Genomic DNA, 72,089 nt, shown 5'->3' on the forward strand with positions numbered 1-72,089 from the left:
TAGCTTTTGGATCGAAAGGAAGATTGGTTAGTGGTCCGGAATGGGCGAAAGGATGTATAAGACCGGATGAGTTTTTTATCTTCTCGCCGGAAGGATGAAGGCATAACCTTTTTTCTTATCCTTAGTCTCTATGAGGACATCTTTTAAGGCCTCTTCTCCAAAAAGGTGTGCACCTGTGAAAGGTACAGTCGCAAGATTTCCCCTTGAGGGAAGATCAACATTCCAGTGCTTAAGCCAAATGGAACGTCTGGCCACATTAGCAGCTGCTATGGAGCGGGCTGAAAACTGAAGCGCATCTTGTGTAGCATCAGCCAGGAAGGCAAAAGATTTAGAGAGTTTGAGCAGTCCTCTGTATAAAGTAGGCTGATCTAATTCCTTATTGTTTATTATGTCTTCCACCCATAAGATGGAAGCTCTAGCGAAAAAAGATGATACTGCTGAGGCCCTTAAAGCTAATGCTGAAGCTTCATGCGCCTTTTTTAAAGCTGTATCTGATCTTCTTTCCCCGTGGTCTTTTAGGGGAAAGTCACCGTCTTTTGGCAATACAGCACCTGAGAGCAAGGCCGCCACAGGGGCATCTACTAATGGAATTTTTAATTCTTCCATCACATTGTGAGGAAGAGTATAAAACCTCTGCGCTGTACTGACTCCCTTTTTCCCCTGGAGGGGAGATTTCCACTCCTCCTTCATTAATTTATTAAAGGAATTGGGAAAAGGTACCTCTCTGGTGGTTGGCTTGGGTTCTGGAAACATCGCTGCCCCTCTAGATAAAGATTGCTGTTTGTCGGGTTGTACTGGCTCACTAGCTAGAGAGACAATTGCTTTGGACAATAAAGGTAAAAAATCCTCTTTGTTAAAGAATCGATCAGCCGAGATATGGTCTGTAATTTCTATGTCTGACCATCCACCCTCCTCTCCTTCTGAAAAGAACTCCTGCAGTGACATTATGGAGGAATCACTGTCATGGTGGGGCTCAGCCAAGGGGGTCTTGGATTTGTTAGAGTGACCTTTGGCTATGGAGTGTGGGTCTGGAGAGTCGTCCCCAGAGCCTGCTGATGAGTGCAGACTATGGGAAGAATTGGGCTGGTTTGACCTGAAAGCCTTATTTTTGTTTTTTGTTTTATCATTGTTTTTATTTTTGTTTTCTAATTGTGGAGGAGGAGAGGAGGAAGACTCAGAAGTGTGCAAGCCTCTGGTGCGTTTTGCAGAACTGCTTGATCTCAAGGTTTGCTTGTCTAACAAATGGTCAGACATATTATCCAGTACTGCCTTAGTGATCTGTGCTAAAACAGATTTATCTATTTGAGCCATGCTTAGGATAGGCGTTGGGGCTATCTCATTATTCTGTGGCTGAGCAATGGAGGAGGTGGAAGGAGGAGGGGCTTCCCTTTGCAAGTTGGAATCAAAACTGCAACTCAAAATGGCCGCCCGCTTTGTTTGGCGGGAAGCATCCACGTGGGGGAGAAAGAATGGATTTGATCTCACCCTTGATGCTGTTGGAGCATCCAGCTGCTCCGTTGCTTCCTCCTCTTGTTCTGAGTGGAGAGGGTGGCGTGCTGAGCCCCCGACTCCCTCAGTCTCGGCCGCATCTTTTGAGGCCGGGATCGCACCGTTCCTGGTGTGTAAGAGACTCAGCGAGGGGCCTTGGCCTCCGGGCTGGTGATCTCTTTGATCCTCGTGGCTGGGAGACTCAGTAGGCAGCCGAAGCCGGCAAACTGGTTATCTCCTTGACCTTTCTGGCAGGTCATCCTTTTGTCTGCTGATGGCTTCCTAACGACTCTCACATGAGTCGTTGTTTTCTTTTTCTTTTGAGGCTTCGAAATGGTTTTCTTTGCCGGAGGGGTCATAGAGAATGATAGGCAAGCGGCAGAGAAAAGGGAGCAGAAAAGCGTTTTTTGTTTGTTTGTTTGTTTTTGGTAAGAGAAAGAAAGTCAAAGAGGTAAGAAGTTTAAAAAGTGTTAGAAATAGAGATAAGTATAGGCTTGAGATAGGAGGAGATGAGAAGTAGCTCTGTCCTGGGCGAAAAGCAGGGACGAACTGGCTAGGAGGAGCTTCAGACCAATAGAGGGCTTAAAACTCAGTCATGTGAGTCCCTGCTTTTCCTGGGCGATAGGGGGAGTTAACCCATTGTGGGATGCCTTCCTCACACCAACCTGGAGAATAAGCACTTCTCTCTCCTTGAAGGGAAGAATGGCTAGTAAAGTGTGGTGTCCTGCAGTAAGTATTTCTCTCCCCTTGAAGGGAAGAATGGCTAGTAAAGTGTGGTGTCCTGCAGTAAGCATTTCTCTCCCCTTGAAGGGAAGACTGGCTAGTAAAGTGTGGTGTCCTGCAGTAAGTATTTCTCTCCCCTTGAAGGGAAGAATGGCTAGTAAAGTGTGGTGTCCTGAAATAAGCACTTCTCTCTCCTTGAAGGGAAGAATGGCTAGTAAAGTGTGGTGTCCTGCAGTAAGCATTTCTCTCCCCTTGAAGGGAAGACTGGCTAGTAAAGTGTGGTGTCCTGCAATAAGCACTTCTCTCCCCTTGAAGGGAAGAATGGCTAGTAAACTGTGGTGTCCTGCAATAAGCATTTCTCTCCCCTTGAAGGGAAGAATGGCTAGTAAAGTGTGGTGCCCTGCAATAAGCATTTCTCTCCCCTTGAAGGGAAGAATGGCTAGTAAAGTGTGGTGTCCTGCAATAAGCATTTCTCTCCCCTTGAAGGGAAGACTGGCTAGTAAAGTGTGGTGTCCTGCAGTAAGCATTTCTCTCCCCTTGAAGGGAAGACTGGCTAGTAAAGTGTGGTGTCCTGCAATGAGCATTTCTCTCCCCTTGAAGGTAAGACTGGCTAGTAAAGTTTGGTGTCCTGCAGTAAGCATTTCTCTCCCCGTGAAGGGAAGACTGGCTAGTAAAGTGTGGTGTCCTGCAGTAAGCATTTCTCTCCCCTTGAAGGGAAGAATGGCTAGTAAAGTGTGGTGTCCGGCAGTAAGTATTTCTCTCCCCTTGAAGGGAAGAATGGCTAGTAAAGTGTGGTGTCCTGAAATAAGCACTTCTCTCCACTTGAAGGGAAGAATGGCTAGTAAAGTGTGGTGTCCTGCAGTAAGTATTTCTCTTCCCTTGAAGGGAAGAATGGCTAGTAAAGTGTGGTGTCCTGCAATAAGCACTTCTCTCCCCTTGAAGGGAAGAATGGCTAGTAAAGTGTGGTGTCCTGCAATAAGCACTTCTCTCCACTTGAAGGGAAGAATGGCTAGTAAAGTGTGGTGTCCTGCAGTAAGCATTTCTCTCCCCTTGAAGGGAAGAATGGCTAGTAAAGTGTGGTGTCCTGCAATAAGCATTTCTCTCCCCTTGAAGGGAAGACTGGCTAGTAAAGTGTGGTGTCCTGCAGTAAGCATTTCTCTCCCCTTGAAGGGAAGACTGGCTAGTAAACTGTGGTGTCCTGCAGTAAGCATTTCTCTCCCCTTGAAGCGAAGACTGGCTAGTAAACTGTGGTGTCCTGCAGTAAGCATTTCTCTCCCCTTGAAGGGAAGACTGGCTAGTAAAGTGTGGTGTCCTGCAGTAAGCATTTCTCTCCCCTTGAAGGGAAGAATGGCTAGTAAAGTGTGGTGTCCCGCAGTAAGCATTTCTCTCCCCTTGAAGGGAAGAATGGCTAGTAAAGTGTGGTGTCCCGCAATAAGCATTTCTCTCCGCTTTAAGGGAAGACTGGCTAGTAAACTGTAGTGTCCCGCAATAAGCATTTCTCTCCCCTTGAAGGGAAGACTGGCTAGTAAAGTGTGGTGTCCTGCAATAAGCACTTCTCTCCCCTTGAAGGGAAGACTGGCTAGTAAAGTGTGGTGTCCTGCAGTAAGCATTTCTCTCCCCTTGAAGGGAAGACTGGCTAGTAAAGTGTGGTGTCCTGCAATAAGCATTTCTCTCCCCTTGAAGGGAAGACTGGCTAGTAAAGTGTGGTGTCCTGCAGTAAGCATTTCTCTCCCCTTGAAGGGAAGACTGGCTAGTAAAGTGTGGTGTCCTGCAGTAAGCATTTCTCTCCCCTTGAAGGGAAGACTGGCTAGTAAAGTGTGGTGTCCTGCAGTAAGCATTTCTCTCCCCTTGAAGGGAAGACTGGCTAGTAAAGTGTGGTGTCCTGCAGTAAGCATTTCTCTCCCCTTGAAGGGAAGACTGGCTAGTAAAGTGTGGTGTCCTGCAGTAAGCATTTCTCTCCCCTTGAAGGGAAGACTGGCTAGTAAAGTGTGGTGTCCTGCAGTAAGCATTTCTCTCCCCTTGAAGGGAAGACTGGCTAGTAAAGTGTGGTGTCCTGCAGTAAGCATTTCTCTCCCCTTGAAGGGAAGACTGGCTAGTAAAGTGCGGTGTCCTGCAATAAGCATTTCTCTCCCCTTGAAGGGAAGACTGGCTAGTAAAGTGCGGTGTCCCGCAGTAAGCATTTCTCTCCCCTTGAAGGGAAGACTGGCTAGTAAACTGTGGTGTCCCGCAGTAAGCATTTCTCTCCGCTTTAAGGGAAGAATGGCTAGTAAAGTGTGGTGTCCCGCAATAAGCATTTCTCTCCCCTTGAAGGGAAGAATGGCTAGTAAAGTGTGGTGTCCTGCAATAAGCACTTCTCTCCCCTTGAAGGGAAGAATGGCTAGTAAAGTGTGGTTTCCTGCAATAAGCACTTCTCTCCACTTGAAGGGAAGAATGGCTAGTAAAGTGTGGTGTCCTGCAGTAAGCATTTCTCTCCCCTTGAAGGGAAGACTGGCTAGTAAAGTGTGGTGTCCTGCAGTAAGCATTTCTCTCCCCTTGAAGGGAAGACTCTCTAGTAAAGTGTGGTGTCCTGCAGTAAGCATTTCTCTCCCCTTGAAGGGAAGAATGGCTAGTAAACTGTCGTGTCCTGCAGTAAGTATTTCTCTCCCCTTGAAGGGAAGAATGGCTAGTAAAGTGTGGTGTCCTGCAATAAGCACTTCTCTCCACTTGAAGGGAAGACTGGCTAGTAAAGTGTGGTGTCCTGCAGTAAGCATTTCTCTCCCCTTGAAGGGAAGACTGGCTAGTAAACTGTGGTGTCCTGCAGTAAGTATTTCTCTCCCCTTGAAGGGAAGAATGGCTAGTAAAGTGTGGTGTCCTGAAATAAGCACTTCTCTCTCCTTGAAGGGAAGAATGGCTAGTAAAGTGTGGTGTCCTGCAGTAAGCATTTCTCTCCCCTTGAAGGGAAGACTGGCTAGTAAAGTGTGGTGTCCTGCAGTAAGCATTTCTCTCCCCTTGAAGGGAAGACTGGCTAGTAAACTGTGGTGTCCTGCAGTAAGTATTTCTCTCCCCTTGAAGGGAAGAATGGCTAGTAAAGTGTGGTGTCCTGAAATAAGCACTTCTCTCTCCTTGAAGGGAAGAATGGCTAGTAAAGTGTGGTGTCCTGCAGTAAGCATTTCTCTCCCCTTGAAGGGAAGACTGGCTAGTAAAGTGTGGTGTCCTGCAATAAGCACTTCTCTCCCCTTGAAGGGAAGAATGGCTAGTAAACTGTGGTGTCCTGCAATAAGCATTTCTCTCCCCTTGAAGGGAAGAATGGCTAGTAAAGTGTGGTGCCCTGCAATAAGCATTTCTCTCCCCTTGAAGGGAAGAATGGCTAGTAAAGTGTGGTGTCCTGCAATAAGCATTTCTCTCCCCTTGAAGGGAAGACTGGCTAGTAAAGTGTGGTGTCCTGCAGTAAGCATTTCTCTCCCCTTGAAGGGAAGACTGGCTAGTAAAGTGTGGTGTCCTGCAATGAGCATTTCTCTCCCCTTGAAGGTAAGACTGGCTAGTAAAGTTTGGTGTCCTGCAGTAAGCATTTCTCTCCCCGTGAAGGGAAGACTGGCTAGTAAAGTGTGGTGTCCTGCAGTAAGCATTTCTCTCCCCTTGAAGGGAAGAATGGCTAGTAAAGTGTGGTGTCCGGCAGTAAGTATTTCTCTCCCCTTGAAGGGAAGAATGGCTAGTAAAGTGTGGTGTCCTGAAATAAGCACTTCTCTCCACTTGAAGGGAAGAATGGCTAGTAAAGTGTGGTGTCCTGCAGTAAGTATTTCTCTTCCCTTGAAGGGAAGAATGGCTAGTAAAGTGTGGTGTTCTGCAATAAGCACTTCTCTCCCCTTGAAGGGAAGAATGGCTAGTAAAGTGTGGTGTCCTGCAATAAGCACTTCTCTCCACTTGAAGGGAAGAATGGCTAGTAAAGTGTGGTGTCCTGCAATAAGCATTTCTCTCCCCTTGAAGGGAAGAATGGCTAGTAAAGTGTGGTGTCCTGCAGTAAGCATTTCTCTCCCCTTGAAGGGAAGAATGGCTAGTAAAGTGTGGTGTCCTGCAATAAGCATTTCTCTCCCCTTGAAGGGAAGACTGGCTAGTAAAGTGTGGTGTCCTGCAGTAAGCATTTCTCTCCCCTTGAAGGGAAGACTGGCTAGTAAACTGTGGTGTCCTGCAGTAAGCATTTCTCTCCCCTTGAAGCGAAGACTGGCTAGTAAACTGTGGTGTCCTGCAGTAAGCATTTCTCTCCCCTTGAAGGGAAGACTGGCTAGTAAAGTGTGGTGTCCTGCAGTAAGCATTTCTCTCCCCTTGAAGGGAAGAATGGCTAGTAAAGTGTGGTGTCCCGCAGTAAGCATTTCTCTCCCCTTGAAGGGAAGAATGGCTAGTAAAGTGTGGTGTCCCGCAATAAGCATTTCTCTCCGCTTTAAGGGAAGACTGGCTAGTAAACTGTAGTGTCCCGCAATAAGCATTTCTCTCCCCTTGAAGGGAAGACTGGCTAGTAAAGTGTGGTGTCCTGCAATAAGCACTTCTCTCCCCTTGAAGGGAAGACTGGCTAGTAAAGTGTGGTGTCCTGCAGTAAGCATTTCTCTCCCCTTGAAGGGAAGACTGGCTAGTAAAGTGTGGTGTCCTGCAATAAGCATTTCTCTCCCCTTGAAGGGAAGACTGGCTAGTAAAGTGTGGTGTCCTGCAGTAAGCATTTCTCTCCCCTTGAAGGGAAGACTGGCTAGTAAAGTGTGGTGTCCTGCAGTAAGCATTTCTCTCCCCTTGAAGGGAAGACTGGCTAGTAAAGTGTGGTGTCCTGCAGTAAGCATTTCTCTCCCCTTGAAGGGAAGACTGGCTAGTAAAGTGTGGTGTCCTGCAGTAAGCATTTCTCTCCCCTTGAAGGGAAGACTGGCTAGTAAAGTGTGGTGTCCTGCAGTAAGCATTTCTCTCCCCTTGAAGGGAAGACTGGCTAGTAAAGTGTGGTGTCCTGCAGTAAGCATTTCTCTCCCCTTGAAGGGAAGACTGGCTAGTAAAGTGCGGTGTCCTGCAATAAGCATTTCTCTCCCCTTGAAGGGAAGACTGGCTAGTAAAGTGCGGTGTCCCGCAGTAAGCATTTCTCTCCCCTTGAAGGGAAGACTGGCTAGTAAACTGTGGTGTCCCGCAGTAAGCATTTCTCTCCGCTTTAAGGGAAGAATGGCTAGTAAAGTGTGGTGTCCCGCAATAAGCATTTCTCTCCCCTTGAAGGGAAGAATGGCTAGTAAAGTGTGGTGTCCTGCAATAAGCACTTCTCTCCCCTTGAAGGGAAGAATGGCTAGTAAAGTGTGGTTTCCTGCAATAAGCACTTCTCTCCACTTGAAGGGAAGAATGGCTAGTAAAGTGTGGTGTCCTGCAGTAAGCATTTCTCTCCCCTTGAAGGGAAGACTGGCTAGTAAAGTGTGGTGTCCTGCAGTAAGCATTTCTCTCCCCTTGAAGGGAAGACTCTCTAGTAAAGTGTGGTGTCCTGCAGTAAGCATTTCTCTCCCCTTGAAGGGAAGAATGGCTAGTAAACTGTCGTGTCCTGCAGTAAGTATTTCTCTCCCCTTGAAGGGAAGAATGGCTAGTAAAGTGTGGTGTCCTGCAATAAGCACTTCTCTCCACTTGAAGGGAAGACTGGCTAGTAAAGTGTGGTGTCCTGCAATAAGCATTTCTCTCCCCTTGAAGGGAAGACTGGCTAGTAAAGTGTGGTGTCCTGCAGTAAGCATTTCTCTCCCCTTGAAGGGAAGACTGGCTAGTAAAGTGTGGTGTCCTGCAGTAAGCATTTCTCTCCCCTTGAAGGGAAGACTGGCTAGTAAAGTGTGGTGTCCTGCAGTAAGCATTTCTCTCCCCTTGAAGGGAAGACTGGCTAGTAAAGTGTGGTGTCCCGCAGTAAGCATTTCTCTCCCCTTAAAGGGAAGAATGGCTAGTAAAGTGTGGTGTCCCGCAGTAAGCATTTCTCTCCACTTTAAGGGAAGAATGGCTAGTAAAGTGTGGTGTCCCGCAATAAGCATTTCTCTCCGCTTTAAGGGAAGAATGGCTAGTAAACTGTGGTGTCCTGCAATAAGCATTTCTCTCCCCTTGAAGGGAAGAATGGCTAGTAAAGTGTGGTGTCCTGCAATAAGCACTTCTCTCCCCTTGAAGGGAAGAATGGCTAGTAAAGTGTGGTGTCCTGCAATAAGCACTTCTCTCCCCTTGAAGGGAAGACTGGCTAGTAAAGTGTGGTGTCCTGCAGTAAGCATTTCTCTCCCCTTGAAGGGAAGACTGGCTAGTAAAGTGTGGTGTCCTGCAATAAGCATTTCTCTCCCCTTGAAGGGAAGACTGGCTAGTAAAGTGTGGTGTCCTGCAATAAGCACTTCTCTCCCCTTGAAGGGAAGAATGGCTAGTAAACTGTGGTGTCCTGCAATAAGCATTTCTCTCCCCTTGAAGGCAAGACTGGCTAGTAAACTGTGGTGTCCTGCAGTAAGCATTTCTCTCCCCTTGAAGGCAAGACTGGCTAGTAAAGTGTGGTGTCCTGCAGTAAGCATTTCTCTCCCCTTGAAGGGAAGACTGGCTAGTAAAGTGTGGTGTCCTGCAGTAAGCATTTCTCTCCCCTTGAAGGGAAGACTGGCTAGTAAAGTGTGGTGTCCTGCAATAAGCATTTCTCTCCCCTTGAAGGGAAGACTGGCTAGTAAAGTCTGGTGTCCTGCAGTAAGTATTTCTCTCCCCTTGAAGGGAAGACTGGCTAGTAAAGTGTGGTGTCCTGAAATATGCACTTCTCTCCCCTTGAAGGGAAGACTGGCTAGTAAAGTGTGGTGGCCTGCAATAAGCAATTCTCTCCCTTTGAAGGGAAGACTGGCTACTAAAGTGTGAATGGTTGCAATAAGTGTTCCCCTCCCTCTGAAGGCAATGCTTTCCTCTTACGTCTTTACAGCAAAACTTCCAGGCATCTTTTCTTCGGCACCTGCATTCACTTTCTAGTCAATCCATCCAGCAAGTGGACTGCAGAGAAATGGCCAGGGAAGTCTTGGTCCTTGATTTCAGAGGTGCAGTAGACTAACATCCTGGGACAGAGAAGTGAAAATCTACAATTTATATTTTTATTAATTACACATCTATACCGCTCCCATAGCTAGGGCTTTCTGGGCGGTTTACACAAATTCTAAAATTAAGATAAAAATGAGTATACAAAATTTAGAATTCTAAAACACAGAACATACACACATAAAGCATTAAAAACCATTAATCAACAAATGAGAAGGAAACAGAACACAAAAACAAGTGCAATCAAAGCCAGTGTAATATATTGCTTAGTGAGTTGGATCCAGTAAAGTGTGAAGTCCAGGAATAAGTACTTCTCTCTCCTTAAAGGGGAGTCTGGCTTGAAATAAGTGTTAAGGCCAGCAATAAGTTTTGCTCTCCCCTTAAAAGGGAGTCTGGCCAGTAACTGCGAACTCCGGAAATAAGGGGTCCCCTCCCTTTGAAGGCAGTTCTTTCCTCTCACATTGTTATATCAAAACTTCCAGGCAGCCCTTCTTTGGGAGCTGCATTGATTTTCCATTCAATCCATGTAGATAAGATGAAGAGGAGAATTACAATGATGCAAGCCACCTTGTTTTCCCTGCAAGAAGAAAAAAGCATATATACGTATGTAAACTCATAATTCAATACAGCAGTGTCAAAACATTCAGCTCCATTTTCAGACATTGGAGGTTTTATACCTCATAACTCAACCACCAGTTAAAATATCTTGACAATATATGTGCTCATTATATTGTCTTAATAATAATACATAACTTGTTAAACTAGAAATACGTTAATTCTTCATTTTAAAACTTCATGGTAATAACCCAGAGCAACAACAAAAGTTTAAATCTTATATCACATATCTAAAGCAGAAAGAGTTATAATCATATATATTCTCATGCTTTTTCTAATACTATATTAAACTTTAAAAAAAATCTCTTAAGTTATTTTTCTTTGCTTCCAACAATTTATCAATAATTTAGTAAGGCTAATTTGACAGCTTGATAATAGAATACAAGATAAGAAAAACCCATATCCCCTCTTCCTATATTGTTATAACTTTCCTATCTTATATAAAATTTCAGCTACCAGCCTTTGTTTCTTCCTGATTAAAGGGATTTTTAGTGCATCAGAGAATACTACTATTTACTTTGGGGTTTTCAAAAGACAGTATTAATTCTTAAGGAATAGAGACACTGTTGCTACTAACTATAAGCCTTAATGACTCATTTTACCTCAGGACTTATTCCCAAACCTTAACCTTAGATATATACCCACATCTAGCTCTAGCTCTTGGATAGTCTTCTTTTGACTCCCAAAGCACCTCCTGTTGTATTTCTGGCTGCTTGGACAATTTATTTGAGGTTTTGCTGCCTGCTTGTTTAACCCTCTTCTGGCAAGATCTCAGGGCCTAAGGAACTCTCTGCCACTGTAACTCCAAGTTCTACAAGTGGACCCTTCCCCCACCCCCCGCCACCAAATCTCTTTAGAATTTCCTGTTATAAGAGGCTTGGCATAAGAGAGTCTCCAAAACTAGAGCCATGACGAACTATTAAACAATCCTATGCATGTTTAGCCAAAAAAAAGAAGAAAAAAGTCATAAAACTCCCAGTGATAATTCTTAAGGACATTGTCCCTATTATAAGCCTCTTAAAGACTATGTTTACCTCAGGAAAAAAATCCCTAAACCTTTACTCTAGCCCAATATACCCGTAGTAGTCTTCTTCTGAATCTCAAAACTTCTCATATTGTATTTCTGGTGGCTTGGACCATTTATCTGGGTGTTTGCTGCTGCCTGCGTGTATAACCTTTTACCTCAGGAAAAAACACCCCTAAACCTTTAGCCAAATACACCCCATAACAGTCTTCTTCTGAATCCCAAAGCTTCTCCTATTGTATTTCTGGCTGCTCATGCCATTTATATGGGCGTTTGCTGCTGCCTGCTTGTATAACCTTTTACCACAGGAAAAAACCACCCCCTAAACCTTTAGCCAAATACACTCCATAACAAGATTCTTCTGAATCCCAAAGCTTCTCCTATTGTATTTCTGGCTGCTTGAGCCATTTATCTGGGTGTTTGCCTCTGCCTGCTTGTATAAGCTTCTTTTAGGGCAGCTTTCTGGCATAATACAGCCACCCTACACCTGACCTTCACTAACTACCCATGGTTATCCCACAGGAATAGCTTAATATTCGAGGGGAATATTCAACAGAACCCTTAGTTTCATATTCAAGCCTCAGCTGTTGAGTTTCTCCTCAGTTTTCTTTCTGAAACTTCACCTACCAAAGAACACCCCTTCCCTCTCGCTGTCTAATCTCAGACTGACTGACACCAAATGTCTTTTCCCGCTCTTTCCCACCTCATGGGAACGCCCAGCCAATCAGAACTGAATTTACCTGATCCAAGCCCCACCCAGAAATATTCAAATTATTTGTTTCTCTCTTCCCCCACTTCAGAACATCAATAAATAATTACTATAACAGGCTTTTGACCGAATATATATATATATATATATTTCCAAAAGAAAGTCAACCAGAAGTATGAAAAAGAAAAGAAGTAAATAAAAAGGGGAATATATTGAATTTAAATAAAATTATCCACAGAGGGTAGTACATAACATCTTTTAAACGCCTCCTGAAGACATGCCTTTTTTACACAGGCTTTCCCTGTTTTTTTAATGTAGCTAGTTTTATACTGCCTTTTTTAACTTCTTAATGATTTAAATTTATACTTGTTATAGTTTATGTTTTTTAATTGTGCATTGCCCAGAGAGCTTCAGCTGATGGGCAGTATAAAAATGTAATAAATAAATAAATAAATAAATAAATAAATAAATTTAACCTCTATTCATATTTTTCACTTAGCATTACAGACCAAACTATATGAGGAGTTCATGGGCTGCTTAGAAGTTTCCTTTTATCATTCTTCTCTATATCAAACTAATATTTGGTCTCTTTTCCATAATCTGAGGAAAGGGTTTGGCATATACTACTGTGCATGATCCTGCTCAGTATATAAAATAAAATCCTGTCATGTTTTATAAAAGTCAGGTATTTTGACTTTGGCTAATTTTATGGCATTTTTTTTCTGTCATGGCTACGTGCTATAATTTCATATACCATGATTTCAGTGTATTCCTACTTTGGGCTATGAGCCTGTTGATTTGAAGATGGTCCCTAAAAGGATTTCCTAAGACCATTTGGAATGAACCAAAGTGTTTCAATGACCACTCAATGTCCTTCATTTTAGTATGTCCCCAGGGCACATTTTCCCCCGCAGTCAAGCAAGCCCGTCAACATGAAAGGAAACTGCATTCCAGCATCTGAGGAAGGCACATAAAAGGCACTCCTCCATTTAGCTGGTTCTGGCATTAAAAACATTGGACAAGGAGCAAAGGCTGGTTCTAATGGGACAAATGTCATCTCAGCTTTAATGTCATGCGGATGGGGAAGTCGTTTTTGTGGGAGAAGTGACACAGAGCTAGTCTCATGGCTGCTCCTTAAGCTATTTGCTGAGCCCCAGCATCTTGCTCCTCACAGAGGCCAACCTTACCAAATGACTTCAGGAAGACTCCAAACAGGGCATGATAATACAATAGTCCTCTTCTGCTGTTGCTCCCCAGCAAATGGTATGCAGAAGCATGTATCCTATTTAGGATCAGGGTGCTGTTCTCACGCTAAAAGCCATATTTACCATTGCCTGATTCATGTAGCAGTGATGTAAATAACCTGAAGAAGTATTTTCTTGACATATAAGCAGTAAATTATGCTCATATGTATCACTAGAATTTTAGGGGGGAAATAAACAGACTGGAATAACATTTCAGAATTTTTTTTTTTTTTTTGCTGTCACAGCAAGTCTCTGCAAAGCTTGATTCAATAATAAGGGACGGTGTAATTTATTTATTTATTTATTTATTACATTTTTATACCGCCCAATAGCCGAAGCTCTCTGGGCGGTTCACAAAAATTAAAACCACAAAAAACATCCAACAGGTTAAAAACACAATTACGAAATACAGAAAATTACGAAAAACACAAAAGCCGGAACGGAACGGAACAGGCCAGAACGACCCCATTATATTAAAAAACCATACCAAAAACAGTGGCATGTGTTAGCAACACTTGGGAACAATATTTTAGGACTAAAACCATGCCAATATTATATCACTATTAACCCCAGAACTCCCAAAACAACGTCCGGAACAGAATGGGATGGCCGGAACGGCCACTACTGAACAAGTGATATCAACCAAACCCACCAGTCATGCATAACTCCATGGCAGGGATGCAATAAGCCACAAAAGGTGCAAAGAAACTGCGTTCCGATAACCGTTCCGCGCAAAGCGCATATTGCGCAGAACGGACAGGGACAGCAGCTTCCAAGTGAAGTATGTTAATCAAACTCACCAGACACACATTACTAGGTGAGCCTGATGTAATAAGCTCCAAAAATTGCCCCAAAACCACGTTCAGGTACCCTTTCCGGGCAAAAAAGTGTATTGCGGAAAAGGGCCGTAACGGCAGCTTCCCAATGAGGAAAGTCAACCAAACTCACCAGACACACATTACTAGGTGAGCCTGATGTAATAAGCTCCAAACATTGCCCCCAAACCACGTTCAGATACCCATTCCGGGCAGAAACGTGTATTGTGCAAAATGGGCCTTAACAGCAGCTTCCCAATGAGATAAGTAAACCAAACTCACCAGATGCACATGACAAGGTGGGACAAATATAGAAAGCTCCAAAAGTTGCCCCAAAACCACGTTCAGATACCCGTTCCGGGCAGAAACGCCTGTTGCTCAAAATGGGCGGTAACGGCAGCTTCCCAATGAGATAAGTGAACCAAACTCACCAGATGCACATAACTAGGTGGGACAAATACAGAAAGCTCCAAAAGTTGCCCCAAAACCACGTTCAGATACCCGTTCCGGGCAAAAACGTGTATTGCTCAAAAAGGGCCGTAACGGCAGCTTCCCAATGAGGAAAGTCAACCAAACTCACCAGATGCACATGACAAGGTGGGACAAATATAGAAAGCTCCAAAAGTTGCCCCCAAACCATGTTCAGATACCCGTTCCGGGCAGAAACGCCTGTTGCTCAAAATGGGCCGTAACGGCAGCTTCCCATTGAGGTAAGTCAACCAAACTCACCAGATGCACATAACTAGGTGGGACAAATATAGAAAGCTCCAAAAGTTACCCCGAAACCACGTTCAGATAACCGTTCTGGGCAAAAGTCCGTATTGCTCAAAAAGGACCGTAACGATAACTTCCCAATGAGGTAAGTCAACCAAACTCACCAGACGCACATTACTAGGTGGGACACATATTAAAAGCTGCAAAAGTTGCCCCCAAACCACGTTCTGATACCCGTTCTGGGCAAAAGTCCGTATTGCTCAAAAAGGGCCGTAACGGCAGCTTCCCAATGAGGAAAGTCAACCAAACTCACCAGATGCACATGACAAAGTGGGACAAATAAAGAAAGCTCCAAAAGTTGCCCCGAAACCACGTTCAGATACCCGTTCCGGGCAAAAGTCTGTGTTGCGCAAAACGGGCTGTAAAAGCAGCTTCCCAATGAGGAAAGTCAACTAAACTCACCAGATGCACATAACTAGGTGGGACAAATATAGAAAGCTCCAAAAGTTGCCCCGAAACCACGTTCAGATACCCGTTCCGGGCAAAAACGCATATTGCGCAAAATGGGCTGTAACGACAGCTTCCCAATGAGATAAGTGAACCAAACTCACCAGATGCACATAACTAGGTGGGCCAAATATAGAAAGCTCCAAAAGTTGCCCCGAAACCACGGTTCAGGTACCCGTTCCGGGCAAAAACATGTATTGCGCAAAACGGTCCATAACGGCAGCTTCCCAATGAGGTAAGTGAACCAAACTCACCAGATGCACATGACAAGGTGGGACAAATATAGAAAGCTCCAAAAGTTTTATTTATTTATTTATTTATTTATTTAAGGATTTTTATGCCGCCATTCAGCCAAAAAAGGCTCTCATGGCGGCTTACAAAAGTATTTCTTGACAATCCCTGCCCACAGGCTTACAATCTAAAAGACATGACACAAAAGGAAAGGGGACTGGGAGGCAGGAGGAGGAAGGGGAAAAGGAAAGCAAATTCAGGCACTGCAATCTTAGTTGTAAAGTTCAGCAGTTACAGATGACAGCAGGAGGGAGGGGGCTCTCAGCTGGAGCTGGACCCAGGCAAGGTGGAGAGGTGCCTGGCTGCTGCTTCCTCCCTCACTGGTGGCCTCTCCAGAGACAGTTGGTAGCAGGAGGGAGGGGGCTCTCAGCTGGAGCTGGATCCAGGCACGGTGGAGAGGTGCCTGGCTGCTGCTTCCTCCCTCACTGGTGGCCTCTCCAGAGACAGTTGGTAGCAGGAGGGAGGGGGCTCTCAGCTGGAGCAGGACCCAGGCACAGTGGAGAGGTGCCTGGTTGCTGCTTCCTCCCTCACTGGAGCTGGACCCAGGCACGGTGGAGAGGTGCCTGGCTGCTGCTTCCTCCCTCACGGGTGGCCTCTCCAGAGACAGTTGCCAGCAAACCACGTTCAGATACCCGTTCCGGGCAAAAACGCGTATTGCGCAAAATGGGCCGTAACGGCAGCTTCCCAATGAGGAAAGTCAACCAAACTCACCAGACGCACATTACTAGGTGGGACACATATTAAAAGCTGCAAAAGTTGCCCCAAAACCACGTTCTGATATCCGTTCCGGGCAAAAGTCCGAATTGCGCAAAACGGGTCATAATGACAGCTTCCCAATGAGGTAAGTCAATGAAACTCACCAGACAGACTTTACTAGGTGGGACAGATGTAAAAAGCTCCAAATGTTGCCCCGAAACCACATTCCGATACCCGTTCTGGGCAAAAGTCCATATTGCTCAAAACGGACCTTGTCATGTGCATCTGGTGAGTTTGGTTCACTTACCTCATTGGGAAGCTGCCGTTACGGCCCATTTTGCGCAGTACACGTTTTTGCCCGGAACGGGTATCTGAACGTCGTTTCGGGGCAACGTTTGGAGCTTTCTATATTTGTCCCACCTTGTCATGTGCATCTGGTGAGTTTGGTTCACTTACCTCATTGGGAAGCTGCCGTTACAGCCCGTTTTGCGCAATACGCGTTTTGCCCGGAACGGTTACCTGAACGTGGTCTGGGGGCAACTTTTGGAGCTTTCTATATTTGTCCCACCTTGTCATGTGCATCTGGTGTGTTTGGTTCACTTACCTCATTGGGAAGCTGCCGTTACGGCCCGTTTTGCGCAATACGCGTTTTTGCCCGGAACGGGTATCAGAACGTGGTTTTGGGGTAACTTTTGGAGCTTTCTATATTTGTCCCACCTTGTCATGTGCATCTGGTGAGTTTGGTTCACTTACCTCATTGGGAAGCTGCCGTTACGGCCCTTTTGCGCAATACGCGTTTTTGCCTGGAACGGGTATCTGAACGTGGTTTGGGGGCAACTTTTGGAGTTTTTTATATTTGTCCCACCTAGTTATGTGCATCTGGTGAGTTTGGTTTACTTTCCTCATTGGGAAGCTGCCGTTACGGCCCTTTTTGCACAATACGCGTTTTTGCCCGGAACGGGTGTCTGAACGTGGTTTCGGGGCAACTTCTGGAGCTTTCTATATTTGTCCCACCTTGTCATGTGCATCTGGTGAGTTTGGTTCACTTACCTCGTTGGGAAGCTGCCGTTACGGCCTATTTTGCGCAATATGCGTTTTTGCCCGGAACAGGTGTCTGAACGTGGTTTTGGGGCAACTTTTGGGGCTCATTGCATCCCTGCCATTTAGTGAGGGATGTCTGGTGAGTTTGGTTGATATCGCTCGTTCCCTAGTGGCCGTTCCGGCCATCCCATTCTGTTCCGGACATCGTTTTGGGAGTTCTGGGGTTAATAGTGATATAATATTGGTATGGTTTTAGTCCTAAAATATTGTTCTCAAGTGTTGCTAACACATGCCACTGTTTTTGGTATGGTTTTTTAATATAATGGGGCTGTTCCGGCCTGTTCCGTTCCGTTCCGGCTTTTACACCGTCCCGAAAAACAGCACTTCCCTGTCCAGACATCTGAGACCCTCGAAGCAACACCCCATTGCATTCTGGGAACTGATCCAACAACAGTTGAGGAGACCATGGTCTACGAATTGAAGGCTGCTTGTAAGCTTTCTTTTGCATTTCCTGTTTTTATTCTGCATCTATATTCCAGCTGTATATTTAATTAACAGTACACTATTCTTTTACACGTCTTGTTTCCTCTTGGTAATCACAGAATCTGTTCTAACTGGGCCCTAGTGGTTCAGGTCCCCAGGTTAACACACACACACCCCTCTCTGAGGGTGGCTAAATATCTTACTTTAGTGCTCTATTTGAAGGGTTGCCCAGTCCAACTCTAGCTTAAAGGACCAAATGAAGGGAGAGCAGGGGATTTGAAATTGCCCACCAATGGTGAGATGCATTATATTTCTATTTAAATTATAGCAATTATTTCCAGATTTGCACCCATACATATAAATTAGCATATGCACATTTTATAAAAATCCGTATCTTCTTTTTTGGCATTGCATAAGTGGCCATCCTACCCATAAGGCTCATAATACAGAACCCGGAAGCTGATTGGTGGGAGATTCAGGGCAGATCAAATGAAGTACTTCTTCACAGAGCACATAGTTAAATTATGTAATTTGCTATCACAAGATATTGTGATGGCCACCAATTTGGAAGGCTTTGGTAGATTAGATAAATTCCTGGTGGCAATCAGTGGCTACTAGTTCTGATGGCTATATGCTACCTCCAGTATCAGAGGCCTATGTACATATTTCTAGGGAACATGGGTGGGAACATGCTGTTGCACTCATGCCTTGCTTGTGGGTTCCTGGTCGAGAGCTGGTGGGCCACCTTGCAAAGAGAATGCTAGACTAGATGGTCCCTTGGTCTGATCCAGGGCCAGGTAATTCTTTTCCAGATCTTACTATAATTTAAGAAGAGTTCAAGGTGGTGGCTGGCCCTTATAAACTGGTCAAATTCATAGCACTCCTTCAAATTAAGTGGCATCACTAAGATTACTGCTGAAAAATTACCTCTCAAACAATATATTTTTAAGTATTGTCAGCCAAGCCAGAAATAAAAAGTAGATGAAAGAAATGGGAGTCTGGTAAAATGTTAAAAACATGTCAGCTTTATGACAATTGAGCTGCCAGGGCTACCTCCAAAGAATCCTGGAAACTGGAGTTTGGCAAACACATTACCTCTGGAATGACAATTCCCAATGGAGAGATTATCAAAAACAATGAAAACCCACCCTAAAGCAAAAATAAAAATAATAATCATGCCTTCCGTTTGGGGCCACAGTGCACCCCACATCCTGCCCTACCACAAGATTAAATTAATGAATATTAATCAATCGCAGCTTTTAAAGCTCAACTAAAAACTTTTCTTTTTCCTAAAGCTTTTAAAACTTGATGTTGTGCGGACTTTATACTGTTAGTTTTACCCTACCCTGTGCCTGCTTACCCTACCCTGTGCCTGTTGGCATTCTCTTCCCCTCCTTATTGTTTTACTATGATTTTATTAGATTGTAAGCCTATGCGGCAGGGCCTTGCTATTTACTGTTTTACTCTGTACAGCACCATGTACATTGATGGTGCTATATAAATAAATAAATAAATAATAATAATAATAATAATACAATCAGAAAAGACAGGTATTATTAAAGTGTTAACAGACTGCCTTGGAAGGGGGGGAGGAGGAAGAGAGCCAAAGACAAGCCAGTAATTGGAGAAAATTCATAATAACTTATCTAAACCATTGGTGTTAAAACTTATGTGAAGTACCTTGCATGTAATTAACAATTTTTTTAATAAGTGCGTATATTTATTGCATTGTAAATAGCAACAAGACCAAGAGAAAAAGGAGGAAAGAGATAGAAAAAATAAAGCTGGAACAGTAGTATTGTAAATATAGTAACTGGCTCAATGCCTTGAAGCTCTTATCAACACAAGGAGGAAGCGCTTATAAACTCAGGAGGAACAGAGAAGAAGGAAAGAAAGATGAGAGAGGGGAAGAGAGGAAAAAGAGGTGGTGAATAACACAGCATCACCTCATTTTTGAGATTTAAGTCTAGATATGTAGTAGGTACATAAAAACTGTAGATAGGCAGTTCTCATTTAATGTGAAATCTGGATGTGAAGGCATTCTTGAATAGTGGCAGTGCAAATACATGGAAGAACTAGGAATGTTGTAATCTAGGGGCAGATTCTGTTGTTGCTGCTCCATTGGGCATTAACAATCCTTCTCTCTCTCTGACACCCATCCCAGCTCGTTCTCGATGGCCCTCTTTTCTGCAATATGCCCACCTCCCCCAACATCTGGGTAGCTTCCACACTGCTCTGCTCATGCTCCCCAAGGGATCTACACTACTGCTTTAAAGCGCTTTATAACCGTTTTGACAACTGTTGGGGCCCAGGACACACTGCATATACAGGTTTCAAAACATTTTCAAAGTGCTTTAAAGCGCTTTAAAAGCAGTAGTGTAGATTCCCCCCCCCCCAGGAGACTGCCCATCCATCCATGCTTACAGTTTGCTGATCCAGTATTTTTAGAAACACAGTGTATTCCTCTTTAGTACACATCTACTATCATTGTATTATCATCATTAGGCTCACTTGGGAGTGTTAGGTACATAGCAATAAAGAATGCAAGAATTGGAACTGTATTTGTTTACTGTTTGCACCAAATACAAATATGGATTTTACCAACTTTACTGAAAATATGCAGATAGTCTAAGAGTAAGATCTTAGAATTCATTCTCTCGGGCCAAATAAAACTACATTTATATCAAAATAGTTTATTATATATAAATACTTTCTCCATAAAATACAATAAATATATCCACACCATCTGCTTAAAGAAACATATTTTCTTCAAGGACATAGGTTTCTTTTAAGAACTTTCCCTCTGTTCAGTAAGCATATATGTTCCAGTTAAAAATTTCACAAATTACCTAGTTTTTGCTTGCCAACTTGAAAAATACAAAAAAATAGACACATAATGCCACCTTTCTTCATGTTTTTTAAACCATTCTCTTCTGGCTGGTGAAGACTGGTGTTGATTCTCCCACACCCTCAACATGCTAGATTCAGCTGTATTTTGTTAATCCTTCTGACTGACCAGAGAAATAATTTCCTGAATAAGTGTTCCTCCTAAAAATGCCTTTTGAATTTAAACAGAGGAACAAATTATCAAGTTGCTAATCTAAATGACATGCTAAGAAATATTATCATTTTGGGCAAAATAGCTATGCTGCAGCTAAAAATGGCAAGTTACTATTTTAGAAAAAAGACGCCTTTATTTTTGTGTACAAGTAGGTATTATAAGTATAGCCTCCATACAGAATTGCAGGCAGTTGCTGGGGGAGTAAGCATGAACAGAGAAAGGAGAAATATGAAAGTGAACACAGGGGGAAAAACGAGAAAGCCTCTCTCTCTATATATACACATACATATACAGAAATAGCAAAATGAAAACTCTTTGTAAAGATCTAATATATTTTGAAATTGATCCCCAATATTAAGTATCCCCTCAATGAAATACAGATCTATATTAGTTGAGGAGAGGATTGCCTTGAATTAATAAATATTGGTACAGTGGTGGCAATTGTGTGTACCCAGAAGTGAGCCTGCATGCATTAGAGGGTGGAGCTCACAGAAAATGCTCTGCTCATCCAAGGTTTAGCACTCAACCTCGTGCTATTGCTTGCCACAGATCATGATTCAGACTATAAGTGCTGCAGTCAGAAAGCAAAAAATAACCAACACATAATACAAAAGTGAGCTAAGGCAGCCAAATCCATGTCTGTTGTATGTAGAAATCATATGCCCAATGTACAGATAGGGAACACTGATATTATGTCTCTAGTCCAAGGACAATCAGTGTGTCTATGGCCAGTCGCAGGCAGATGGCGGCTGGGGCAGGCAAGAATTGGGGAGGAAGTGGAGAAGAGCTACTTTAACTGCTTGAATTGGCTGCCTGGATGACAAGTACTTATCAAGCAGTGGGTGAGGAGGCACCATCTAGACAGCACAAGGCCTAGGTGTTGGGCAACGAGCTTCCATTGACATGTGGTGGTGCATCATCAAATACAGAACGCTGAAGGCAGGGTTTGACCAGACAGGCTTCCTTTTGAGTTCCTGGCTATGCTAAACATCATCTTCATCATCATCTGGGCCGGTGAGAGAAACAAAGGCCATCTAGAGGACAGATTAAACTTTGTAGCATTTCTACAAGATTGTTTCACTGACATCTAATTTCATGAACATTCTACAGAATAAGCAAGATGAAAAAAAATGACAAAAAGTGATAACTTCCATGAACCAACGCCTTTTTCTCGGTCTTTTCTATAATTAGCTCATACCCTATTCCTAGTTTATTTCTTAGGGCTCATCTACATCAAGCAGGATATTCCACTGTGAAAGTGGTATGAAAGCGGTATATAAAAGGCAAGAGCCACACTACTGCTTTATAGCGGTATTGAAGTGCACTGACAACTGTTGGGGCCCATTGATATATACCATATACTGCTTTCATGCCACTTTCATAGTAGATGCATCATGGGCCCGAACAGTTGTCAGTGCACTTCAGTACCACTATAAAGCAGTAGTGTAGCTCCTGCAGTGTACTTCAATACCGCTATAAAGCGGTAGTGTGGTTCCTGTCTTTTATATACCGCTTTCATAGTGGAATATCTTGCTGGTGTATATGAGCCCTTAAACAACCTTGATCAAAGCTGACATTAAAATTGACAGCTGTGTTATTCCCCCACTTTTCTTAATTAGACAGGAAACATTCTGGGCAGGGACCGCACTGCAAGCTGAGCATCGATCCTTTCTATGATGCTAAGTAGCAACTTAGGACAACTGAACTCGTTTACAATTTTTTTTTTTAAAAAAAAAGGTTAGGTAGCAGCTGTAGTTGTCACTTTTCTCAATTATTCTATTAAAGCTTCTTTCTAGACAAAATCAGCCCCCAATAGGATGAGTTTAAATGTAACAAATGTTATATACAGAAACAACCTTGGTGTAAGAATATGCATGCAGATTGCATCTAGATGGCCACTTGATGGAAGCCAACTTGTTTAATTTCACTATGTGCAATTTTCAAAAAAGCATGTGTGATTACCATTAGATGGATGTGTCATTATCAGAAGACAAATGTGTGCTTATTGGCAAGTCTTCCCATGATTTGTGTTCCCCACCCATATACCAAAAATATTTACCAGATAGTAAATTTGACTCATCTGCAGGGGCCCTTTTGTTCAGCTAAATAACATTTTGCATAGCTAATCTGTTTATTTCATGCTTGGTGACCTGGGTGACAGCCTAACAGGGTGCATACAAATGCTTCCAACTTTGACGGATCAGAAAAGCTTTTTAAAAATGTAAAAGGAAAGAAAACATCTAATTGTTGTAAGTAATGTGCATTGCATCTGCAAGAGAGACTGTAATTATTATTTATGTTGAAGCAAAAAAGTCAGTGGCTGCATGGAATTACTGCTATCGCCCACACAATCAGACAAATAAGCTGCTTTGAGCAGCTTACTAAGCTACGTGTGTAATTTGACTCACCACCCCATTCCTCGTCCTGCTCTAGTCCTCCCACCTGAGCAATGGAGCTGTTTCACCTCTGAAGTGCTGGAGGTTTGCAGGATTGGGACAAAACTTCATGCATAGCCTCTCCCAGTTAGGAGGCACCATCAAACCCCTGCACATTTACTCCAGAGCAGCAAAAATCCCAAGTGCACCAAGAAGGGGGAGATGCCTATAACACCTTGGGAGTTTGCAGGATCAGGACCAGACCTCATACCCTGCCTCCTCTTCACTACTGGCTCGGTCCCTTTAACATGTTCCTAATCATTAAGCCAGTGAACAGCTTTGACTGTTCTTGCCATACAGCTCTGTAGCTATAACCCACTGTGACCACCACACGACACAATAACCCACTCTGCAAACCTTGGGTTATCAGGGTAGTTTATTTCGGCCAAATAAGCCATTGTAGGTTTTTAAAAAAGCCTCACACCAGACAGCACAATACCGTGATGGGTTAATTAATGGGTTAGATTAATTAACCCATCATGGATTATCTTGTCGTCCAAACCAAGTCAGTATAACAAATAGCCAGAATCTAAAATGTAGATGAACAAGAGTCACAATAGTTCCTCCAATGTACTGCTGTTTTATCCTACAATTGTTTTAAAACCTGAGAAAAGTAAACCAAAATAAAGAAAACAGTACGAATTTTCATAGCTTACTATCGTAACAACCACTCAGAAAGGTTATGATGAAGAGAGCGCCACAAGATTTCTATTTTGATTCTGCCAAGACAACCTCAAAGGAATCTTAGCACATTGTTCCTGAAAGAGTTTACAAAGTCCAAAGAGAATTTGGATCTTTACAGTATTATAAAAACAACATACCATTGTCTGCCAGGGTCTTTAGCAAGATTATATATATAGCAAAGTTTGGCACAACAAACCAAGGCTTTGAAGTGTCTGCCTCTATTTAAAGGCAGGAAATGTTTTAGAAAGAGTTCTGCAGAAATGATTTGCTGATTTATTTTTACTGGTTCCTTTCCCTTTTAATAGGGAAAGTGCCAATTTCAATACAATGAAGTGGGCTACTGTAACAGGTTAGCACTCGGGAGACGCAGTGGGACCTGGGCAAATTGGCAGGGGGGGGGGAGGATGGGGTGCTAAGGAAAAGGAAGCTCTTCTTCCTTTCCTTTGCCCTTCCCATTTGTCTTTCTGTAACTACCATGGAAATGGTTGGCAAAAGTACCCCCACAAGCTACCACCTGCTGGCCTTGTCAGCCCAGGACCTTACTATTTATTCATGTATTTATTTACTAAATTTGTATAGTCACCGCATAACACAGGTTCTCCTGGTAGCTCACAAATACCACAAAGGTCTTTTCCCTGGTGGTTATCTGCTGCACTTTATCTGGAGGGAACCCTCAGAGCAGAGCTTCTGGACAAGATCAAGGAGATTCAGGACAGATAAAAGGGAGTACTTCCTCACACAGTGCATAGTTAAATGATAGAATTCAAGTACCAAAAGATGTAATGATGGCCACCAATTCTGATGGCTGTAAAAGGGGGTTGGATAAATTCTTGGAGGAGAAGACTATCAATAGCTACTAGTCCTGATGGCTATGGTATCCAAATAAGCCTACTATATATACCAGATTCTGGGGAACATGGGCAATAGAGTGCTGTTGCACCTGTATCCTGCTTTGACAGCTGGTTGGCCACTGTGTGAACAGAGTGCTGGACTAGACGGACCCTTGGTCTGATCCAGCAGGACTCTTCTTATGTTCTTAAGGTTTGGGTAGTTACATATGGGATGAGGGGATCTTCACCTAGTCACAAGCCATTTGGGGCTTTAAAGGTTAAAGTCAGTAGTTTAAATTGGGTCCAAAATGAAGACCATGCAACTGAAAAAACGCAGGCTGAAGTGGTCAAAATGACTGCCTGGGCTGGAGACTGAGATGGCGGCTGCTTTCTGTGCTTTAGCCCTACTAAGAGAGGTTGCGTACAGTTGAAGGTCTAATCCATTCCCTCCCCTTGCTAGAAGCAGCATTAATGCTCAGCTTTAACTGGCCACAACTCAACACCCAACATCTAACACAGCTTATTAAGCTAGCAATATTCATATGAGCAATATTTTGTACGTAAAAGAAACAAAAGGAAGATTAATTTAGGATGTTGCCAATGAAGAGATACTTCCACATCTGTGAATCATGGCTCACAATCATTTTACCATTCCCCTTTGAAGTTTACAGAGTTTGTTACTTTTAAGTGATTATGGCTCTAATTCTGAAATAACTTCAGGCACAATTGCATGACTAGTTTTTGCAGGTACCACAACAGTGTGCCAAGTAAATATGCTTTATGATCAAAACCAAAAGGCAGGAAGAGCCATGGGTCGTGATCTGTTTTAATCAGGATCCAGTGGTTTCAGGAAACTGATGTGTGAAGTCCAAAACACACTGTTATTTATTCCTGAATATGTTACCAAAGTGACTGTTTATAAAAGAATCAGAAAGCAGGATTTGGTCAGAAAGTTTTGCAAATCCAGCTCTTGGACCCTATTTTCCTAGTTTAGAAAGGATTTCATTTGTATCACATCATCCTTCTGTGAGCCATCTGTGATTATTATTATTATTTTTAAGTACTAGATTTCACATAAAAGGAAGTTAATTTAACTGTGTTATAGTTACCACACATGCCTTGGTCGTTCAGCCACTTATCATGGACAAAATGTGGCATCCCTTTGCTACAGATGATATCTAAAGAGGAAATGGCTACTGTAAGGCTACTTACTGCTTGTAATGATCTCTTTGTTTTACAGTGCAATCCTATACATATCTCCTGAGAAGTAAGCATGACTGAGTTCAATGGGACTTACTCCCAGTTTAAGTGTGCAAGGGATGGCAGCCATAGTATGGTGCTTCTAGAGCATGGGTTCTCAACAAGGGGGGAATTCCCCCCTGGGGGGAATTTTAGGGTTCCAGGGGGGGAATTGGGATTATTCAGCAAAGTATGATGGGCTAAAGATTGTATCTTCCTACACATGTTATTAAAAACATCCCAGAAAAGTGTCATGTCGTCTGCAAAAGCCAAGCCTTTGCTCTCTTTTCCCTCCCTCCCTCGCAATCCTAGAAGTTTCAAGCTTCCCATTTAAAGGGGCAACGCAAAGCATGGGAGCTGAGAATGTAAAGGGGGCCATGCTTTGCGTTGCCCCTTTAAATGGGACTAATATAGAAAAAAAATAAAAGATTTTCAATATTATATGCATATTATTTGGAATGCACCTTTTGAGTTAGACTATCTTGGCAAAGGGGGAATTATATTCTGAACAATAGTGAAAGGGGGAATGGAGCAAAAAAGGTTGAGAACCACTGCTCTAGAGGGCTCAGTGCTAACAATTAGAAAGCATTGTGCAGCTATTCCATCTATTTCTCCTTAATGGGTTTTCTGCGGTGAGAAAAAAGATGGAAGGAGCTGTGGGAAAACCCAGGAGGTTTACGAGCGGAAGACATTGCTATCTGGATCCCCTCCAAAAATTCTGTGCATCAGGCAGGGTGCTGATGCCTCATCTGAAAGCTCCTTCAGTCATCATGAACACAGGCAATATAAGACAAAGTGCATTAGGCTGTACATCAGGGGAAGGGAACCTGGTGCCCTCCAGATGTTTTGAACTACAACTCCCATAAACCCCAGCCAGCATGATCAAGGATCACTCCTCCATGCTTCAAATACTGTAACATCTCAAAAATTCTTGTTTCTTTTGGGATGAAAACAAATCTGATATCAGCTCCACTGCTTGTAAAATACCAGAAAATAATGCCCTAACTGAAAAGGATCTTACCTCACAAGATATCGGAGGAGCACACTGTGATTTAAGAGGGTCTGCTAAAGCTTTAAGAAGCACTTAGGGGACAAATCACAGATGCTTACACTGATCCCCTCTAACTGAAAGGTATGTACTTAGAGTACTGCCCTTTCAGCATTCTGTGGCCATGGCTAGACCAGGCGATTATCCTGGGATTGTCCAGAGATCATCCCTGTGTATCCAAATGACACACAGGGATCCCGGGAGCAGGCAGGAACAACCCTTCCATTTGCCTGGGATAATCCTTAGGTCTAGCTAAGGCCTCAGTATCCTTTTATCCATACAGGTGTACTTCAACTTGTAATAACTGCTGCACTGAAAATGTTTATTCCGCCACTAGCATTTATAGGGGGGGAAACTGGAAAGTTGTGTGCTACACACTGAGAACCATAGATTTAGGACAATTAGTTGCTCCTATACCGGAGAGCCGTATCCCCACCTACAAAGAAAGGATGCAAGAGCCAATTTCAATTCATGTTAAAATCAGATGTTCTGCAATAACGATGATTAGATGATGGCAGAAGGCTGGAACTTTCCTCATGGACATCTCAATAGCTTCTTGAGGACACAACTTTGCCAGGTGGGCTCCATGGAGGTGGAGTTTCATCCTCAAGAATGACCTGGAGCTTCTTTTGCTTGTTCTGAATCCTTTCGTTCATCTCTTTGTTTTCCTGTTTACAATAAAGTAGATTGTATGATTTAAATTAGAAATAGATAATTAGTAACATGCTGCTTGGATAAATGCTAATTAGTTGGTAATTTATCACTCCAAGACAACCTCATATTTCTTTACAAAGTTGCAGGCACACTAGATGTCTATCTCTGTGTACGTATCTCTTATGTATTATTTATCTAGGGAGATTTCTATGCTTAATTCCAATGTGTATATTGCTGTGAAACTGGATCTCAATAATTTAGTTGAAACAAATCTGACATCTTCATGACATGCTAACAAAGTCGTAAGTTCCTAATGGCTTTGTTATAGCTTCCAGAAAATTAAAATAATGAGGGCTGAACAGAATGCTTGCAGAGACTATTTTTGCTTTTTGATTAATTAACCCTTTCCACTGGTTCTTTCATTAAAATGAAATCTTGATGGTACAAGAAAAATATCTAGTTTGTGCTATTTATAACTATTTGAATATTCATTCTTTGATGGAGAATAATTACTATTTAAAAATCCCTTAGCTGCTTTTAATGAACAGCAGCAATTACTATAACTAATAATGATCTTTATAAAGATAGCTGCGTTTATGGAATTATATTTATCACAATCTCAAATATTTCAAATGCAACCACAAAAAACCAATTATCTATCCAATGCAACTTTTGAGAATTGCTCTTTTCACAAAGCATATCAACCAGAGGACCATGGATCTCACCCATCAACTACGTTCAAGGTTTACAAGAATGGCCAAGCTGACAACTGTCAGCCTCTCCAAGGAAATCAGGAAGCTTAAAGAAGGGTTAATTTGGAGCTTGACCTTATCTCATTTAACCTCTGAAGTTACAAGTGAATTCAACACTGTTCACATCTGTGTGCTCGGCTAGGTATCTTTTAACACTGTCTTGGTAATAGATTCCTTAAATGTTTGTACAAAAGGGCTATATGACAAAGCAAAAAGTCTCAAGCACCCTGAGAACTCCCCCCCGCCTTTTAAATGAAGAACTATAGATAAAATCATTCCATTGCCTTCAAATGGGAAGACACAGAAATTCACAGGGAGGATATTACTCTGTAATAAAATATGATTCTTCCTCAAAAGACAACAAAGATAAATAAGAATATTGGAGAAAACATAATTTGAATGAAAAGTGGCAACTTGTCTCATGGAATTGCTAAGCAAAAGTCTTCCAGATTGCAACAACATTCTTTTGCACTGGAAACCTGGCAGCGTGCGCACCCCCCCCCCCCCCCAGAGGCCATTCTGGGAATGGCAGCCACATTCGTTTGCCAATACAAATACCAGGAACAAATTTAAATGCAAGAAGCATAATATGGGAACTCATACATCTCTAATGCCAGTAAGAACATTTGTCTTTAACAAAAAGTTATCCTTAGTAAACCAATGGCATTCCACAAAAGCTATGTTATGTTCCACAAGATGAGCATGTGATACACTCCACAGTTTAAATCATGTACCAGCTAGAGAATGTGATTTTGGACATGTTGAAAATATAGAATATGAGCTTTAAGAAGCAAGAATGAAATAATTTTCTGGATATTGTTTGAGTATATCCAGCCAAAGATTTATCCACAGAATACTCTTGAGTGCTTTGGTAATACAGAGTTTTGGATTCAATGGCAGCTAATATCAATATCTGATCTATTTCAATCTATGTAGTATTAATCTATTAAGTATTAATCATAAACACAATATATAAGAGTTTAATCGATACTCATGAGAACACTTTAGAATCCCTTTTTAACTTGAAAGTTATATAAAGCCATAACATGCACAGATCTCAGAGATGCACCATCCTGAAGGAACACTTAACAGATGCAGTGTTGACAGATTGACCCTAGAGATCTTAATCTTAATATTTGGTTTTTCCAGACCACTGAAATGCACCAAGCTGATGTGTGTGCATAGGGCAGAGTCAACACTAACTGAGAGAGTTTTAAACAGCTGTGATACTTGGAGCATTAGTAAGTGCACATGTTAAGACACATCTAGTCCCATATAAAATAAAGTGCACACCCCTTTGAAGCGCGCACAGCCAAAACAACATTGCATTACTGGGAAAGGAAGAGCTGTATGGGTTGTTACTGTTATTAATATTATTTTCATGCCCTTCTTCCAAGTAAGCTTCATGGCTGACTGAAGATTTGAACTTGGGTCTCCCCATTTGTAGTCAAACACGCTAACCACTAAACTATGCTGGTTTTCTTTCTTTGTGGGATCCAAATTACTCATGCGTGGAGCTTGACTAACTTGCATCCAGCAGAGTGCAACGGTGGGGCTGTTCATTAGCTTAAACTGGTGGTGCAGCGTAAAATTGAATAAAATGTTTTAATATAAATGTAGACTACAGAAAGTTTATCATGGAGCACATGCCTGAGGATTTTGTTTGGACCACATTTTTAAGAGAACTGACCCTGATTCACACTTCCCAGGCTAATACATGGATTGGAATGCAGTTAGTTTACGGATTATGTACTAATCCAAATTTTGAAATACAGCTCTCAGCTCAAAACGTGTATTAAAATGCATATTTTTTGGATAAAAGTGTATGAAAAGAGTATAAAACCTATGTTTTCTGGAAAAAAATGTTCACGTGTTTAAGTATTTAAATGTGAACTGTCATGCGGTTTACAAATATTTGCAGACTGATGCGGAAAAGGAACAAAACAGACTTATGAATAAAAACATGTGAAACTGACACAGGCATCTTCACAAGACTCAGCTATTGACAGCATGCTTTGGGGAGAGAGAAAATAAAAAGTGTCCAGGAGGAATGCTAAACCTTCCAGACGGTGTGATCCCTTGAAGCCATCAGCTCTATTTCTGCAATCTCCAAAGTGGGGAGGGGATGGATGGCACTTGCATGCTGGCCCTGCTCCCATCATCCCCCTGCGCACCATGCCAAGCGTCTGTATCCTTTCATTGACTACCCTCATTGTTAGGAGCAGCGAGGTCTGAAGGGGGTTCTACTTGAGTTCAACCGAACATAAGGTGAATGCTTCGTATAATCCAGGACCCTGAGAAAACTCTCCCCAATCACAGGGAGTGTTTTACTCATGTTCAGTTGAACACAACTTGAGCCCTGTTTCAGACACTCCCATGGACCAGAGAGGGTGGGGAATGAAGATTCAGGGCCTGGCATGCAGGGGACACTGGTGGCGGGAAGAGCATTCAAGGCTATGCGCCCCATGTTGAGCCCTAACGCATTCTGAAGGATGCGTGAATAAAGCTGTCCTCTCTTGCAAAAAATAAAAATAAAGATGGCTATTTAAACTAATTTGACATTGCTTTAAGTGCTTATATATTCACTTAAAATATAATGGCAGTGCTATAAACACACAAGAACAGTTGTCCATGATCTGCACTGCACTCACATTAACAATGCATCCAATATCTTGGGAAAGACGACATTCTTCACAAGTACAAAATGCCTTTTGAGTGCTTCTAAAATGTGACATATTTTACAAGCAAGGCGCGAGTGTGTGGATGAATGTGGATAGAGGGAAGATTTATAGACAACGCAGAGCATATGAGAAAAATGTGCAGATGTATCAATTCGACAAAAAGCAGTAGGATCTCTTTAAGGACATAACTGTTACACCTGCTCTGATTGGTGATCTGACATAGTATATAAGCAACTGGCTCTGGTCATGCTAAGCAAGGCAATGCTGTTCCTTGCAGGTCAGTATTGTACATTTTGGCTCCTGACAGCAGCACTGTGAAATCACCTAGAGTTCAGCAGCTTCCAATATCTGATCAGAATCCTCTAACTTCCATAACAGCTAAACATTTGCCTATGCACACACCTATATAAAATGCTAGCGGAAGGACCTGGCTTTGCACAGGTTGGATTTGCCTTTAGGTTGATACAGAGAAGCCCTTCAGCTAACTTACAGAGCTCTTAGAATTACACATATTGTACCCACCTGAGCTCAGTAAAGGCATGCCTACTGGCATACCTAGGCACGGCTTCTGCCATGGTCCAGTCCTACAGCCCCCTCAGGGTGTGTGTGCCCACCCTGCCTGAGCAAAAGCATCCCTTTTGGCACTCCTAGGCATGGTCTATCCCCGTAGTTCTGAGGGGGGGGGGTCTGTCCATTCCATCCCTTCTTAGATGGAGATACCCCACAGCAGAGGGGAGGGGACAGGCCTAAAACTCGGTCTACTAATCTTAACTTTTTTTTGTCCAAAATTTGGGGCTTGTTTTTTATTTTAAATGTCTGAAAAAACATGGAAAACATTAATATTTTATGGATAAAACATGCTTGCTGCAGTGCTAAATCATGACGTGAAGTTTGGTTGAAATCGATCAAATGATGCGGAAGCAGTATATCTTTAAAATTTTTGATTGGCCACCATTTTTTTTCCAAGATGGTTATGAAATTTTCACTATGCCTAAAACCATCCCATAAAGAGGTATAGCAAAGCCTGAAAGTTTCATAACAATTGGATGTAATGTTATAGAGTCCATCGCAGACATACAGACAAACTCTTCCAAAAGATAAGCAATGAGTTTACACTAATAAACTATGTTTATTCTAATCATTCTGAGCAATGAAAATTCTCATCTATAAAACTGTTTCCTTGCATCTACATTCACTCACTTGTGCAGCTGCTGCTGCTGCTATGCTTTGCTGGTTCTGGGCTGTGCTGGCATGGCTTTGCAGAAGCGGTTGTTCCTGACAGTGAACAGGAGAAGAGAAGACTCTACTGTCACTGACTATAGCAATGGGACCAGAAACCACCATTACGGCAGTGGCACACATACCAACATCTTTCTTTCTGAGGCAGCCATCTTGCTTTACAGAAACAATTGTTTTCCCCTTATATTAAAAAAGAAGAAGAAGCAAATCTAGAACTATCATGACTGGGGAAAAGACCTAAAAAATGTGAACCAAAAAAGCAGGTACAGATGTGTCTTTGCAACTCCTGGGAGAGCCAGTAAGCCAAGTTGTGCTAGCAAGCACTAGTTCCCCATTGTGCTAACAGCTGTTTCTGCTAGCACAACATCTTTCACAGTGGCAGACTGCTAGCACTGAATACAGCCCTAGGTGTGGTGAGTGTTAACCGCCTTCCCTTCCAGCAGCCCTGATCCTGATGCCCACCCACAGTGGCTTCTATTTACAGTTCTAAAAGGGTACATGCAAAGTCAAACAATTCATTCAATGTCAAATGTAATTTGACCCTTACCTGATTGTTATTCATATCTAAATTATCTGTACATATGTAAAACAAAACGTTGCTTTACATTCTATTTTAATATTGAATGTTCGCTTGACTGTATAATGTTGAATACAGTTTAGTAACTACCATGTACAATCCTTTCTCACCATTCCTCATGGCAACAACTTGCCACTAAACTCTGCAGGAACATGCAGGTACATTCTTGTGTTGAACAATTCTAGGAGTCTAGAATTGTGCAAAACATGCACAATTTATAAACTGTGCAAAACATGCTTTTAGAGTATTTTCTCTACATCATCTAAAGAGCATCTTATTTTGGTGGGCAGAAATCTAAAACATGTCTGTAGAATGTGAAGCAGGTAAAGGGAGATAGTACGGAAGACTGCAGTGCCGCCTCCTGGTCGTCTTTATAAAATGAAAGTTTACACATGAACTTGAATGCATATGTATACAAAACTTTGTATACTCTCACAAATGCACACTTACCAGCCATTTTTCATATTCCTCTATAGCTCTTTTATCTTTTTCTTCATTCTCAACTTCTTGTTCTACTTCTTTTTTTCTTTCTTGGATTTTTTCTTTTTTCTTTTGCTTCATGAATTCTTCTTTTTTCTCATTCCTAAAAGTGGAGGGAAAATGTGTTAAAATAGGAAGCAAATGTATGCTCTCTAATGAAATATCATACACGATAACAATATCATGAACAACAGCAATATCACCATTATTTGTCTTCCAAATAAACGGATACATTCTTGTGCTTGCAGTTGCTGGATTTGGGTAGTTGCAGCATAAGTGTATGGAGGAGGACCACAGCTCAGTAGTAGGGCACCTACTTTGCAGGCAGAGGATAGGGCTGGGTGGGGGTTGGGGAAGTATTTATCTATTTAAAACATTTCTTGTCCGCCTTTCAGGGCAGAAGTCCTCACAAGGCAGCTTACAACAATAAAATACATAAAATCAGTTAAAATGTTAAAAACAATAAATTACAATCACAATAAAATAGCAATTAAAAACAATAAAAACAGCAACACCTCTCTGAAAACCTAGAGAGCCATGCCAGTCGGTGGGCTGGTTCACAAGATGAGCAGCTCACCATGGCTTATTTGAGCCATAGTAGGATGCAGTGCAGGCAGGCTGTCATTTTGAATATTCAAGACAGAACCACAGCTTGTCATGCTGTCTGAACCTGGAGAGAGTGGGTTGTTGACATGGTTAATAAACCACCCACAACTCCTAGGGTTTGGGATGGATTGTTAACCACACCAACAACTCCCTCTTGCCAGGTTCAGACAACCCAACCAGCTGCAGTTGCAGCTTGAATATTCCAAACTTCCCCAGCACACGCTGCAACCCACCATAGCTTAAATAAACCACGGTGGGCTGTGGTGATTATGCGAACTGGGTCGCTGACAACAATACTGGCCTAGATAGATTTAATGGGCTGACTCAGTATATGGCAGTTTCCTAGGTTCTTCCTATAACCCTAACAGTATATAAAATTCATAATAAATTAACTGTACCATTTTTCAACAGCAGATCTGCTGTCTTTCTTCTTCTCTGCACCAACTTCCTCTTCTTTCTTCTTCTTTAACCTTTCAATTCTTTTCTGCCTTTGTATTTGTTGTTTCAAATATTCCTCTTTCTTTTCTTTCCATTTCTCAAAAGCCTAAAGAAAGTTGTAAGTTCATTAGGAGATTTTCATTATAGTTGGCAAGCAATTAAGGAATTTCTAGTTGAGTAATTATCTGCTTTAAACCAGTCAATTAACTAGCTGATTAAATGTACATAGATAATGCCAATATCAGCATGAAATAATTTACTATTTAGCAAACGAACCTAACACTTACTGTCAGAAGGTGCTACTACTTTATTTATTGTAATAATATATTAATTGCTTTTCAGCATGGTTCTGAGAGAGGCTTAAAATACAATATGAAATACAATATAACAAACAATAAAAAAATCAGTATAAAACAAACAAAAGTAAAAGGTCTGGACAAATAAAGAAATGATTATCTCGAGCCAAAAAATAAATAAGCATGGTGCCTCTTTCAATTTTGCCTGGAAACAGGTTTAGCTGTTCCAAAACTGGTATAATACACTCCCAGTTGCTAAACATGCTGCTGTATTTTCCACTAACTACAGTTTCCAAATACTCTTCCCCAGTTCTTTAACATTTTTATTCTCCATTACAATAACACCCCAGAATCAAACCAGCCCCAAACGAGCAAATATATCCCTAACTCTCAGCTTCACAGATTAAAATTGGTGTCTGCTGATTAAAGCTATATTGATTTATCTACAAATTAAAGCCCGTAAGCCCACTATTGAAAGATTTTGTCCCATTACTAGGTCTAAACAAGGAATGGATCCTATAGGAAAACACTAGGTCTATACTATCCAATCTGTGCTAACAGGACTGTATCGGATATTTTCTAGTGTAGACAATATTGTCTAGTGTAGACAAAAGGAAAATAGTCCTTTAATAAATCAGTGTGAGTTATAATAACAAATTCCACCTCAGACAACAATCATCTGCCTGAATATCCGATGGTTACATAACATTAGGACTTGTTACACAGTGTAGTACCACAAGTTAAATATGTGTGCAGTTGGAAAAAACCTTTACTGTTGTGAATCTAAGTCAAACTTTCATTAATTATAACAAGAATAGAACACACACATATGAATTGAAAAAGCTTTAATAATTGTAACCAAAGAAAACATAGAAGGCTTTCATTAATTATGCAATTGTGGACAGGAGAAAACGTAGAAAGCTTCCATTAATTATAACTATAACTAGGGTATAGATCCTGATGAAATTTGAGACACTGATTAGAACATATCCAATACAGTCCTGTTAGCACAGATTAGATAGTATAGACGTAGTGTTTTCCTATAGGATCCATTCCTTGTTTGTTCCTTCAGTGAGGGCTCCTTCCCTTATTTGTAGTATATACCATTACTAGGTCTCACAAATTGAAAGATCTACTTGCATAGTTATTTTGGCAACTCTACAGTGAATGTTGCTATATAGAATGCAGAAAGCAAAGGCTTTCTATTATTCCGTGAATTCAACATATGCAGAACTCTACACTAATTAATTAAGATGAATTGTAAGTGCACAGAAGTACAATGAACATTTGCTGCAATGTCCATTTGCTGCATGGTTCTTCCCCCGGTTTAATGGTTGCAAGGTAGAAATTTCTCACTGCCTTTTGTGCCTCTTCCTTTTTCTTCTCATTTAGCTCTGCTTCTTTCCTTTTCTTTGCCTCTTCCAATCTTTTTTTCTCAGCCAATTTCTTTGCTTCTTTTTCTTTCATAGCCTTCCATGCTTCAAAGGAGGCAAGTGCATCTTCTCTCTTAGCAGCTTCTTCCTACATTGGAAGAAAATCAGCATTGTAAAAATGGTTAGAGATTTCATTATCCATAAAGTTTGGACTTAGGCAGAAAAACTGAAGGAAAAATATGTGTAAAGTAATTGTGTATGCACTGTGATTTACTGTTTCCATAAGGCAGGGATGGGCAACCCTTTTGGCCCTGAAGACCACATGCAGTGCTGGGGGCAGGGTGTGTGCAGGATGGGGCCCCACAAACACACACACATCCTCTCCCACCAATCCTAATTCAGCCCGCTAGGAGGAGGGACAGTCTGAACCTTGCTCTCCTCGCAGTGATCTGGAGCAGGATTGCCGGGATGGGGGTGAGGTTACAGCCTCCCCCACCGCCCCGGCCACTGCAGAGATCCTATATGTGTCTACTGGGAATTAAGTCCCATGGAGTTCAATAGGACTTACTCCCAAGTAAGTTTGTATAGGATTGCAGTCTAAAGGTGCTTTTTAATACATGGTGATAGTAATGACAAAAGGATGGCAAACTCAGAACACTTTTGTACAAAGCTCAGAGAATTTACCTTGTCAAAAAGTACTCAGGGCAGTTATGTGCTATACTAGATCACTTTTAGGTCGGTTCATTTAAAAACAAACCTTTTCATTTTTATCCTGCAAGGTCTCAGCTTTCTTTCTTTTTATTCTTTGTAGTTCCAACAGGAAGATTCTCTTCTTTTCCAACCAATCCTTTGAAAGAAAACAAAAGATTTCACCCAAGATTTATAGGCAATCTTTAACACTTTGATGAAATTGTCTATTTGATTGAATTTATTATGAACAACTAAATAAATTTATTTGTTTTCTAACACAGGGTATCTATAAGCTATTCTCATAATGAGGTATATGTGAAAACAGGATTTTTATGCTGAGATCAAAAAATGCATACACAAACATTTCTGAACTGGTTGCTTGAGTAAAGTTTAGCATAAAGCCCTCATCTTTAAATTAAACAATCTGAATTGGAATCAATGAAATATAGCATGGAATAACTCTTCAGACTTTTTTTAAAGGACAAACATGAAAAGAAAACTATGTAGTCTGTCTCTAGCTATTTTTCAGCAAGGTGAAATATGGGTTGCTTTATTCACATCTTTTCTGAATAAGTGACCGGTAGACCCAAGGATATTCAAGTTATTCTAAGCAAATAAGGAAACATTCTTAATGGCTTCTTACATCACTAAAATGTGTTTTTTTACCTGATAAACAGCTGCCCGTAAACTGTCTGCTTTATCAAGTTCAGCACTGTATTTCTGTAAATGCTTGTTGTCCAAGACCTTTAATGTTCCTAAGTACTGAGAAGAAGTACTTGTTGGGATAGGAGAGTGTTTCCCAGTTTTCTTCAAGTATGTAGAGCTCAGAGATCTGTAAAATAAAAGGTAACATGAAACGTTTGTGCTTACAGCAAATGCAAAAAAATCTCCTCTTTAGTGAGAAAAGACACAGTATGTATGAAATCTCAAAATGTGCTTCCATATGGCTTGGCCCAGTTTGACTCCAGGACTCAAATATCAAGTTGATTACATCCAGAATCTAATGTATCTTATATAGATAAATGTGCTTATGAAATTCCATGGAAGGAAAAAAAAAAGGTGGGTCCCCAAGTTTCCAGGTTCAAAGACCTACTATATCCCTGGAGTTGGGAGACTGGTGTTAGAGTTTTGGCAGGCATAGGTGGGTGTACCTGACTTTTCTCAACTAAGGAGTTTTTGAACTGAGGTTAACCTGCAGGAATGAGATTCCCAAAACATCCTCCTAATCTTTTATCACTATCAATGCAGGCCTTGCTTAACCCCCACCCCCACCCCACTTGTATTGTACTCAGAACTTCCCTTTCCGCAAAGTTTGTTCATTCCTGTTTGTTAGCAACTCAAGAACTTTAAATGAAAAGATGGAGTAAAAGGAATGTTTTGCATTCTTGTACTATCTGAAGTCTGAAAATTAGACTCTGAGGCTACATTTCAGAACCCAAAAAATCCATTTGGAAAGATTTCAAATAAAAAATGTAGAACAGTGAAACGTTCATGCAAGTGAAATTCATAAAGACTATAGCCACTTAGATGACCTTTCCCCCCTAAAATGAATATGTTAAACAAGTTCAGTTTCCACAGAGGTATCCATTTTGCTGTCAGCAAAAACTACAAAGAGTTTTGTAGTACCTTAGAGATGAACAAATATCAAAATTGGCTGTTCAACAGAACAATGTGATTTTGGCAGCCCAATAATATCAGTTAATCAGGTGTTAAAACTTCACATATTTCATATGTAGATTCTGAATACTGGTACAGCCTCATGTGTCACTCAACTCACAAGTCTGCTTTCAGAAATGTAAGCTGGCAAAATTTGCCATTTGTGATTTGTATATTAGGATATGGGCTTTGTGTTAAGTTAAAAATTATGTCACCTCCCACAGTAGTCATGTCCAGTATTGTCAACAAAGGTGCTTGCAACTGAATTTTAGGGATATAATGATCTGATACACTGCATACTTATAAATAGCTTACATGTAAAGTCTGAATTTCCTACCTGCTTATTGGAGACTCTGCTTTTTGTGAAACTGTCTTTTTTTCATCTTCCTTCTAATAAAATCAAAACCAAAAAGAAATTTGGTTGTACAACCTTGCAAAACAAGCCCACTTATGTTGCACCTATTCTGTGATCTTGGGTGTGCGGAATAATAAGCCTCTGATAACTAAGAAAGGCCATGATATAGACTTGTGAAATACTCTGCCTTTGTGAAATACAAACCAAATGATAGCAAGGACTGGGAACACTGCATAATCGAATTCTCTTACCCCCTGTTTATAGCCCCTCTAGAGGATTGGGGGATAATTCAGAGCAATGGAGAGGGGTGTACAGAAACTAGAGAATGTGCACCAGTATGTGAGGAAATTGGTCACCTCCCCCTGAACAAGAAGAAATTACATCCACAGTAGGATCTTCAGATCCAAGCCTATGTCCGCTATCCTATTAGCAATAGGTTTCCATTAGGTATCTATTTTGAGTGGGATGAGAAGAAATGCAGGTTGCTTACCTGTAACTGTAGTTCTTCGAGTGGTCATCTATGCATTCACACATATGGGCTTTGCGCCTGCGCAGAGACCAGACCGGAACCTACTATAGCTGAGTGGAACGTTTTTGGCGGGAACCCCTCCCCCCTCGCTACCGCGCATGTCCATGGGGTTCCCGCCCTTACCTCAGTTTACAGGAGTCCGACGTTGTGCCCCCATAAACATGAGTGTAAATAAAGTAAAGTACATTCCACAATAAAACAGTGTCATTTATAAGTCTCACACCACCAAGTGGGGATGGTGGGTGGGTTGTGTGAATGCATAGATGACCACTCGAAGAACTACAGTTACAGGTAAGCAACCTGCATTTCTTCTTCGTGGTCTCTATGCATCACACATATGGGCGAGTAGCAAGCTGACATACCTTTGGAGGTGGGTTGGTGCATCATCTGAAGATCTCCGAAAGCACTGTCCTCCCAAATGAGCAGTCCTGCCTCGCACGGGTGTCCAAACTGTAGTGCTTGACAAACGTGGATGGAGTGGACCACGTTGCGGCTTTACAGACTTCAGTCAGTGGAACCCCTCTGGTGAAAGCCACCGATGTTGAAACAGCTCTGGTGGAATGAGCTGTCACAGGTTTCACTAACTCTAATTTAGAGATAGAGTAGGCCAATTCAATCGTCTCCACTATCCAGCGTGACAACCGCTGGCAAGAGACAGGGAGTCCCTTAGAAGGCTCACCATAACAAATAAACAGTTGCTTTGTTTTTCTAAATGTCTCTGTCCTGTCTTTATAAAAAGCAAGAGCCCTTCTTACATCGAGAGTATGCAAGGAAGACTCAAGAGGTGTAGATGGATTGGGAAAGAAAGCAGGCAAAGTAATGTGCTGGGACAGATGAAAAGGTGACACTACCTTAGGTAGGAAGGCTGGATCCGTGCGTAGCACAACCTTGTCCTTATGAAAAATAGTATACGGGACATCTATCCTAAGAGCTTTAAGCTCACTTGCACGTCTTGCCGATGTAATGGCTACTAAAAAGACAGTCTTTAAAGTAAGCAGCCTAAGGTCTGTCGACACCATGGGCTCGAAGGGCTTGCGTGTCAATGCTTGCAGCACAACTGACAGGCTCCAAGGCGGCACGATAGTCTTCACAGTCGGTATCGTGTTCTTCAGACCTTTCAGAAATTTCTTGGTTGTTGGATGGGTAAAAGGTGTAAAACCGTCCACACCCCGGTGAAAAGATGTAATCGCAGCAAGGTGAACCCTGATGGATGCGAGCTTAAGTCCCTGCTGGAAAAGTGTCAATAAATAATTAAGGATGAAGGGTAAGTGGCAAGATTCTGGTGTTTGATCTTGTACTGAAGCAAAGTTCCGAAATCTTTGCCACTTTGCTGCATAAGTTTTCCTAGTGGAAGGCTTTAGTGCTGCCAATATAATGTGATCCACAGTCAAAGTTTTAGTTGCAGAGGAGGAGTGGTTGTTATCCTCCATGCAGTCATCTTGAGGGTCGACAGATCTGCGTGTCGAACCCTGCCCTGGTGTCGAGACAGTAGCTTCGGTGTCGACGGGAGCCTGATGTAATCCCCTCTCGATAACCGAAGAGCGTGTGAGAACCACGTCTGTCGAGGCCACCACGGCGTGATCAGGATGCAATCGGAGTTGTCCATCTGGATCTTGGCTATCACTCTTGTCAAAAGTGGAAAGGGAGGAAACATGTACAGGAGATTCCCTCTCCAAGTCCTGGTGAAAGCGTCTCCTAGAGAGCGCCTTCCTTTTCCTGCCCTGCTGCAAAACTTGGCGCAGACTGCGTTGTCCTCGGTAGCGAAGACATCGACAACAGGGCGGCCCCAGTACCGAAAAAGGCTTTCCCGCACTTCGACGTCGAGCTCCCACTCGTGGTCGACATGGAAGGATCTGCTGAGAGAGTCCGCAGTGACGTTTTCCTTGCCGGCTACATGGATCGCAGTCAGGTAAGTCCTTCTCTTTATGCACCAGTTCCATATCCTGAGTGCAGAACGGTTCAGGGGGTGTGATCTTGTTCCACCCTGCCTGTTGATGTATGCCACTACAGTAGTATTGTCTGTCGCGATCAAGACATTCTTGCCCTCGATCATTTGTGCAAATGCTTTTACTGCATTTTCTACTGCCAGGAGTTCGAGATGGTTGATGTGATGCTCCCTCTGTGATCGAGGCCAACGACCCTGAGAGGTTAAAGAGCTGCAATGGGCTCCCCATCCTTCTAAAGATGCATCCGTCGTGATCGTTACCGAAGGCGCGTCTTGTTGGAATGGAACGCCTTCGAGAAGAGTCGACATCGAGAACCACCATCTCAGGGATGCCCTCACCTGCTTCGGTATCGAAAGGTAAGTTCGTCGAGCATTGTGTCTGAGGTCGAAAGTCCTCAAAAACCAGGCCTGCAAGATCCTCATTCTGAGCCTTGCAAATCTGATGACCGCCGTAGTAGCTGCCATCAATCCTAACAGTCTCTGAATTGTCCATGCCGAAACCTTCCGGCGGCTCTCGGTATCGATGGCTAACTGCTGTAAGGTGTTCGCCCTGGTTGACGGTAAGTATGCCCTCCCGTCTCGAGAGGATAGGGTTACCCCTATGAAGTCCAATCTCTGCTGCGGAGTCAAAATGGACTTTTCGTGGTTGACCCACAGCCCCAACGAGTCCAACAGGTTGAGGGTGGTTAGTATATCCGACTGGAGCGCCTCGCTGCTGTCCGCTACGAGAAGCCAATCGTCCAGGTACGGATACACGTAAATGCCTTTCTGCCTTAGGTGAGCACATACCACCGCCATAACCTTCGTGAAGACCCTCGGCGCCGTGGCCAATCCGAACGGAAGAACGGTGAACTGGTACTGGGACGCTCCGATCGAAAACCGAAGGTAAGCTTGATGCGACTTCCTGATGGAAATGTGGAAGTACGCATCCTTCAGATCCACCACTGCAAACCAAACTCCTTTCTGTAGAAGCTGCAGAATTGAAGTAACCGTTGTCATACGGAACTTCCTCGGGGTGATGAACTTGTTCAGCTGTCTTAAGTCCATGATCGGTCGAAGACCTCCATCTTTCTTCGGGACCGTGAAGTAACGAGAGAAAAATCCCTGATTGAGTTCCTCTGCAGGTACGGGAGAGATGGCTCCCTTCGATAGTAAGGTCTGTACCTCGAGCAGCAGAGGAGGGGATGGAGTCGTTGCTTTCACGCCGGAAAAAGGAGGGAGGGCATCGAGCTCGATGGCATAGCCCGAGTTGATGATAGTGAGCACCCAGGAGTCTGTTGTTATTAACTCCCATTGATGGTAATGGGGTGCTAGGCGGTTCGCAAAAGGGGGTGGATCTGGAGCCGAGAAGTCAAACCCGCTGCTTCTTAGAGAAGTCGGGCTGACGCTTTTCCTGTTGGAAACGGCTCTGATAAGGCCGCTTCCTTTGAAGTTGTTGCTGCTGCTGCCTTGGTTGCTGGTATTGGGGCCGTTGTTGTTGTGGAGGAGGTCTTATCCATCTCTTCTGTCGGTATTGAGTCTGTGGAGGAGGAGCAGTAAACCCCATCTTTTTGGCTGTTGTTCTCGCCTTGTAGATAGAGTCCAGCGTCTCGTCGGTCTTTGTATTAAATAGACCTTCGCCATCGAATGGCATGCTCTCTATCCTCCCTTTCGTTTCTTGAGTAAGATTGGCTGATCTGAGCCAAGCGTGCCTCCTCAAAGAAATGGCCCCCATCATCGACTTTGAGTGGCAATCCACCTGATGTCGAGCGGTAGACAATTGCTGCCTTGCTATGGCTGTCGCTTCATTCTGGAATACTCTTGCGAGCTCCTTCTTATCCTCCGGAAGATGTTCGCATAGAGAACCCATCTTTTCCCAAAGGAAAATCTGATATCTCGCCATAGTTGCCTCGTACACCGATGCTCTGATGCCCAAAGATGAGGACGAGTAAACTCTCCTGCCAGTTTGGTCCAATTTCCTCCCCTCTCTATCGACAGGTGCAGAATGAGTCTTTTGTGACTGTCCCTGTGCCGATTCCACTACAATGGAATTCGGCTTAGGATGTTGAAGCAAAAATTGTGCATCCTCTTCCTTAACTTTATAGAGTGTCTCCAATCTCTTTGATGTTGCCTGTGTCACTGCAGGGGTTTTCCATGACAGTTGAGCCGTTTGTTTCAAGGCTTGAGGAACAGGAATGGCCAAACGTTGGTTCGTTGTCGACTGAAAGACATCATAAATTGGGTCGACTACCGATTCATCTGTTTCCTGTATGTCAAGTCCCAATGCTCTGGACATCCTAAGCATATGGTCCGAAAAACGAACCATATCGTCCGAAGGAGAGGACGGGTCTGTATCATCGATTGCATCGTCAGGTGAAGGGGCAGCTGGAGCAACTGAATGTTCAGATTCAGAATCGGAAGGATAGTTATCCTCTGGTGAGGATAACGTCACCACTTGCAGACCATGTTGTTCATCTTGCGGTAGCACAGTAGCAGATGCAGCAGATGGTATTGCTTGCTGTGCACGGTGTCGAGGCGTCGATACCGTCGACATTAACTGAGCGGATGGAGAAGGCAGAGGCAACTGGCAGACTCTTGTTGTTGGAGGAGGTTGTGCATAATAACCTTCCTGCTGGTAGTAACCTTGATCCCCTTGAAAATATTGTTGAGGACGGTATCTTTCCCAGTCATAATATCTAGGCTGGGAATCAGAGTACTGCGATGCTCTGTCCCAATCTGTTCTTGAGGTCCGTCTTGGGGAAGGCTGTACGAGTTCTTGCGGCCTCATAGGTTGCCGAGCGGACGTTACCGACACTGAATCCCGAATTTCACCCTCTGATAAACTTGGAGGACATGTCGGTATCATGGCCGTCGGTACTGACATAGATCTCGGTACCGAAGGTGACCTCGGTATCGAAGTGGTCGGTACGGCAGGAGGCGTGGAATGGCTCTTGGCCGATTCCCGATGTCGAGGTGACGGTACGGTGGATTTCTCCACATCCCTCTTTTTCTTCTTCTTCTTTTTCTTCTCCGGCTCAGAAGAAGATATCAGAGTTCTGGCTGTTTTAGGGATTGTCTTAGCCATAGAACTCGATAAAGACCGACCAGGCGTGAGGGGTATCTCAGCCCTATTTGCTCTGGTCTGCACTTCAGTGCTATGGTCTGACGGTTTCTCCGCAACAGTCTTTGTAACTGCCGTTTTACGGGCAACAGACTTATGAACCGCCGTTCTTTCCATTGAAGGGGCCTCTGTGGCCTTGAGAGCCTTCTCCCAAAGTACGGAGCGGAGTCGGTCTGCTCGGTGTTTTCTGGTTTGTTTGGTAAAAGACATACAATGGTGGCAGGTCTCTACCACATGTCCCTCTCCCAAACAGATAATGCACAAAGAATGGCCGTCAGACGGAGGGAGCTTAGCTCCACATTTGACGCACTTTCTAAATGGTGCTTTGATTGCCATAAAGGCCTCACACGACCGAAGTCGCTGAGGAGAAATCTAACTACAAAAAACTTTTTTTTTTTTTTTTTTATATAGATAAAGAGAGAAAAAAGGGACGAAAAAGAAGAAAGCTGAAGAAAAGGTAAGCTAGAAAAGTATTTTAAACAGATCTACAGAGAAAACGCTAGAGGTTCGGTTAAGCTGGTCTATGCACAACGGCGGACGACGAAGAACTGAGGTAAGGGCGGGAACCCCATGGACATGCGCGGTAGCGAGGGGGGAGGGGTTCCCGCCAAAAACGTTCCACTCAGCTATAGTAGGTTCCGGTCTGGTCTCTGCGCAGGCGCAAAGCCCATATGTGTGATGCATAGAGACCACGAAGAAGAAACAAAGGTTAACTCCAACTGAAACAGATACTAAATGTTGAGCTTTCTGTCTTCACAGCAGCAGAACATAGTTCCAAATAATTAGCTGCCTAAAGGACATGATGAGCCTCGTGTGGCGCAGAGCGATAAAGCAGCAGTTTCTGCAGCTGAAACTCTCCCCACGGCCTGAGTTCGATCCCAGCGGAAGCTGGTTTCAGGCAGCCAGCTCGGGTCGACTCAGCCTTCCATCCTCCCGAGGTCGGTAAAATGAGTACCCAGTTAGCTGGGGGAAAGGTAATAACGGCAGGGGAAGGCAACGGCAAACCACACCGCTATAAGGCCTGTCAAGAAAATGTCAGCGAAAGCTGGCATCCCTCCAAGAGTCAGTAATGACTCAGTGCTTGCACGAGAGGTTCCTTTCCTTTCCCTAAAGGACATGCCTAAATGTATAAATTGCGTGCATATACACATGCACATGCACATATATGATTCCCACTGCTAATGTATGGCTATGGTAAAAGTCTATCAAACATACCTTTGCTGAATCCCTTGAAGCACCCACTGCAGCCTTTGAAGTACTCAGAGCGGCCTTCTGTTCAGATTTATCATCCTTTGTTGTCTCAACTGATCCTTCCATAATGGCACTATGTTCTATTGCCTGTAGCTTTTCATCCAGATAATCTTCAGGAGTCTTGTACAGTTTCTTATTTTTCTCATAGACTGTTGTCATCATTAGTTCTATCACAGAAGGGGACTCTCTTCCACTCTCCAGCAATTTCAGATCATTGCAGTTATCAGTTGCTTTCAGTTCATCATCTAATGTAAAGAAAAGAACCCTTGAAGGGTTAATAATCAGGCATGTGAGGGTGGGGAACAGTGGGGACAGGAGAATGTATCTGAACCCTTATACGTTTCTCTTAGACTTAATTTTATATAAGATGAAGGTATTTTAAATAATGACTTGAGAGAGGCAAAATTAACTGTCATGGACAAATCATATATTTCATGATTTGTCCTTCGTATGATGAAAAAATACGGCTATACGTGGTGCCGCTTAATATGTAGCTAGAAAATACCTATCACATCAGTTCCCTTATCACTACATGATAGAAAATAAATGTAATTTCATCTCTGCCACACTGTGTGAGCTTGTTTAGGCACAGTTTTCTTATGCTTCACAGTATACATGGGGTGTAATCCTCGCTTGTGCAGGTGTACTAGCCACACAGAGGAATTTTCACAGGGCTTAAGAGAGCTGGTGTTCCTCCCTCTCCCCTCAGCACACATGTACCCGGGTACTTTGTGAAATGAGAGCTCTGAAAGTCAAGATACTGGACTAACTGGAGGATATGAACTCAATCGGGATAAGGGAGGCAAACACAAACTTCCCATTCCTGTAATAGACAGTTGCACTATCAAACATACACAAACAGCACTCTGCTAAGCTCTATAATAGTCCCTCTGTGTGTAGACGCCATGCCCATGAGGAGAAGGATCATGATATGGGTTTACTACCTGTTTTCTTTGACTAGGACTATCACTGTGGGTTGTCTTAAGGCAATACTTGGCCAAAGTCTTGCACTTGACAAAGGACTGTTAATACAGAACCATTCTGGATTATTCTGAAAAGGAAAGACCAACTAGAGAAGGGGTAGGGAGCATACCTTTCCCCGTGCCCCAGCTAAGGGTGACATAATCTAGGGTGGTGAATGTACCTGGGAAAGGAAACAAAGGAGACAGACAAAGAGTTTTTGAGTGAGACATGAGAGAGGCTGGGAAACAGCAAGTAGCTTTTCAGGGTGTGTGTGCTTCTCTCTGATGTGGAGCAGTGGATTTGACTGTCTCTTGGAGAGTTAAGCTGTGTGTCTCCATCTAGGCCCAACCTGTATATTTGTAAAAACATTCAAAGATTCGAAAATGCCATAAGACTCCAGTGACCTTCTTTCCAAATCAAAATTGAACTCATGGAATTTGGGATGAGCGTAATGATATTTTCAGTGTATTATTTATGTCTCCATGAAGATGAAATAATCTGCATTCAATAAATTAAAGACAGTCAAGAGTTTGTCAGTTCAGAGCAAGAGATTTATCTTAGATCAGGTAGAAACTAAGTAGGAACTTATTTGTGAAATAGGTAATTATGTCGCATAGAATCAACTCTTGCACAGAACATATGCACTTGCATAGAATAAACTCATTCAAATACCAAAATCATAGTCCAAAGAGTCACAGTTTATTTTTCAAACAACCCCTCAGTAAGTATTTAAGCTCATATATAGCACACTCTTTCCCTACTGAGATCTAATAATAATGAATAATTACAAATGCCAACTATTTAACTTCTCCAAAGCCCTCTCACAATGGTAGGAGATAATTATTGACTCCAGACTCTTTTCAATATGGAGCTTGAACTTTTTCTCACAAATGGTAGCAGACTATTTCAAGGCAAGCTGCATTTACATTCTGAAAGGTGACTTAGATATAAATAGTTGCGTATTTCAAGATACTGTCAATTATTAGTCAGTCAATTCATTTATTGCAAATAACCATGGTTCCTTACAACGTTGCCCCTTCCCCAAAAGGAGACCCATTCTCAGTTATAATCAATAGTTCCAAGAATCATATTGTGCAGTCAATATTCTTTACCTTTTAAAGAAGATTCTTCCCCAGATATTGTCATGTTGGAATCTCCAGTTCTCTCATCCACTGACGAAAAATTAACAGGGAATGGAGATGAGGAGCTTGTAACCCACGGCCCCTGGATACAAAAACAACAAAAACTCTTGTGCCATCTTAAAGGTTTAGTGACCCACAGCCCACTTCATCAGATGCATGAAATGTCACCCGCAGTTGACACACACACACACACATACACCAGAGGTGTAGTGAAAAGAAAAAAAAGATGTTAGCAGTGAGGTCAGAGGAGAATGAAATGTGAGAAATACCAACAATGATAAATAGATGTAGGCTGCAATCCATTACATACTTTCCTGGGAGTGGCGCATTGAACACAATGGGACTTACTTCTCAATAGACCTACATAGGATTCCACTGTTGGGCTTCAATCCTATCCTAACTTTCCTGGGAGTGAATTGAGTTGATCTTAATGGGACTTACTTCTGAGTAGAAATGAATGGGATTGCACTGTAAAGATTAGATGTATGTAAAATAATTACAGCGACCATTGAGAACGTAGTGTTGTTAAAAATTCTGGCATTGCTAAATTACCACCTCTCGTGCGACAAAGACCTGCAAACTCAATTCAACCCACAGGTGATAGAATACAAAGTGACAATAAAAGATGTCAAATAAATTGAGGTGCATAATTCACAGCAGATGAAATTCAATTCAACTGCTTCTAAAAGGAGTTTCCAACAATGCATCTCTTCTGGTCAGCATGTCGTACTTCATATGCAAAGAAGCAAACATTTATTTATTTCTAAAATGTATAAAATCCCCTTCATCCACAAAGGATCCAAGGGCTGTGTAAACAACATCTGAAAAGCAAGCAAAACAAACAAATCCAATATAAAACCCCCATACAATTACATATTAAAAGGCAAAAAACAACTGCAACTCTTCAACAAGCAAACGATACAAAAACACATAAATTAACTAAGTTTAAAAAATTCCATACATTTAAAAATTCAAAATGATAAAATAATAAAATGTCTGTGTAAAAATAAATGTTTTAGTTTGGTACTGAAAGTAAAGCTGGTGCCAATCATATATCCTTTGGAAGGGCACTCAAAAACCAGGGCGCTACTACAGAGAAGGCTCTCTCCTTTGTATATGCATAGTATATTTCACCCACTGACAGTTTTCAAAGAACTACTTCCTCTGAAGATCTTAATACATGGGCAGACTAGTATGGGAGGAGGTAGTGCTTCAGGTATTTGGGTCCCAAGCTGTTTAGGGCTTTAAAAGTGATAACCAGCACCTTGAATTGGGTTCAGTAGAAAACAGGAAGCTAATATAATTCCTTAAGAATTCATGTAATATGGCTCCATCTGGATGAACCATTCAGAATTCTGGCTGTTTTCAAGGGTAGCCCCACATATAATGCATTACAGCAATCCAACCTGAATGCTATTTATTTCCCCACAAATAAATGCTAAAATGGAATACAATGAAGTGTATCTCAGGTCTATAGTAAAATTCAACTCCCAGATTTTAAGAACACACTTTCTTTATCGTACAAATGAGCTGTTTCTTAATGTATTTATAGAGCCTTTTCTCGGAGCTGGCTTTAATAATATAAAGCTTCACTGTGTTCCTAGTCTGAATTTCTCCCCTTGGTTACTATACAAGAGAACATTAAAGATTCTCTTCTGTGATTTTGTTGCACACTAGAGCAACATTTTCCCCTGAAAATCTACATTCACATATCCATTTCATACTGTCAGGTTCCCAGTTTGTTTTTGTTAAATTGCATTTTCTCACTATTAAAAATCTATGCCACAATTGTACAGTACTTTGGGCATGATCCATCCAAAAGTGCCCATTGATTTCAATATAAGACTATTAAGCATCTGTGCTGATCTCTCCAACTGATAACAATGGCGCAGTCTATTTCCAGTGCATGGTGGTTGTGAATGTGTTCAGTAACCCATTCCACCCCATTTTCGGTGATTAAAAAGAAACCTGTATGAAAATTCAGTTAAATTGTATGCGTTTTTCCTCTAAAACACACATTTTCCTCTGAAATACATGTTTTGGTAGCATGCCCTGCAAAATGCATATTTATATGCATTTGTTGAACAGAGAAGTATATCACAACAATCAGTCAAGTGCATAATCCAAAGGATAAATGCGTTCGGATCCACTTATTTTCCGTAAAGAGGGAATTAGATTAGTTTGCTTAAAAAATGGAGACCAAGGCCATGGCTAGACCTAAGGTTTATCCCTGGATCGTCCAGGGGTCAAACCTGTTCATCTAGGTGACACACAGGGGATCCAGTGCTCAGGCAGGGGCGAACCCTGGATGATCCCAGGATAGACCTTAGGTCTAGCTGTGGCCCAAGTTAAATTCTCCAGCATTCCTCCTTAGAAGTACTTTGTTTTGGCTATCTTGTGCCCTTTGTTAGGATAAAATATATTAGAAACATTTTCTACCTCAGGACCAGGACTTTCAGAAAGCGCTCTTTTTTCAGATTTCATTACTTCATCATTTAGGCTTGTTTTGGAAGATGGTGCAGACAACGAAAACAACCTGCGGCTGTAAGATGCTCTATCTTCTGCCTTGGTCCCTTCATAGTCCTCCACATGGCTACTTTTCCTCAAAACACTCCTTGGTTGAGGAGACGGCTTTGAATGATCATATAGCGCAGGAATACTGATATTCTCAGCTGGTAAAAAAAATACCCCCAAAAATGTAACTAACAACTGGCATTAAAATACTTTGTTAATTTAGACTAAATTAAACAGTTTTCTAATGTTGGAAACTGGCAGGGCATTTCAAACATCCATGGGAATATTATTCAATTCCAGTTCTTAATTTAAAATGAAATTAAGAACTCACAAAAAACTAATCCTGACATCTACTTTCCCAGAAATTCTAACAGAAATACTTTTATAATTTAAAAATGACCACTCCCAATTCCTTTGTTAAAAAGTTAGCCAAACCATTGACAATGAGTAGCTCAAACTCTTTTATGGGAAATTGTATAGGGAAAGGATTCCATATTCCAATTTCAACCTGTTGCTTTTAGATGTAGTAGTTAACTCAGTCTGAGAAATTGCTGAGCAATAAGTGACAAGAGGCATGAAGAATTTGTGTTTTGTTTTTCCTGAGGCATACATCATAGTTGGTGGCACTTTATTTCTCAAGATCCTGTCTGGACAATTTGTTGCAGTGACAGATATTAATATTATTAATTTTACTATCAATATTTAAATTCCCCATTGATGGAGCAACTGTTTCCACGAGGGGAAAAACGGTAAAGTCTTGCTGGAGATGGTATTCATGTTCAAGACGTGTGTAAAAAACACAGAATCATTTTAGTATGAATGTAATTTGTTTAGCTGTTTTGATACATTTTCACGCCAAAACTGAAAGTTTGGCTCAGCTCCAACTACAAAGCCTTTTAACCCAACCATATAATATATTTAAAAACACTGAAACAGCATTTTGAGAGAACTATACTTGCCCTGTGCTGCCACTTAGTGGATAAAAATAATGCAAGCTGTTTAGTCAGATTGCAACCTTGAAAATGTAGTGTACAATTAGTTCCCCATGCAACATTGATTATGGGATACTGAGAGCAAAATATTGATGAATTCAGGCACGCTTTGCCTCAATAAATTAAATTGCCAGGAAGTGCTGACATTCACAGATTTCACACTGTGTTTTGTTCTTAAGCACTCTCTGGTCTCATACACATGACCAGAATAGTTGCAGTACTTATAGGAATGCTCACATAACCAAGCACAATAGTAGTTATAAGTAGGAGAGTAGTATGCTCGTACACTACAAGTGGGAAAGGAATAACATACACCCAGCATTACTGTTATTATACAACAGGTGGGATCAATACTTGAAAGGGGTATAACCACTTTCTCTCATACTTCACCGATATATAATACTTAATTTGAGCCAGCACCTGTATTCAGTGCCAGAAGTCTTCCCTGGAACAAACAATAATGAAGTGCATCTGAGCATGTACATTTCCCTCCTACTGAGCTGCAGTCTGACCCACATAGTAGGATTAAGGGACAGGGCTTTCAGAGGCTTTGCTTAATAATAATTGATTTAGAAATTAAACAGCTTTGTAACTTTTAGTTCAGCCTTCACCAGTTCTAGTGTCCTCCAGATGTTTTGGATTACAACTCCAAGCATTCATGAGTGCTGGCCATTGGCTGAGGAGGATGGGAATTGAAGTCGAAAACATCTGGAGGGCACAAGGTTGGGGAAGGTACTTTAGCATGGTTTAATTTGTTTTTAGCTGTGTATATGTATTGTTTCCTACTGTATGCTTTTATCTGTATGCCGCCCTGAGATCTTAATGATATAGGGCGGGATACAAATGTTTTAAATAAATAAATAGATTAGCATGTGCAAAATTAAGTAATGTGGTCATTTCCTAAAATCCAACATACTATCTATGGTAAAACTATGAATAGTACAATTCCCTTAGCACTAGTAGCATTTGATCATCCACAGTTGCAAAGGATTGATCTAGTCCCTGGCCAAAGGCAAGATCCTCACAGAAACAACCTATTGGGGCTCCCTTTCTGCTGCAAGTCAAGATCCTTGTCTGGATCTAAAGAACTAATTGAGTTCTTAAGATAGCTTTGGACTTGCGTTTCTCAAATAATACTTCTTCATGTCAGCAGACTAACCTCTTTTGAGACCAACAATACTTTCAGAAGTAGATTCTGATATGGCATGAGAGTCTGCTATTCAAATAAATGAAGCAAAAATCCCATTAGGCAGGCCTAAGGCCTTATGCACAAATTTGTCATTCTTCTGGCAAATCCAGTATGAGTTACAATATGATATGGGAACTGACATTCACCTTATTATCCCACAAGTATAATATTTTTCTTAACCTTCTTGATCACCAGGGTTCAGTTATAAGTTGTTACAAGTTCTTTATTGCAATGGTGGAGAGCGTTCAACAACTGTGCTGTATTTGCAGCACAACATCACATTCAACTGCAAAATGACAACTTTTAATATGTGTAAAGCACAATCACATATATCTTAACAGAGCAATCCTATGGCCCCTAGACAGCATCTGGGGGACATAGGATTTTCGGATTCCTAGATCTGAGGCCAGAGACAGTGCTCTTGCCCCTTGCAGCCAGCATGGAGAGAACCACACTGGCTGCCTCTATGAGGCTGCAAAAGTGACCTCAAAGGAAGGGAAAGGGGGTGTTCCTGTGGGCAGGGAGGGGAGAGGTTTAGGCTAAATCCCCAGGCCTCCGCAGCCTCTGTTCCTCCACTCCCCAACACCTCAGCTAGAAGAGCAGGAGGTGTGGTGGAAGCAAAGATCACCTCCACTGTGCATCCCACTTTTCAGCGGATACCCATAAGCCTCCAAGTGCGCATAGATTGCACCCTAAATGTACCTTGGAACAGAAATACACGAATAAACTATTTGTCAAACACAAAAAAATATTAACTGAAAATGTATATTTCCCTCTCTAAAATACCCACATTCTAAAAATTTCCATTAAATTTTAATGATTAAAAAGATAAAGAAACCTATACAACTACTTTGTTTAACAATAAATTTAAAAATCAGAAAAATATATAATCCCAGCAGCAGAACTGAAACAACTCCGTTTACCTGATGCTGCCTTGGTCTTGAATTCTCTTGGCTTTGGCACTGGCTTGATTTCAGTTTTGTATTGAATTATATCATCCCTCTCTAATTGCAAATCAAACATAGGTGCCTCATCCTGTTGATCTTCCTCAAAACCTGACCCTTCTTCAGAAACTGAGTCATTTTCTCGTGACTCTTCACTTAGATGCTTACTCTTTGACATGGTTGTTTCTTGTGGTCTCTCTTTATCCTGTGCCAGAACGAAGTCAGAAGTAGTTTCTTTTTCGAAAGAGTAGTGGTCTGCCAGAGATATTTCAAATGGAATGGATTTTTTTGCTGCACTCTCTTCATATGACCCAGAATATTCAGCTAATGAAAAGGCGATAGCTTGCCTCTCTTTGCTCAAAACCTCTCTCTCCAGCATGGACACGTATTGAGGTCTCTCATCCTCATCTGATGAAGACAAGTCACCCGCACTTTCTCTTTTCAAAGTGCTCCCACTGCAAAGATTATATTTAGATAATGGTAGTGCAAAGGCAACTGATTTCTTTGGGGTGTTTTCCACAGTTTCAGGAAACTCTTCGTCAGTATCTAAAACAGATTAGATGAGCATTTGATTTATAAAAAGAAGTGCAGGAAACAAACATCAATTCAAGGCATAATTCTGTCATGCATTTTTGCTTCTGACACATTTCTCAGACTTTGTGATACCAATCATGAAACAGCGTGTGTCTTCCTCTATTTCTTGGCTTCCTCTCTGAAACCATTTGTGGCGTTACGTGAAACAAGTTTCAAAATGTGGTATACAGCATTTCAAAGCATATGTTCAATCACGGTAAATAAATCAACCCTTTAAAAACCTTGTCTCATTTCAGCCTCTGAAGCCTCATATAGTAAAACATAAATAAACTTTTGAGCCATCCAGATCCAAACTGTGTAAAAAGGTAATGCAAATATCCACCACCTTGATGTCTTTTTAGGAAACAAGGCAGCATATAAATGCTGATAATAGCTAAATAAAGTAGGGAGAAAAACAAGCAAACCCAAAAGAGATTTGAAGTGTATTGCAATAAAACTCAATACAAGAACCAAAACACATATACTAAAAGTAATTCTCAAGAGTGCCAGTCCTTACAAGGGAGTTTTCAACAGGCTTGGGGGCAACTTCAAAAAATCCTCCAAAGACTGAGCATGTCTTCTGACATGCAAGACAGAATGCTGACTATTAGAAGGAAAAAATGGAACCCGAAGGAGGGGGCAAATGGAATGGAGTGGCTTTAAACTTGAACAGGAGAACTCTACAGGGCAACGTTTTATTGCAAGTCCCCTTAGTTTTCCATAAAATCCAATGGTCTGTCTTCATGGTGCTGAGCTGGAGACGCTTTTCCCCCAAACACTATGGTTTTAGTTACCAGGGTGGCACCGGATAATCCCGATGTCGAGGGAGCGCGGGGTTTCCAGGGGTCATCCGGGTACCGGAACTACCCCCTGCCCTCTTCCTGGTGCAAGGCGACCAATCGATGGTCGCCTTCCACCAGGACTGCCCCCCAGATCAGCCATGGACATGCAAGGTCAGATGGTGAAAGAGCTGTATTGACCTCACTCCCACTGAAAAAGTTGGGTTAAGTCCTGATCTTTTTCAAAGTGCAGTTTCGCATCAACAGTTGATGCAAATCTGTGGCTGAGTCATATAACTGATGCAGCGCAGATTCGCAGCCACCGTGGGGGTTTCCAAGCGTACAGACAGCCCCCAAGTCTCTACATGGAAATAGCTAGTCCATTATGTCTCCCTGCAGATGAAAAAATGGGATGAAACTTTAATTGCTTTTGAGCTGGGTTAAAATAAGAGAGTTGATTCACATCAATGAAAGATCTGTGATTAAGCTTCAGGGGCATTACTTTACAGCTCTAATCCTTACTCTGTAGCATACTTAGTAAGGAATGTAGCCCACTGAACGCACTGAGACTTACTTCTAAGTACACATGCTTAGGGTCATTCTGCACATTGTTACTGATCTGTTATTTATGAAACAAAAGGAGTGGGAGGACACACACAAATGTTATTCTACAGTATCATGCTATTTAGTATACCTCCTTCATCACTCTCAAAGTCTTCTGAATATTCAGCTGTTTGTCTTGCTGCACGAGCAAGAAGTGCTTCTTGTAGCTCATCCTAAAATATGTAAATACATATGTAAATACATAGGTATTAAATAATTTCCCATTTAACTCAAATATTTTTTGAAAAGGGTGCAATCTATGCATATTTAGACAGAAAAGAATCCCCCTTAAGAGACAATTCAAGCATAGTTTATCTGAGAACTGAACCAATGTTAATAATTATGATCTAGGTTTAGCTTTGAAACTGTGGCATACATAAGTGCTGATGTTGACTTGCAATACCCTTCACAGTCTGGGACCAGCAAATTTCAGACAGTGACACATTCCGTATCATCTCCCCTGCGATGTAGGATCTAAAACACGGCAGTATTACATTGCTAAAGAACATTCAAACTAGAATGGCATACAGTAAGACCATTTCAGCAATCGTTCCAATGGTACGGAAGATCCCTCTTAGGTGCAGAAACTATTGGCTTTTAGGAAACATGTAAAGCCTATATTTCAACAAGTTGTTATGGACTTGTATAAAGATTTTGTCTGGCTGCTGAAATATTTGCCATTTTGATTAGGTTTTTTTTAAATGATTTCTATGGTATTGTTAAGGATTTTGTGACTGCTTTTCTTTCAGATAGGTTCATAGTTAGTAAGCTAACTTGCAGTTAAGATATTAAAACATGTACAGAAATAAAACAGGGAAGAAGTACAATTTATGCAGCATCACTTGTACCATTTAAAAATCTGAGCCTCTTTTTGTGATCATCCCACCAACGAGAAGCACATTTTTTTCTGACTCAATCACCATGTATAAACTTGCCATGCCGAGCATAGTCATTAAAATGTACTCCTCTGCTTCTAGCTTCCGTAAATTTTAAATATGAACAAATTCTAGATAAATATATGAAGAAAACAGAAAATTTTTGGGAACGGTCAGAGAGCTTCTGCTATTGGATGGCATAGAAATATAATAAATAAATAAATTTAATTTTGCTGATAACAGAATAAGATATAAAAGTTTATATTTGCATATCAAAATATTTTACCTGAAAAGTGGTTCTTTTGGAGAACTTTGGACTCTTGGTGTAGGCTAAAGTACTAATAGTATCTTCATCAGACATGTTTCTTGATTTGAGGAAATTAATCTTATATGCTCAACTTGTGATCCAATGAAGGCAAATCTTCTGCTTGGATTTAAATGACAGAAAGAGATGTTGGTGGCAAGACTTGAGGGAATGACATACTCTTCCCTCAGAAACACCACTCTATTCAAAAGCCTACTTTCTTAAAAATTTTACATGATATATGGACTAAAAATGTCTATATAGTCCTCGCAGCTGTGTAGAAAATACATTCTTATTATCGACTCAGAAGTCCCATGTATCCTTGCATGACATTTGCAGAAGATCAAAGATAGATAAACTATGGCCATGTTCAAACAAGCAGTAACTTCACTTTAACTGTTGTGCTGGTTTATGACTGAAATAAACAAACATTCATTCATTCATTCACTTTAACAAATCACTAATGCTTTTTAGCCCAGTTCTTTTTGCCAATGAAAGAGGAATTAAAAGGGAAGAAAAGGCAGTCCTACTCCTGAATAGTTTGCTCACATTAATGTTACCTTCCCAGGGGGCTGTTCCCTCTCTAGAAAGCAGTACAGAGGAACACTGAAATACCTTCACATTCTTTCTTTTAAAAGATTCTTTTGTGAAGAAAATAGAGAATGAGTTCTTCTTTTGTTCACCTAACATGAATAGCAGAAAGATGCATTCATACTAAGCAGCTCGATGGCGCTCTTATTATTTATTTCCTTTCTCATCTTAGCCGCAGAGATGAATTACAGTATACACTTGTTTACGTTTTCTGCACAAACAACTTGTAAGTCACCTTATTAGTCGAACTGGATGAATGACAGGTACAAAAGGCAAAGGCATCTGTTCATTGTCTTCAAATTTGATACTGATACCTAAGAATTTAAAATATTTCCTTGTCCTGGAGGCATATTTCGGCAGACCCGAAAGTTAAATTTTGTAACTTAAGAATCACCCGTTAACACAGTCCCTACTCCTTGAACTAGACGGGCAGGTGGGCTACTTTGCAGTTTGGTAGTTTGGCAGTGCACCCGTTACTTTACTCAGAAGTTCCACTGAATTCGAGGGGATGCAAAGATGGAAATTTGAGTCACTTTACTGAAGACTCTTTTCAATTCTGTGGCTATTTGTACATTGTCTATACAATAGGGTTTAAAACAAAAAAAAGGTGAAAAAGCAGTTAAGGCAGCATGTCTTGATACAGGCAACTGCTTAGCTGCAGTGAGGGCCAGAGGCCAGAAATACATACGTAATTTAAAAAGTGGGAGTTCTTTTGTTTTTACCAAAATGAGACTTTTGACAAAATTCTTAATGCAGTGTATGTGCAAATTTGCCAATGCAATTGTTTTGAAGTGCCCAGGGAACTTCGGCTATTGGGCGGTATAGAAATGAAATAAAACATTAAATATTATTGCTACACCCTCATGGTGTAAGACCAGCAATTCCCCCCCCCCTCCCCGACCTCCCAATGAGGGAAGGGGTCGAGCACTAGGGGAAGGCGGCAGTCAAGCACCCTGCTCAAAACCAGCCCCTTCTCCGCAAGGCGTCCAAGGCGGGAGCCGCAGGCTCGATCCGCCCTTCCAGACCTCCGCACCGCCCTCTCCGTCCCCCGTCTCTGTTCGCGGAATCGCCTCTCCCATTGGATGAGGACTTTCGGTCTAGCTTTCGGTTCCGCCGCCCTCGACCTCCGCCTCCAGCCCGCGTCCTTACCTCGCGCAGCAGGAAAGTTCTTTCTTGACTCGGGCGAGAGGGCTGAGCAGCGCCCACTCCGATCTTACCCCTGCCCCGGTTGCAGGTCTATGAGGCCGGGAGAAGACTCAGGCCAAGTAGGCCTCTCTGCCAGAGGTGTTACCTAGCAACCTCCGCCACGCCGGAGCTGACAGCACAGAGCAACGGGAGTGTTGCTGTGGAAACCAAGCCACGCCTCCTTTTCCCGGATTGGGTTTCGCGACAGGTCAGGATTTGGAGGCGGAACCAACATATGACGTAATAAAGTCTCCCGCGTCTCCTTGACAAAGGGTGGTCGGTGGGACGAGGGGGCGGCAACCGCTGGTGTTGCTTCTCAGGCCGGGCTGAAATGAAGTGCCGTGTTCTTAATCCATGGAAAATATACTTCAGTTAGGGTGACCATATGGAAAGGAGGAGAGGGCTCCTGTATCTTTAACTATTGCATAGAAAAGGGAATTTCAGCAGGTGTCATTTGTATATATGGAGAACCTGGTGAAATTCCCTCTTCATCACAACAGTTAAAGCTGCAGGAGCTATACTAGAGCGATCAGATTTAAAAGCGGGCAGGGCATAAGTGGTGATGAAGAGGAAATTTCACCAGGTTCCCCATATATACAAATGACACCTGCTGAAATGTCCTTTTCAATACAACTGTTAAAGATACAGGAGCCTTGTCCTCCTTTTCATATGGTCACCCTACTTCAGTATTTAATTGTTCTAGTGCAAACCACAGAAGTCATTCTTCAATTTCATTTTTCCCTTCAAGAAGCCAGTATTTGCTTTTATCCACAGGGGTGTGTATGTGTGTAGATAGAAAGAAAAAGTAATCGGGTTTTTAAAAAATATATCTTTAAAAATCCTGCTGTCTGTGAAGCCAGACAGTCTTTCTGTCAGTCATATATTTTACCTGCATCCATAGTGGATCCAGAGCCTCCTTGGATATTGTGCTACTTAACACCTCTGTGTGTGTGTGGAGAGAAAGAGCAGCCTTCCCAACCTAGCGGCCTGCAGATGTGTTGGACTGCAACTCCCATAATCCCACAGCCAATTGACGCCCAATAACTCTGATGGCAACCAGGGTGAAGAAGGCTGATATAAAGGCTAAACAGCCCATTTGTTTATATGTTCCCATGCATGCTCAATAAAACCTTGATTCAATGTACAGCAACAGCAGTGGAAAAGGCAAATGCCATGTTTCAGATTTTTTAGGAAAACAGCTGAAAATGAAATTGTCAGTATTGTAATGCCTTTATATAAACCTATAGCTGCAGCCACATTCTGGATACTATGTACAATTGATTACCCTAGTTCAAAAAGGAACTATTGGGGAAACTATGGAAAAAGGCAACAGCGATTATCAGTGGAGGTTGAGCACCTTTCCTATGAGAAAAGCTTAAAAGCGGGGGGGGGGGGTAGTTTGAGGGGGAAAGACCCCTAAAACTGGAAGGATGTTTCTCCTATTATTGATTAACAATAGATTCTGGACAGACGCAAAATGCATACTTATATAACAATACATATTTACTGAATTTGTCGCTTCAGGATGTGATGCTTTTAAAGGGGATTAGACAAATTCATGAAGAAGACGATATACCAGCAGCTATTGACCACATGGAACCTCAAGATCCAGAGACAATATGACTTTGAATTCATTGCAGAGCGGGGGAGGGATGATGGGGAAAGGCTGTTGCCTTTGTATTCTGTTTGGGATAATGTGCTAAAAATTTCTCCCATTTTTTTTCTCATTCAATTTGACAAAATCACTTGCTTTTGAAAAGATGTCCAAAGGAGAAGAAAATTTCAGAGAAATTCTTGTGTGTTTGGTTTGATTTTTGTGTGTGTGTGTGTGCGCTAACCTGAGGAGTTGGTTGCGTATGCACAAGTGTCCAGTTTTTCTTTGCACAATCATCTCTCTGGCAGTATTTGACTCCTCACATTTCAATTAAAGCCCAGGGGAAGGCCTCATCTAGAGTATTGCGTCCAGTTCTGGGCTCCACAATTCAAGAAGGACACAGACAAGCTGGAGCGTGTTCAGAGGAGGGCAACCAGGATGATCAGGGGTCTGGAAACAAAGCCCTATGAAGAGAGACTGAAAGAACTGGGCATGTTTAGCCTGGAGAAGAGAAGATTGAGGGGAGACATGATAGCACTCTTCAAATACTTAAAAGGTTGTCACACAGAGGAGGGCCAGGATCTCTTCTTGATCCTCCCAGAGTGCAGGACACGGAATAATGGGCTCAAGTTAAAGGAAGCCAGATTCCAGCTGGACATCAGGAAAAACTTCCTGACTGTTAGAGCAGTGCGACAATGGAATCAGTTACCTAGGGCTCTCCCACACTAGAGGCCTTCAAGAGGCAGCTGGACAAGCATCTGTCGCGGATGCTTTAGGGTGGATTCCTGCATTGAGCAGGGGGTTGGACTCGATGGCCTTGTAGGCCCCTTCCAACTCTGCTATTCTATGATTCTATGATCATGAGGTAATTCCTCCCATAAGGCTTTTTTTAGATCAGGAAGCACAGGCAGCCTGGGAGGCTGCAGAACAATGGAGAGATGTGTAATAGAAAGAAAACACAGTCACAGCACCCTCAGCTGCCTTGCAGAGGTTAGGTAAGATGAAAAACACTACAAAAGTAAATTATATAATTTCCTGAGAAAGAAGTAAAGGACTCTTTCATAGGAGAAGAAAACATTCAAGAAATTGGAGGACAGATTTTGGCACAGCACTAGCTCCACCTCTTCTCTGGAGCTGAACGCAACACTGCTGCACTCACACCTACATTGTGGTAGATGCAAAATGGGGGCCAGCCTGTAACACTGGCTGCATAACAAAACCAGAACACTTACGAAAGGGGGAAGGGAACTGTTCTACAATCCCTATCAATGGTGAACCCTACCTGTGAGAAACTGCTGAGGATCTCTTCTCCCTTTGGAGAAATTCAGTGTAATTGTCCCCCAAACTTTTCTGCCCATAAATAGGGTGGAGAATTTTGTGCAAAGCTCTAGTTTGTGACTTCCTGGAAGCATCTGGCTAGCCATGGTGGAAAACAAGTTGCTGGAGAAAATCAATCCTTGATCTTATCCAGCAAAGCTCTTATATTCTTGATGGTGGTCCCACTTTGCTCAATTGGCTTTTTGGACTGGAAAACGAGTCACTGACGCCTGCTGGTAATTACTGCATGCCATTATCCCGCACAGTAATTTCATTTCTCAGAATGAAGCTGACAAAACATTGACACTGAGCATTATATTTCTACAAAATAGTTTACCCTTACTAGATTTTATATATACCTATACACAATTGCTGTTTGTTGCCTCCAGAAGTATCCCCTCCTTTTATTCAACAAACACATTTTTATGCAGGCATAACTAATAGAAAATCATTTGCATACCCTATTCTGGCTTCACAGAAAATATAGACAAACTATGCCATTGTGAGTTTCCTGTGTCTTATGGTTTATCGTATGAATGGTCCATTAAATGTGGCAACACAAATTTCTGAAAATGTATCAACATTTTACTTCCAAATCTTGTGAAATGCCATTACATTGACAGCACATTAGGATTAGCACCAGGGTGGGGTATTATTATTTTTTAAAAGTAGTAATGTTTGTCAATTCCAGAGGATGGCAGCAAAAGATTTTGCTGTGAATGGACAGATACATACATGCTGCTGGTTGATGTTTAATTTAGCCTGTCACCATTTATAGTCAAACCTAGAAAAAGACATTTTTAGAAACTTCATTGCAAATTAGAATGAAGTCTTTAGTGCAAAAATGAAAGTTGAAGTAGGAGAATGAAATCAAACAATTGCTTGGATCCAAATTATGATTAAAGGCTGCAGTTCTATGCACACTTGCCTGGGAAAAACAAAGTAGAGGCTTGTGGCATTTAGCATTGGCTCTCATGGACTAGAGCCCATTTCATCTGATGTATTAAGTGTTATCCTCAGTTGGCAGACACACTCACACACATGGGCATAGAGCAGGGAAATGTATACAATGGCACCAAGTGCTAATGAAATGCAAGAAGTACAACCACGCTTTACTTGTGAATTGTATGAAAGGGGCATCTGAAGATGACCAGAAGCCTGGCTTCCCCCAGCAACGGGCAGGCTGGTGGCCCCAATCCCAGATGTCCATACATGTATATTTCATTTCTATACCGCCCCATAGCTGAAGCTCTCTGGGTGGTTTACAAAAGATTAAAACATTAAACACTAAAAATCGATATACAAAATTTAAAACCATAAAGATGTAAAAACAGACAGCATACAAAGACAACATCCATTTAAAAACAACTTTGAGCTCTCAGCCAGACCTAACAATAGATCTGGGGGTGATTAAAGCTCAACATATGCTGCTAAATGCCTGGGAGAAGAAAAAATACTTGACCTGGCGCCAAAAAGATAACAACGTTGGCACCAGGTGGGCCTCATTGGGGAGATAATTCTATAACTGGGGGCCACCACTGAGAAGGCCCTCTACTTTGGTCTGGATCTCTGCACTATGCAAATTTATGCATGTGCAGCTGCTCCTCCATAGGCTTCCACATGAATGGTACCCCAGATCATAAAGGGATCCCTATTGCATGTAGCAATTTCTTGATACATTCTGATTCACCCTTGATAATTCCTTGAGAGTTCTGACTGAAACCCAGAGCGGATTCACCACCCCACTGACATCGGAGCCATCAGCCTCCACTGCACGGATGGGGAACGTGTGGTCCTCCAAATGTAGTTGGACTGTACGGTCTCATCAGCCCTTGGAATTGCCTGTTCTGGCTAGGACTGATAGGAGTTGCAGTCTATCAACATCTTTAGGGCCACACGTTCCACATCCCTGGGTTGTATAAAGAATTCGAAGTGTACAATGTAGTAAAAATAATGATGGTAAATAATGATTCACAAAACATATTTCCAGTACTAAAGATCTTATTTGTTATCTTTACTAAGTTTACATAAGGGCCAAATGTCTGCTGAAAATCTGTGACTGCATCTTCTGACATGCTAAGTTTTGCTGTAAAACAGCCATATGGGATAGGTTAGGCTCTGGATTTGATGAGAGTAGCAGTGCTGATGGGTGGGACAGGATTTGACCTTTCCTTGCTATTCTGTTTTCCTGCTCTAAATTGCTCCTGATGTTGGGTAAATCTGTAGTAAATATATTGCTCCTCGGACAAAAGTACAAGGATATACATACAGATGTACTCCTGTACTTTTGTCCGAGGAACAATTTTATTCAAGAAAGCAATGAGAAAAAAAATGTCCCTCTGCTCTACTGGGACTTTGAAGCCATGCCCTTTCTTCCTAGCTGCTTAGATGTTCCCTGCCAATCAGTTGAACAGCATGAGGCTTAAACTCATTGTCTCCATAGGATTTCTCTGCCCCCTTGGCCCACACTGTTCAGCTGATTGGTGTGAAACAGCTGAGCAGCAGGAAAAAAGGGGCCAGGGAGAGGGCGGGGCCTAAGAAGAGAGGTCCTCCTTATTCCTGCTTTAAACAAAAGGAGATGTATGGATAATGTCATTATATAGTTTAGTCACTAGGTGGCACTGGACTTAGTTGTAGCTGGTGCTTCCTAGTGCTGTTCTGTTCTTGCTTAAGGGAGACATTAATGTTCTTTCTAGCTTCCTGACCGATGTGTTCTCTACCCTTTCCATGACATTAAGTAAATGGCATACTTTGCCTAAATAAGGATACTGGTAACAGCAATCAAATTAGCAACATTTTTCAAAGTGTAAACGTTTATGTTCGGACTTTCTTGCTTATTTTCTTAAATTATGGAAGAATAATGGAAACATAAGCAGACCAGTATAATGTGTTGAAGTAATGTGAATATTTACATTTTGTTTGTTTGATGCTAAAACTTTGAGTCATTAAAGTGAGAAGGTGGGCAGCAGCCAAAGGGCTAAGTTTTCTGACAGCAGACCAAAATAATGTGCATTCTTTTAATGTGCAGTTAGTTGCTCCTTTCCTCTCCATGTTCATTAATCAGGTGGTCTTATTTTTTCCTTTTCTTCCAGAAGTAACACCAGTGAACTAAAAATAAGCTGCAAGCTAAATGATGATGGCACTTTAAGGGTTTTTGTTTTTGTTTGTTTTAGAGTAACTAGCAAAGTATAAACACAAAACAGAACAAAACACTTTTTTTAAAAAAACTCACCCAAGTAGAAAAAAGAGTAAAAATATAGCAACTTGCAATGAAACTTCCATTACTGAAGTTCAGTTAACTAAAATGTGTGGTATTCCCAATTTGCTGTTCTTTCGCTTTTTACTAGGGGTGTGCACGGACCCCCCGCTCCGCCCCCAGGCCGATCCGAAAATTTCGGATCAGCCCGCTCCGCTCCGCCCATACTCCGCTCCTCTTTGCCGCGGAGCTCCGGCTCTGAATCGGAGCTCTGCACTGGAGGGGAGTGGTGCCAGGTAAGGCCGGGAGAGGAGGGCGGGGGGGTTTACCGGGCCCTGCCGCCAACGCCACCCGTGTGGCGAAGGCGGCAGAGCCCGGTAAGGGACCAAGGGGGAGGGGGGGCCTTACCTGCCTCCGTCCGCGGTCCGTCGGCCACAAGTGCAGCCTAGACTTCCTGGTTGAACCGCGGGCTCAATTGAAGAAGCCAAGGGACCGCGGACGGAGGCAGGTAAGGGAGAGGGGGGGTTACCGGGCCCTGCCGCTGTTGCCGCATGGGCGACAGTGGCAGGGCCCGGTAAACCCCACTTACCTTTCTGGTGGAGCTCTGGATCGAGGCAAAGGATCCGCCTTCACCTCGATCCCCTTCGCCATGCTCCGCCGGCCCCCCAATCCTCTTTGCCTCCGCCTTAAGGGGAGGCGAAGCACCCCGCTCCGCTTCTAATTCGCCGATCCGATTAGAAGCGGAGCACATCCCTACTTTTTATGATGTTTTCCCATGCCTTTGTATACAAAAGAGCCTTCACTTGTATCATGAGTGGGCAACATGCAGCCCACAGGGTGCATGTGACCCCTCTGATCTTCTGTGGGAGCACCCCTCACCCGCCAAATTAGCTGTGGTGGCAGTAAACACAAACAAAATTGAGCAGTTTGGTAATTGGGGTTGATATCTGATAAGATGAACATTGTATCCCAATTCATGCATTACTTATGCGTAGGCCACTTATGTATTGAAGGGATGGAGCTTACTTCTGGCCCTGCCCAAGCTAGCCTCACCCCACGATGCCATCACATTGAATGCAGATGTTCGAAGGTGCAGCTGCTCATGCATAGAGTCGATCCAATCAAGATGCCCCGCTACTTTCTCATTACTTGAGGACCCAACATATGACATTTTGAACACAGATGATGTTTGCTGATGCTTTCCATTTCTATAATGTCAGGGTTAAATACTAAACTTATTGCACAGCGTAAGCACAGCACAACAAAATTTATCAAGCCATTGTGAGTCTGCTCCTGATAGGAGAACAGAGTGCTTCTAAAGGCATTTCATGACAAAATGCAGCTGGAAAATAAATGCATTTTGGCCTACATTGAAACAGTCTTTCCTTGGCAAATGCAAGTAAGTCAAAAGCAGATCAAGATGGTGTCGGAAGAGCTTGCTAATCTTTTCATGAAATAGTTTAATGTTTCCTGAAAAGTCTTGTGACTCATTACCCATTTTGTATGTTTCATTAAAATTGTTACTGATTGTATGCAACCCTTTGATTTAATTAATTCGGCGCTTGAGAATGACTGAGGCCATGGCTAGACCAGGCCTATATCCTGGGATTGTCCCAGGTTATCCCTGTACATCCAAATGACACACAGGGGATCCTGGGAGCAGGCAGGGATGACCCCTCCATTTGCCTGGGATAATCCTCAGGTCTAGCTAAGGCCTGAGTGTAGGTTATTGTGTTGTGCGAATCCAGTCATTGTGTGAAGATATTCCAGTACACATATACCCAAAGCTTGTATGTTGCAGATTACTCTGGACTGACCTTTTCCAATTTTCAGAGAAGTTCTCAGGGGGGCACATTCCAGTGGTAGATGGGCCAAAGCCAAAATGCCATCCTAAAGCTCTTAATGCCAGTAACCAAATCTCTGATGGCATTAAGAGCTAGCGCCAATGCCTTTGATGGACATGGATGCTCTAAGTCTTAAAGATCAGACCCAGGAGGCTATGCAGGTCTTTATAGATGAACGCAAGCCACTTGTGTTAAGCCATATAGTATGTGTGTATTGCAGGAGATGCAGAAGAAAGTGTGACTATCTTTGAGACTAGAAGCCTCATTCCACATACACTTTTGTTCTGGTTTACCCTCGAATTATCTCATTTCATTTATATAGTGCTTATACTGTATAGTGCTTATATAGCACATGAAAACTTGTAAACTTACACCTCTGCTGTAGTGCGTTGGGGAGATCCGTTGAGGTTCACTCACACATGTTGTTATCCCCACCCCCCAGATCTTTGTACCTCCTCCTACCGTTTATTGGTTGTTTGAAGTGGGGACAACTCCCCCTCGGACAACAGGGATTGGGATTTGCTTCTCTTGTTACTGAACACCAAAGTAGAACCTTATGTAAGACTGCAGTCAACTCTTGCATGCTTACTCAAAGTGGAGAGGTGGGTGAGAAAATTATTATTATTATTATTATTATTAGTAGTAGTAGTAGTGGTAGTATTAAATAAATCCCATTGAGTTCAATGGAATGCATTTCCAAATTAGAGCCCCTCGGATTGCAGTCTTAATTTTTGCAACTTTAAAAAGGAAAAAACACGGGGTGGGTGGCTGGGGTGGGGAAGCAAAGCGAGGTAGGAAGTGACCAACTCAACTCCCAGTGTATGGAAGAGGAGACTTCAAATGCAGCACCAGGACCTCCAATGGCAGAGAAATTGAGAGGCAAATCACAGGGAGAGGATTAAGCCATCCTTTCCCATGTGGGGGCTCCCAATAAAAACTGCCCCCATTGTTAAAAAAGAAAAGAAAAAGGTGAGGAGATGCAGGAAACCCCCCCCCCATGGAGAATGTTTCCATCTCTGCTTCCCCGTCTCCTGCCATCCCCCACTCAGCTTCACATGCTCAAAGGAATGGAAGATCTGTGTCCTTCCCCCACCAACTCCCATTCAAATAAGAACAAGAGCAACACAAAGTAGGATGGAAAAGGAGGGACACACACACACACGGACACGGACACACATACACACATGGACACACACACACACACACACACACACACAGAGAGAGAGAGACAGAGACAGAGACAGAGACAGAGAGATTCAGAAGCAGCCAAAGGACTTAGCTTGAAACTGACAATACGTTTTGTGTGAAACTGACTAGCCTTTGAAGACGGCTCTTCTGCACCTACAGAGGAACAACTTGTTCCTTTGCAGTTAAAAACACAGATCTAAAGAGGCTCTCCCCCCTCACCTTCCTTTCCTCTCTCGCTGCTTTTTGCTAGTTCAACTGGGGGATTTAGCTGCTCCTGTTTCCCTGCCAGGAGGAAGCAATGGAGTTCAGAAGCAGGAGGACAAAAGGATTTGAATTTGCACACCCCTCTCCTTCATCAGCAATACTGCCCCTTGAAAACACGCCCACAGTACAGTGCATTGGAAATGATGGATGAAAACACGTGTTGAAATTTGAGCGATGTGTTTTCACATGCCCAGAAGAAGCAGACTTTCTCCACAGCAAAATATTTCGCTTTAAGGGGTGGGGGGAGAACCATAATCACAGGAGGACATAGTTGACGTCATCCGAGTCCTTTGCACTTAACGCAGACTATAATGTTGCCGTCATTTGAGTCTTTTGCGTAGATTTCGCTGCAACAGCACAATGTAAGGCTGGTGGGATGAAGCTATAGTTCTAGGGATGAGTACATGTCCTATTCCTTTATTGTTCTATGGATTCACTCTGTCCTGCATTTCATTTGCCCTGAATTCTGCACCATCACATTCATTAAAACAAAGCCACAATGTATATTAAAACACCTACAGTACAACCCTATGCATGTTGCCTTAGAAGTCATCCCCATTGAGTTCAATGGGACTTACTCCAAGGAAAGAGTGCCTAGGATTGCAGCCTTCATCATCCAAAAATATTACTCCAGCAGCACTTTAAAAAGTCCAAACTCTTCCTATAGTAAATCCAGGAGTTAAAAAGCAGACATTAAAATAGCAGCAGTGTAAATATAGGGCTAAATCCAACATTACGTGAATGGCAATGGGCATGTCCCTTCCCCTCTTCCCCACTGCAGCCCACCACAGGCCCTTCTAAATATGCTCTAGAGAATCCCCTAACCCCCTGGAATAGGTTTTTTTGGGGGGAGGGGAACGGACAGACATGAGTTCAGGATGTAGGGGAAATTCAATCTGCCAGCGGTGTCCATTAGTGGAAAGTTCCATTGGATACAAGCCACAGAGCACTAAAATATTAGTTAAAAGCAGCTTCGGAGAAATTTAGATGGGGAGAATTTCAGAAACATTCTTGATGTACAACTACAGCCCTCCTTTGGGAAACCACTACCATTTCCAGTTTGCTTTTCTAGTCCAGATTATCTGCAGCCTAGATGTTTTAAGCACAGCAGTGCAAGAATGCAACAAAATGAAACTCGAGGGCCATTTTGAGAAATAGCTGTGCAGGAATGAAACAAAATGAAACTCAAGTGCCTCTTGGAACTTTTCAATGCTATGCAGTTGTTAACAATCCACTATTCCACATAGTTTCCTTTGTTTTTACGTGACTGCTGCTATAGGTCTGTTTGCCAGAAGAGAAGAACCTCTATATAAATGTTCCATGTTAATAGCCCCTCGCTTGTTTATTTGAAAAGCAGAAGAGAATGCATAGCAGTAAAAAGGCCAAGTTCTTGCTTTGTAATATGTGCTGTATTTAGTGTCAAGCCTTTTTCGCATATGAAAAAAAACACCATTGGTCTGGAGTTCATGGTTCCGATTCAGAAGTACTTAAATCCTTTCTAATTATGACCTCTTTTTCGTTACATTATAAGTATCACATGCTTAAAGGATTAACTATATATTTCTGAAGGGCACATAGTTGGAGGTTAAAGCACAGACATTAAAGTTTCAGACTTCCTCCCCCACCCCATTTTTAATGGAGTGTGAAAAGATTTCATGGTGTGCTAAAGATAGTTCTGCAGCTAATATACTGCAATGTCATTATAGCAGACTGGGGTCTATCATGGAAATTTATTGAATATACAATTTTCAGAGCTGTAAAGTCTTTCTTAAGACTACTTTTAAAACACATTTGTTCAATTATACCTTATTTTATGGTGATTCCTGCTAAGAGGTGAATAAGTAAGAGCGCTGGCTAAACTTGTAAGGGCTATACTAGATGTGATGTTCAATGCAAACTCTTCCAAATTCTTAAGAATTCATTTGTTTCCCTTCCTATGTGTCCTCTTCCCTGATAGATGAGGTGCAATTTAAAGGTAAGAGCGAGGGGCTCTCTTTTATTGACAGCTCTATGGCTGCAAAGTACAGTGGCCATAAAGGGCCATTTCTCTTAGTTTGTGACCACAGAGCTATTAAAAAAAAGACAGCCCCCACGAACTTACCTTTAAATTGTGGCTTGGCTCTGAGAGAAGAAGACCCAGTGCTCTTCAACATTTTAATTAATGATTGGATGAGGAGGTGAAGGAACGCTTATCAGATTTTCAGATGACATAAAATTGGGTGGGATAGCTAATACCCTGAAAGACAGAAACAAACTTCAAAGTGATCTTGATAGGCTGGAGTGCTGGGCTGAAAACAACAGGATGAAATTTAATAGGGATAAATGCCAAGTTCTACATTTAGGAAATAGAAACCAAATGCACAGTTACAAGATGGGGGATACTTGGCTCAGCAATACTACAAACGAGAAGGATCTTGGAATTGTTGTAGATCACAAGCTGAATATGAGCCAACAGTGTGATGTGGCTGCAAAAAAGGAAAGGAAAGGAACCTCTCGTGCAAGCACTTGAGTCATTGCTGACTCCTAGAGGGACGCCAGCTTTCGCTGATGTTTTCTTGGCAGACTTTGTAGCGGGGTGGTTTGCCATTGCCTTCCCCAGTCGCAGTTACCTTTCCCCCAGCTAAATGGGTACTCATTTTACCGACCTCAGAAGGATGGAAGGCTGAGTCGACCTGAGCCGGCTGCCTGAGAACCAGCTTCCGCTGGGATCGAACTCAGGCCGTGGGGAGAGTTTCGGCTGCAGTAATTGCCACTTACCACTCTGTGCCACACGAGGCTCTAGGCTGCAAGAAAAGCAAGTGCTATTTTGGGCTGCATTAATAGAAGTCTAGCTTCCAAATCGCGCAAGGTACTGGTTCCCCTCTATTCGGCACTGATTAGGCCTCATCTTGAGTATTGCATCCAGTTCTGGGCTCCACACTTCAAGAAGGATGCAGACAAGCTGGAGCGTGTTCAGAGGAGGGCAATGAGGATGATCAGGATCTGGAAACAAAGCCCTAGGAAGACTGAAAGAACTGGGCATGTTTAGCCTGGAGAAGAGAAGATTGAGGGGAGACATGATAGCACTCTTCAAATACTTGAAAGGTTGTCACACAGAGGAGAGGCAGGAACAGAATAATGGGCTCAAGTTACAGGAAGCCAGATTCCAGCTGGACATAAGGAAAAACTTCCTGACTGTTAGAGCAGTATGACAATGGAACCAATTGCTTAGGGAGTTTGTGGGCTCTCCCACACTAGAGGCATTCAAGAGGCAGCTGGACAACCATCTGTCAGGTATTCTTTAAGGTGGATTCCTCCATTGAGCAGGGGGTTGGACTCGATGGCCTTATAGGCCCCTTCTAACTCTACTATTCTATGATACATGAGAAGATAAGTCCTGGCAGTAGCATGGCAGTGGCATGTTGGCAGCTCCATGTTGTGGGGAGCAGGAAGGCAGGCAGGAGACCAATGGACTCTTGGTCTGCTTTGCACCTGGCTTTCCTGGATTGCTCATCGCACAGCCAGCACCCAGGAACCCCGCAAAGGCTGACCTGCTGTGGGCCCCCTGAATCTCAGTTCAGCTTATGTACAAAGTGAGTCGGACAAGCCCCAAAGCTGCCCAAGTCGAATTGGGGCTGTTTCGGATGTTCCGAAACAGCCTCCAAGGTGAGTCGGAGAAGGGTTGTGCATATCCCTAATAAAAACAATTAAAACTATGTCCAGCTTTTGGCAAATTTAGCCTTTGAAGGCTTTGATAAAAAGCCACATTTTGATTTGGCACTGAAATGAAGCCAGTATCTCCGCCAGTCAGGCCTCCAAGGAGAGGGCATTCCACAACCGGGGTGCCACAACAAAGAAGGCCCTCTAGGTTTCATGATCATGACACTATGATGCTGATGGACAGACAGACGTCCTCTTTTATTATTATAGATTATTATTATTATTACTATTATTATTATTGATTAATCGTGATCATTCTCTTCCAGAGAATCCCTTAGCCCATAAATCTTTTTTGGAAAGAGACATATTTGACTAACTACTATAGTATGTGCTTATACCTTACTGTTAAATTGCATGATAAGCTTTGTTTCTTTCAGTCATACAATATTATTTTTTTGGGGGGGGTGCCACAAAACTTGATGTGGATTGAGTTTCAGTATATTAACTCTCATATACAATGTCGATTCCAGGTTTTTATTGGCCCTCAGGCATGACACCCTTAATGGACCCTTTCCCTCAGTGAGTCTACCTTCTCACAGGTATTGTCACCAGCTTCTCTTGATCCTCTTTCTCCTTCTCATCATTGCTACTACTGGCTTGCTTGGCAGGCAGAGAGTCAATGAGCAAGTGGGCAGGGGCCTTTCACCACCACCATTGTCTGGGCCAGAGCAAGAGGAAGGTGAACAAGGAAGTTGCCCTGGTGAAAAGGAGGAGCAACTCCGGGGAGGGGGGGTCATGTCATTGGGCCCCTGCTGGGGTGTGGACCCTCAGAAGGGGCCCAAACATGCCTGCCCTTGACTCCAGCCCTGCTCATACAGTCCAGCTTTTATCCTCATTTCCCATCCTCTTTTGGTTTTGTCATTCAGCAATTTCAGAGTGAGCACTTCAAAAATAAAAAAAAAGTACTAGAAAATATGTTTGGAAACCAAGATGCTCTTTGCATGTCCAAACAATGAAATGCAACTGAACTGTATACTCATCATTTTACTCATACCCTCTTGTCTCTCTGCTTTGCCACCGTGAACTCTATCGGTAACCTTTGTTTCCCTCTGGAAT

The 72,089-nt window shown here is 42.4% G+C and overlaps 1 protein-coding gene across 1 annotated transcript; it reads right to left on the minus strand.

Moving 5' to 3' along the window:
• Positions 1-27,050: 27,050 nt before the first annotated feature.
• On the minus strand, positions 27,051-58,055 carry MAP9 (microtubule associated protein 9). The gene is made up of 14 exons (XM_063135858.1): positions 57,896-58,055; positions 56,138-56,275; positions 55,068-55,149; positions 53,001-53,567; positions 49,822-50,054; positions 47,353-47,464; positions 45,242-45,522; positions 38,435-38,487; positions 37,108-37,273; positions 36,509-36,598; positions 35,735-35,899; positions 34,043-34,188; positions 33,009-33,141; positions 27,051-27,323 (listed from the first exon to the last, which is right to left on the minus strand). The coding sequence occupies exons 2-14, from the start codon at positions 56,210-56,212 to the stop codon at positions 27,201-27,203; spliced, it is 2,226 nt and encodes a 741-aa protein (XP_062991928.1). The 5' UTR covers positions 56,213-56,275; positions 57,896-58,055; the 3' UTR covers positions 27,051-27,200.
• Positions 58,056-72,089: the final 14,034 nt, after the last annotated feature.

Source organism: Elgaria multicarinata, chromosome 10, assembly GCF_023053635.1.
Source record: "Elgaria multicarinata webbii isolate HBS135686 ecotype San Diego chromosome 10, rElgMul1.1.pri, whole genome shotgun sequence".
NCBI classification, from domain to species: Eukaryota; Metazoa; Chordata; class Lepidosauria; order Squamata; family Anguidae; genus Elgaria; species Elgaria multicarinata.

Coding starts and splice junctions, on each gene's coding strand:
- MAP9 (XM_063135858.1), bottom strand. CDS start 56,212: ATGTCTGATGAAGATACTATTAGTACTTTAGCCTACACCAAGAGTCCA. Junction 53,568..55,067: donor CTTTGAGAGTGATGAAGGAG/GTATACTAAATA, acceptor AATCTGTTTTAG/ATACTGACGAAGAGTTTCCT. Junction 33,142..34,042: donor AGATCTGCTGTTGAAAAATG/GTACAGTTAATT, acceptor CTCCACTTTTAG/GAATGAGAAAAAAGAAGAAT.